This window comes from Erinaceus europaeus, chromosome 4, assembly GCF_950295315.1.
Source record: "Erinaceus europaeus chromosome 4, mEriEur2.1, whole genome shotgun sequence".
In the NCBI taxonomy this organism is placed as follows: domain Eukaryota; kingdom Metazoa; phylum Chordata; class Mammalia; order Eulipotyphla; family Erinaceidae; genus Erinaceus; species Erinaceus europaeus.
In genome coordinates this window covers 94,798,427-94,870,515 of record NC_080165.1, presented here as the reverse complement: position 1 = coordinate 94,870,515, position 72,089 = coordinate 94,798,427, and the positions used below count along the sequence as shown (strand labels likewise).

The 72,089-nt window shown below is 41.6% G+C and overlaps 2 protein-coding genes and 1 pseudogene across 3 annotated transcripts; all 3 read right to left on the bottom strand.

The window, feature by feature from the left end:
• Window positions 1–1,879: 1,879 nt before the first annotated feature.
• APOL3 (apolipoprotein L3) lies at window positions 1,880–11,059 on the bottom strand. Its single transcript, XM_060190060.1, is given in 6 exon segments — window positions 1,880–2,671; window positions 2,674–2,879; window positions 4,074–4,200; window positions 8,362–8,478; window positions 8,676–8,703; window positions 10,954–11,059. Coding segments are annotated over 4 exon segments (1,044 nt in total). The 5' UTR covers window positions 8,393–8,478; window positions 8,676–8,703; window positions 10,954–11,059; the 3' UTR covers window positions 1,880–1,991.
• Window positions 11,060–27,293: 16,234 nt separating this feature from the next.
• LOC103124922 (apolipoprotein L3-like) lies at window positions 27,294–41,777 on the bottom strand. Of its 2 annotated transcripts, XM_016193672.2 has the most exons (5): window positions 41,760–41,777; window positions 40,732–40,796; window positions 34,291–34,374; window positions 31,093–31,219; window positions 27,294–28,708 (listed from the first exon to the last, which is right to left on the bottom strand). In XM_016193672.2, exons 3-5 carry the CDS (start codon window positions 34,304–34,306, stop codon window positions 27,721–27,723), a joined length of 1,131 nt encoding a protein of 376 aa, XP_016049158.1. In that variant the 5' UTR covers window positions 34,307–34,374; window positions 40,732–40,796; window positions 41,760–41,777; the 3' UTR covers window positions 27,294–27,720. The 2 variants fall into 2 exon arrangements, with proteins under 2 accessions (XP_016049158.1, XP_016049159.1); XM_016193673.2 differs by lacking the exons at window positions 34,291–34,374; window positions 41,760–41,777.
• An 18,890-nt stretch (window positions 41,778–60,667) lies between these two features.
• On the bottom strand, window positions 60,668–61,841 carry LOC132538301 (apolipoprotein L3-like; annotated as a pseudogene).
• Between the last annotated feature and the right edge of the window lie 10,248 nt (window positions 61,842–72,089).

The window sequence follows — 72,089 nt, the reverse complement described above, 5'->3', positions numbered from 1 at the left end:
AGACTTAGTTTCTGTTGCTAATATCACAGAAATCTCAATTGATATGGAAATTAAAGAGGAATTCCATTAAGCAAAAATGGAATCCAACTAGAAAGATTCAGGGAGAAATAGGTTAGTGGATAACTGGATGATTCAATAATTCAGAACCAGAAACAATCAGTTTCTAAGTGAAATTTATCAGAGTAAGAATTACCTAAAAGCTGATGAAAAAATGAGCAAGAATTGAAATAAAATACATTATTTGGATGAGCAGGCAAGTGAATGTGACTATTGACTTACTCAAGATGAAAAAATTGGTTAAAGGTCTTGGGAAACATTCAGAGGGATAGAGAGACTGAAAAGTCTCAGGTAAAGAGGTACATACAAGAGAATTTATAAGACATGCTTTATGACTGAAAATTTCTAGAATAATTCTACATGACCCATAACACTTTCTTCCTTCCCTAAGCTCCAGTTCTGGTACGGTGTGTAGCATTTCCAAGACATACTCTAGGAAATATAGAGTAATGCCCATTGGAGAAAAACTTTGGAGTTGACCAGATGCTTATCTTTGGCTTCTCTGTAGAGGAAGAATCTGAGGGCATTCTATGAAATCTTCTCTGAAGGTCCTGGCTGAATAGTTACCTGCCAAGAACACATCCTTGCTTTTACATTCTTTCCTTCCCTGCTATATTTTCCCCAATCATCTTGAGTACCACTTCTCAAATACACCTTTTGACAGTGAGCATTGCCTCTACTTCTGCCTTCAGGGAACCTCAGGCTACCATTGGCCATTTCAGGTTACATAGAGACTTTGGGATTTTGTGCTAAGTGTAATAGGAAGCATAAAAATACACCCTTTCCATTTTAATCAGCCTCACGTCAATCCAAGTAAGCCCACCAGTCAGCACAGGGAAGAATCAGAGTAGTACATGCTTAATACATTGGTCTGCATAATACAATAAGGGGAAGAACCAGGCAGAGCTGAAATATTAATCTTGTTTAGGGGGTCTGGCGACCTTCTGCATCCCACAATGACCTTGGGTCCATTCTCACAGAGGGTTAAAGAATAGGAAAGCTATCAGGGGAGGGTATAGGATATGGAGTTCTGGTGATTGGAATTGTGTGGAGTTGTACCTCTCTTATCCTATGGTTTTGCCAATGTTTCCTTTTTATGAATAAAAAAATACCAGTCTATAGAACACAAACTGGGGAGAGGTAGGCAGATCTGAAGTGTTGTGTGGCACCCCTGCCTCCAAATGAGGAGGAAGCTGAGGGGCATATAAGATGAGTTTTGATGACAAAGTGGTTGGTTTTGACATGGGAAGTCCCTTGACCTCTGCTGACATCTTGCTTCATTTTTCTCTCTCTTTTGGATCAGCATTTGGGACTTCATTGTGATTCAGCAGTCTCTCAATGCTCCCTAACCACAAAGAGCACTAGAAATTTATCAAATACTACATCCAAACTATTGCCATCAAAACCATCAGCATCACTACCACTACCTTCATAAAGTCACTGCCGAAATAAGACAGTCTGCTGTGATACAAAGGTGTAGCTGATTATAGAAAGGTAGAGCAAGAGACACAGCAGGGACAGCATTCTTTCTGCTGGGATGTTAAACAATGGTGAGGACCAGTAAAGGACCTACTGATTCTCCAGTATTCCAACTATTTTTATCATTTATGTTTCAGACATTTTTATTATTTAATATTCTTGTCTGTTCATTTTGTCTCTTTACACATATCCTGATATTTTGGTCCAAAAATATTTTTTCTCCATATCCCTTCATTACCAAGATCCTGACCTATTCTGGACTCAACATTCTCTTTGATACATCTGTCATCTGTAGTGCATCTTGTCGCATTGTTCTTAATAACTGAAATGCCAAACAACTTAATTTATGATTCCTTAATCTTTATTTCAGCTTCTTCTGTCTCTCTTACAAGGTAACTCCTCTAGTTTTATAACAACACAGACCTCCTCTCTGGCCTACACCAGGGGTCATGAACTCAGTCCTGTTGTAGACTCTCATGGATTTCTTTGAGCTGCTCCAGCTTCATCTCCAGCTCACGGGCCTGCTGCCTCAGCTGTTCAGCTGACTCTGTCTTTGCCCCTTCATGCAGGTGCTTTGAATCTTGCACAAGGCTGGCCACATCCATCAGAATGAAGAGGCCTGTGGTGGCTGCACCTGCCAGCCGGGCTCCCTTGGTCATTGCCAGAGCAGTGCCTCCAAAAGCCTTCTGTACCTGCCTGCCACCTCGGGCTGAGATTCTTCCAGTGGTCATAACTCGTTTGGCACGGGCAACTAAGCGAGGGTAATTTTTAGCCAACTTGATGGCATGAATGTTCTTCTCAATGCCATTCACACCACTTATGACCTTATTGCTTAAAGTCATCATTTTAGGAACACTATCACACAGAACTTCTGCGATCACCTTCCCTCGGTCGATGTCATTTGCTGCCAGGCGCTTGGCTTCAGCTTCTATTGATGATCTGCTTGAGTGTTCTACAATGCTGGTGGATATGCTGGTCAAGGCAGAAGCAGTCCCAAGTCCCATTCCAGTTGCTGTGAGTGCTAGACTGAGCCCTGCTGTCACAGGTGCCAAAGTCAGACCAGCAATTGTCAGGATACCAGATACAATGCCAGTAGAGCTGGCCACCACATTAGAGATGGTGCAGTTCCTGTGTATTGGTCAGCTTTGTCTGCAAGAGCATGGAGCTGTGTTATGCACTCCTCCAGTTCTTTTTTCATCTAAGGAAATTCCTTCAAAAACCTCTTTGTATGTTCCTGTTCTGTTTGAAGTATGTCTTTTTCTTCCATCTTTCCTGTGTCTTCTAGATCTCCTGTGTCTGCTGCTAGACTGCTCAGGACTTCACGCAGTGCAGCAACCTCATCCCTGTAATGATCCAGTTTAGGTGATTAGCACAAGATGTTTGCTTTTCTGTAAAATGAGCTCAATGAATCTACCCTGCCTTAATTAAAAGATATAATATCATATAATTTCATTGAGGACAATGAAAGTGTCATTCTTAATTTTTTAACTTTACCATAAGGGGTATAACTAAGACTTTGTGCCTACATGACTCTGTCATTCCCTGTGGCCACTTTTTTTTTTTTGACAGATAGTGAGAGACAGAGAAGAAGATACAGAAAGATTAGTGAGACAACTGCAGCCCTACTCCACTGATGGTAAATCTTCCTTCCTGTAGGGGTTCTCCATGTGGTATTGGAAGCTTCTAACCTGGGTCCCCATGCATAGTAACGTGTGTACTCTACTGGGAATGTTACCTCCTAGCACCTACATTGGATTTCTGTTCTCATTGAACAGTTGTTAAATTTGAAACCACATGTCAAAAGACCTAGACTTGGACAGGGAGAGAGTCAGGATCCATACTGGCTCCATTCAATTCTACTTCAGTCTCTCTATCATTTGAACTAGACAGATACTGCAGTATTTGCATGATTCTGTAAGAAGGAGAAGAAAAAAAAAAGACAGTCCCCAGGACCTTGCACTAATTATTTCAGTTTTTTTCTTGTACTAAAATAATTATTTGCCTCTCAACTTGGAAATAAAACTTTTTGCCTGTATCTTTTCCTAGGAAGTATTTAAAAATTAGTGTTGAGTGGTCCAGGAGGTGGCACAGTGGATATAGTGTTGGTCTCTCAAGTATGATGTCCTGAGCTTAACCACTGGCAGTGCATAAACCAGAATGATGCCTGGTTCTCTTTTACTCTCTCCCCATGTCTCTCTCATTAGTACATAAATAAAAATTTAAAAAATATTAATACTACTTGAGCATCTACTAAATGTTAATTTTTTCAAAGCTCTTTTACATGTATTCTCTTGTATTTCTCACAACATAGAACAGATAAAGGAATTGAGGCAAGAGTGGGCAAATCCCTGGCTTAGGTCACAGAAGCTGACACTCATTCTCACACAGGAGCCATTCTCTCAGTAAATGATGTGGAGAGTAGACTTTCCTGGGCTGTTCAGAAGGGTCTTTCTCAACCCAGTTATAAGGAGTTGCCTGGAAATGAGCCTGTAGGTACAGAATTATCTGAGTGACACCCCTGGGCCCCTAAAGGATACCTGGATAAGTTAGTCTCAGCCACAAAATTCTCCCAGGCTATATCATCAGTCAGTAAGAGTTGCAAGTCCTCATTATTGAAGACATTCAGGATGAAGTCAATTGCAGCTTCTACAGGGCTGTTTTTCTCTAGATGGAAAGAACAAAGAATAAAGGACAAGGTTAGAAGATATTGAGGTGGAACATGTGTAGAATTGAGGCTTTTTCTGTTGTCATTGTGGCTTCACTGCTCTGGACCAGCTTTTTCAAATAGAGAAAGCTAGAGAGACAGAAGGAAAGACAGAAGGAGACACCACCACATGCAAGCTTCTCCTAGAACAATGAGAACTGGGCTTGAATTTGGGCCATGCACATGACAAAACAAGTATCCACCAGGTGAGCTATACTGCTAACTTGGAATTGAGTTAAAGGTGGTTAAACATTACTTTTTCTGGTGGATTCTCCTGCTATTAAAGACTGACAGGTGCCATCCACAGATCCATGTGTTTTAGTCCTGGCTTCCTATTTGACGAGGTTTGGAGATGAGAACTTGAAAGAAGTGGGATTAAATGTAGACATAACTGTGAGACCGTAGCCTAATAAGACTGAATTCTCGGGGGTCAGGCGGTAGTACAGCAGGTTAAGTGCACATGGCACAAAGTGCAAGCACTGGTGCAAGGATCCTGGTTTGAGCCCCTGGCCCCCCCACCTGAGGGGGGATAGCTTTACAAGTGGTAAAGCAGATCTGCAGGTGTCTATCTTCTATCTTTCTCTCCTCCTCTGTCTCCCCTCCTCTATCGACTTCTCTCTGTCCTATCCAACAACAATAATATCAATGGCAACAATGGCAATAATGGCAAAAACAAGGACAACGAAATGGGGAGAAAGAAAAGACTGAAATTCTAAGAAGAAGGAGACCTCAGATCTTCCTTTCTCTTTTATCTCTCTTTCTTTCTTTTTTTTAAATTAAAAAAATTTTATATTTATTTATTTTCCCTTTTGTTACCCTTGTTGTTGTAGTTATTATTGTTGTTATTGATGTTGTTGTTAGGACAGAGAGAAATGGAGAGAGGAGGGGAAGGCAGAGAGCAGGAGAGAAAGACACCTGCAGATCTGCTTTACCACCTATGAAGCTACTTACCTGCAGGTGGGGAGCCGGGGGCTCGATCCGGGATCCTTGAGCCAGTCCCTGCACTTTGTGCCACCTGTGCTTAACTCGCTGTGCTACCGCTCGACTCCTCTCTCTCTTTCTATCTCTCTCTTAACCACAGTACTGCTCAGCTCTGGCTTATATTTTAGGGGATTGAACTTGGGACTTCAGAGCCTCAGGCATGATTTTTTTTTTTTTTTGCATAAGCATTATGTTATCTCCCCAGCCCAGTAAGACCATTATAGGATAAAGTGATAGGGCAAGAAGTCATCTGCAAATTAGAAAGAAATAACTTGGGTCTACCTGCATATCAGATGTCAGGCTCAGGGAAAAACTAGTATAGTCATGGACTTTTTGGAATATACCTAAAATAGACCTACTAGCTATCTCCAAAATGGAGACCCCCAAATCTTCATCTGCAATACTCCAGCCTTTAAGTTCATGATTAGTCAACAATTTGGCTTTATATGTTAATTCTTTTCAGCCACCAGGTTTTTGGTGCAAAACACCAAAAGCGGTATACCCAGTCCATGTTTCACTTTATGTCATCCCTTACTGTCTTTTATTTGTAAGTTCTTCCTATAAATAAGATAATTCTATATTGGTCTTTCTTTTTCTGGCTCATCTCACTCAACATGATGCTTTTAAGTTTCGACTGTGATACTGCAAATCAATAAGATGATCACAAGCAATTGTACTTCTAAAACGCCTGTGGTCATTTCAAACAAGGCTACTTCCAAAACAAATAAAAGTTACAGTTGAATAAAGAAAGTAAGACTCAGACAGGATAAGAGATTGTGCATAGTCTGTGGGCAGAAAACTCAGGAATTAAATCCAAAGCCAACAGTGAGAAAACATTTTGGCATCATTCTGAATTTCTTTATGCTTAAAAACTTAATGTGATGTCTGCATCCCTCTTTATAGCATAGATTTGGGGAGATTTTTTTTTTTCCTCCAAGGTTGTTCTCGGGGATTGGTGCCAGCACTATGAAACTACTGTTCCTGGTGGCCATTTTTCTTTCATTTTATTGGACAGGATAGAGAGAAATTGAGAGGGACGGGGGAGATAGAGAGGGAGAGAGAAGGATAAACACTTGCAGATCTGCTTCACTGCTTGTGAAGCTTCCCCCGCTGCCCCCAGCACCACAGGTGGGCATCAGAGGCTCAAACCCGGATCCCTGCGCGGGTCCCTGCACTTAGTAATAGATGCGCTTGGGTTTATTTATCCTTAGTGTGACTCTGTATCTCCTCTTCCGTCCAGGTTGGTCTCCGGAACATGACCTTATTGGCACCTGTGAACCTGATGTGGCCCATTTATTAAAGAACAAATCATTTTGTTTCTAGGGAAGCACTTCTACAATGGACTTCAGCAGTCTTGGTCCTCTGACAAGGGCCCAGTGACCAGCCAGAGAATTTTAAGTTTCTAGTCAGTCCATCCCTCCCTGGCTGTTCCATGTGACTGAGTAAAGCACAGTTAGCTCTTCTGGGCAGCTCCTGGAAAGGTTTAGTTTGATCATCAGGGTTATCAGTGAGAGAGAAGAAAGTACTCTGAGAAAACTGGACTTAAGACATTGTGGTTTTGTCAACAATAATTATACACCTTTCCCATATTTAGGAGCTACTCTCTTCCCTGATCCAGCTTTCTAGCCCCTTTTGCAGCCAAGACATTATCTCCCCAGACAATAACTTGGGTCCACCTGCATATCAGATGTCAGGTTCAGGGAAGGAAAAAAAAAAAACTAGTATAGTCATGGGCCCTTTGGAATATAATTAAAATAGGCCTACTAGCTATCTACAAAATGGAGACCCCCCAAATTGTCATCTGCACTATTCCAGCCTTTAGGTTCATAATTAGTAAACAATTTGTTTGGCTTTATATGTTAACTTCTTTCAGCCACCAGGTTCCAGCTGCTAGCATGATGACAACCAGACTTCCCTGGGCAGACAACCCCACCAATGTGTCCTGGAGCCCTGCTTCCCCAGAACCCCACTCCACTAGGGAAAGAGAGAGATAGGCTGGGAATATGGACTGACCTGTCAATGCCCATGTTCAGCAGGGAAGCAATTACAGAAGCCAGACCTTCTACCTTTTGTACCCTCTAGTGACCCTGGGCCCATATTCCCAGAGGGACAAAGAATAAGAAAGCTATCAGGAGAGAGGATGAGATATAGAGTTCTGGTAGTGGGAATTGTACCCCTCTTATGTTTTTTGTCAGTGTTTCCTTTTTATAAATATAAATAAAAAATTGCAGTGTTTATTTATGAAGGTGATATTATTTTTTTCTTCTCCACCCCTGTGACTGAAGGTAGAAAGGCAGGGTTTAGGTAGAGAGAACTCAGGGCTCTACTTCTGTGCTTACTGATTAGCGTGGGGAAGACAGCAGATTAAGAGCAGGGTCTCTCCAGGTTATTTGAGATGAATACAATTCCCTGTCTGAAGCTATCTGGTAAGTTGATGTCCATAATGGGGATCTCAGGGCAGATTCTCCAACATAGCCTCTGGAGAGAAGAGTATGTGAGGTAGGTGGGCGCTTGCCACCTGGAGCTAAAAGGTTGAGATGCAAGAGGCTGGGTCAATATTTAGGTGACATGCTTGGTATGTTACAGGCATTGAACCAGGTCTCTTGTACACACTATATTTGACCCACAACAATGCAGAGTGCTACTATTCCCATTTTACAAGTGTTTTGTGATGAACTTCAGATCACACAGGTGAGAGGTGACAATGAGCAGACAAGAGTCCAGCTCCGAGGCCCATTCATCCTTGCAGTGAGGTCATAAAGGCCTCTTGGTGCTGCCCCAGGGCAGGGTGTTTATGGACTGGGCTGAGAGGGCAGGAGAAGCTTACAGGGTCACTGGTCTTCTTTTCCTTGTCCCACCATGCCACCTTACCCTCTGAGCTCCCTATTCCTCTCCCTCTCTGCCATTTCTCATTTCCCAATGGGGCATCCTGACCCCACTATTGAGTCTCCTGATGGGCAGCAGGGGAGGGAGAAAGCAAGCACTCCCCAGTGAGAGACTCCCCTGTCTCCTCTTAGAAAATCTGGTTACTCATAAAATCCTTCTCCATCCTTGCTAGTCTGGGGTTAAATCAGCCTGGAGGCAGTGGCAACAGGTCTAGGTCTCCAGAAAGAGAATCCAGAGAAGAGGAAGCTGACTACCTGGGTGGCCTTCATCGCCTTCTGAGCTCATGTTGTTGGTGGCAGCAGTGGGATCACAGGGCTTTCTGTTACAGCTCACCAAGATGTATCCAAGCTGGGAAGAGGCGTTGCTTCACCCTGGGTAGGGGGAAACAGATTATAGGCTAGAATGAAAGGCAGCTGTGATACAGGAACGGTGAGGAACAGGTGTTCAGAGTCCCTCCAAAATGGCCACAGGTTCTTGAATATACTTGACCGATATACTTCTCTGACTCATGGACTCTGCCATGTGCTATTTATAGAAAGTTACTCATCTTAGTAAGTATTCGGCTTACTTCCAAGTCTAGTCAGTGTTCTGTGGTCCTGTGAGGGCACAAGAAGAAAATAACTAGATATAGGTACAGCAATCTGAGAATTTATAGAACAATACAACCAAGCAGCTAGAAACTATGGAAACTAATGTCTAGAAATCATTAGACTTGGCAAAATTATATTGACTACCTAATAATTCTCTTTCTCTCTCTTTTACCTAATAGTTCTTTTATTTTTTTAAATATTGTATTTATTTATTCATAAAAATAGAAGGAGAGAGAGAAAGAACCAGACATCACTCTGGTACATGTGATGCTGGGGATTGAACTCAGGATTTCATGCTTGAGAATCCAATGCTTCATCCACTGTGCCACCTCCAAGATCACCCTAATAATTCTTAACATTATCCAGTGTTTATTATGTTTAGGGCTCCTTCCAAGCTCCTTCATTAGGTGCTTGTGCACACTGCATAAATTGTGTACTATGTACTTTTCATTATAAAAATAGAGAAAACTGGGTGGGGGAAAGAGCATAATGGTTACACAAACAGCCTTTAATTACAGGTTCCAGGTTCAATCACCAGTACCACCCTAAGTCAGAACTGAGCAGGGCTCTGGTAAAAAAGAGTGGGAGAGAGAAAGAGAGAGAGAGAGAGAAAGAGAGAGAGAGAGAGAGAAAGAGAGAGAGAGAAAGAGAGAGAGGTCATCATGTTTAGTTTCCCCTGAATTTGACAAGAGTTCCAGAACTAGAACAGGAAGCTAGTCTATATAATCCAAATTGCATGCTTGTGATTATTATGTGAATATTAATATACATGTGCTCATTTAAAAATATGTCTTCATTACTCTGGTGAGACCTTCCCTAGCTCATAGGACTCCTTAATTCCATTTATGGTGGTACACTTCCTAACAAAGCCTCAGAACCTAGATACAGACCAGAGCCCGTGAGATAGGGCTTATGTACACAGGTATCCTTAAGTTGGGGGCAAATATATACCTTAAAGCAGTAGTGCACAATAGTTTGTAGTGTGTCGGTAAATGTAGCAAGTAAGTAGAAAGACCTAAAAAAAAAAAACAACAAAAAACCGTAAAGTACCTAATCAAATAGTTTCTACTTAGACCTAGACACCCTCCTCACCTACTTCCTATTCCACTTCCCTCAATCGCTCTAAAGCTAACCTTGTCAGACAAAGTAAGGATTACAAAAGCTAGATAAAGTCAAGAGACTGTCACACTTTAAAGATGATTCTTTAGTCAGTACCAGGCCACCACATCAACTGGGGCCCTAGTAAGGGATTCCTGGGATTCCCACATAGACACAATGGGACTAGACCTCTAACAGATCTCTCTTGCCACTGTCACTTGTCATCTCCATCCAGAACAGCATCATGGATCCTCCTGTAGGTCTCAGTAAATACCAGTCCTCTTTGAAGCCTAAAGGGAGCTGGGTTTTACTCTCTAAAGCTATTTGACAACCTTCACTGAGCCTTCTCCATTCACATGGAGTGTTCCAGAGCTTTACTAAGAAGCAGATCATACATCACAAGTGCATCTTTGTCCCCAGGAAGTCTGACAGTGACTAGTTCAAGGAAATGATCTACCAGATCTCTGGAAACTCTCACATACATTCCAATTCCCACTTACCTCCTCTCCTCACAGTCGAATTCCAGAGACAGCAATTTCAGAGTGCTTCATAGCTAATTCTACTGGGGAAGTTCCCCAAGGAGAGTAAGTTTCTTTCACTATGGAAAGTACCTTGCTGTCAATATTGGCTTTCTCTGCTTTCCAGCTACCTCCAGATCTGGTTTTGATCAGTAATGTTGCCATCTACCTGTGTGGGTGCCATCTTTTCATTTGGTTTCTTCTCTCTTTCTCCTTGGATGGAAAGTGAATTTTACATTACAGGTGGAACACTCATGAGTTTGCAAAGAAGAAAGAACAAAGGCAGGCACCAGGTATCCACGGGCCAAAGCAGAGTGCAGAGGGTAACAACCAGGTCCCTTTCTCTTCCCAAGCCACTGTTGTGTTACTCTTGGGTTCATTTCCTATAGGATCTTTGCTCTCAGAGTTATCTCTACAACCTGCCAGTTTCCATGGACTTTGGTAATTTTCTGCCCAGTATTTACCATGCAATTACATCTACTCCAATGACATTAGCCTCTCCCCTAACCTAGCTGGTGTCTGTTTGCTAATTGTCTATGCAAAAATGGGCAACTGTAAGACACAGTTCTGGTCAATGAGACACAAAGGGATATCAGTGGGAAGGATATAAGAGCAGGTGGCAGAAGAATGTCTGACTGACCTTCAAATGCTGCACAGCCCTGGCCGCTGACTAGACAAGAGTATCCAGTTAGAATTAGAAGCACAAGTATGTTCAGCTGGAACAGCACAGAAGAAGATCTGAATCCTGAGTGATATCAAATATTAACAAATGACTAACAGTCCTATGTTGATATCTTATCATCCTTGTTCTCTGAATTCTTAGTCTGACCCTGATCCCTATTTGAACCTCACCCAGGTGTTAATATCAATTTTTTAAAGAATATGTATTAAGAGGCCAGATGGTGGTGCACCTGGTTAAGCACTCATATTACAGTGTGCAAGGACCTTCAGGAAGAAAGCTTCATGAGTGGTGAATCAGGGCTGCAAGTGTCTCTCTTCCTCTCTATCTCCTCCTCTCCCCTCAATTTCTCTCTGTCTCTATCAAATAATAAGTAAGTAAAATATTAAAAAAGATTATGTGTTAAAGTTATGTGTTTACTAATGAGAAGGGGAGAGCCGGAACATCACTGGCACACACAATTCTGGGGATCTAACTCATGGCCACAAAGCTGAAACACAGCCCTTTACTCACTGCACCACCTCCTGGGCTTAAATAGCACACAGGGTGTTTCTTCTTGTCTAACCTGCTGATTAGACAAGTCCCTGAAAGATGTCAGTGAGGAAGAAAGGAAAGATCCCGGAGGAAGTATGTCTTTGCCTTGCTGCATAGCCTAACAGAAAGCCCTCCCATCCACATCTGCTTTAAATTCGCCAGATGCAGAGCATAAAGCATCTCATCAGAACATCTCCCTCCAAGAGGCTGTAGGCTTCCAGCTTGAGCAAGATAAAGAAGAGGAGACAGTATCAAGTTCAGTTCTAGCCCCAACCTGAGTGCTTTAATTCCTGTCTTGCTACACTCCCAGCTCCACATTGTTATGCTGTACTCCTAGCTCCTTATCTGTGATTCCAGCCCAGGATGAAGACCTTTGCTCTGGGTGCTCCCTTCCCTTGGAGAGCCATCCCTACCTACCAGGCTGTGTGAATGGTAGTGTCTTCCCTAGCCCCGTGCTTCTTTCCATTGCTACTCTGCAGACTCCTCCTGAGTGGTGCTCATTTCTGGCTATAGTTTCATGTGTGTGGAGTCTCATCAGTTAGTTGTCTCCTCCCTTCAGTTCTGAGTACCTGGTCTGTTCTCTGTTGTACCTTGCAGAACCAAACTACCATGACATGTGACTACATGGAGTCACGTGTCAAGAACAAAATTCTGTCAGTCAATGAAGGTCCATAAAATACAACTTCACCTCACAGAAATGTAGTGTTCTCAAAAGTCAGCAGCAGAGAATGTCAGGCAATTCCCAAGCAGCAAGTCTACATCACCTTTTGACTTTCTTGTTTACCTGACTCACCTAACCTGTTCCAGGTAAGAAAAAAGCTCACTAGGTAACCAGTCAACTGAAAGTGCCAAATAACTTTCCCATCTATTCAGAAAATCTTCTTAGGTTACGTGCTATCAGAACTAACTAAAGTAGAAATTCCTATCCTGCAGGTCAACTTTTTTTTCTTTTTCCCCCCTTCTCTCTATGTCTCTATCTCTCTGTCTCTCTTTCTTTTTTTTTTTGCTTTGAAAAATTCTGAGGGGTGGGGTATGCAGCTTGATGTTTGCCATCTCTTGCTCTAGTGCCTTTCTGGGTCAAGCCCCAGCCTTGAACACTGAACAATCAGCCTCTCCATGACACCTCTCGACTAATTTCAGCTGCAGGTCTGTCATGTTTTGGTTTTGTCTGTCTTAATTAGAAGCTCTTTCAGGACAAGAACAAGACTCTGACTGAAATTATACATAAATTACTTCACTGGTTGGGTGTATATCTATATATTCTTGAAATGCTTGTTTCCACCTATTTCCCCCCGTCTTCTTATTCCAGTTATATTATTCTTATGTAAGGGGAGTGGGGAAGAGCACTGCAGAAGACCATGGTTCCAGATAAAACTGGAATTCCAAGACTCCCTCCCTGGCCCTCCTCTCAGGGTAGCAGGATCCTGGCTGACAGCTGGGAGATTCTCCTGCAGGTGCTTTTTGTTATAGTTTACTACTGCAGCCAGGAACTTTGGGGGCAGGGAGCAGTCATGGCCTTACTGCTAATGGGGTTTATTTCAAGGCAGTCAAAAAGTCTTTGTTTTATTATACCAGATATTCACTGGCTCTCCCTTGTACTGAAAAGTATTTGGGTTGTTGAAAAAAATCAGGAAGCATTTTTTCCCCTTCTTTATCGGGGGACAAGCTGTGCAAAGCAAGCACTTAAGTCATTGTGTCTCAAAAGACAGCCTGGTCCCTCTGCTTTTAAGGAAGCCTATGTGCTGTCAGCCTCAGCAGGAGAACCATGGGGTCCTTGGGTGGTCAAAGGGAAAGCCCTCCTTCTCTGCTGCTACTACAAATTCCCCCAAATTCTGAGTAGCCTGGCATCATAATTGTTCTGGAGACACCTGCGCAGGCATCAGGCAACATAGGACAAGTTTGGGAACTGAGTCCAGGGCAGGTCTTCATGAACCCTTCTGAAGGTTCCCCAACTCCTCCATTGGCTAGGGGTGAGCAAGGAGGGGAAGGAAGCAGTGGGGTAAATGTGGGTTCATATCTAGGCTCTGGTTCTGTGGTTAACTACCTAACCTCTCTGCTGTTTTGTTTTCTTGTTGATAAAAATAATGACAACAGGGGAGTCGGGCTGTAGCGCAGCGGGTTAAACGCAGGTGGCGCAAAGCACAGGGACCGGCATAAGGATCCTGGTTCGAACCCCGGCTCCCCACCTGCAGGGGAGTTGCTTCACAGGAGGTGAAGCAGGTCTGCAGGTGTCTATCTTTCTCTCCTCCTCTCTGTCTTCCCCTCCTCTCTCCATTTCTCTCTGTTCTATCTAACAACGACAACAACAATAATAACTACAACAATAAAACAACAAGGGCAACAAAAGGGAATAAATAAATAAAATAAATATTAAAAAAAATAATGACAACATTAGAATGAGGGGGTGTGGATCTGTCCATCTTATCAAGGATTCACCAGTGGCCAGGTGGGAAGGAGGTGCAGGTGTTCTCAGTACAGATCCAGTTTTCTGCTCCGCAACACACAAGTTCTGGTGCTGATATAGCAGGAAAGGAAAAGTGAAACTTACAACTGCTTATAAGGTGTGGCCAAACCAACACAGCACAGCCATATGTGTAGATTAATATTTGCATAGCAATCACAAACATAAAATTTGGAAAAAATAAACTAGTTTCCTGTTCTGGTTCTGACACTCTTGTGAAATTTGAGGGAAGCTAAACATTGTGATGTTTTCTCTATTTTTTAATGAGAACCATATAGATTCACCCTCCCTACTGACCTCAGTACAGAGCAGCCCCAACCCAACAGAAAATGCTCTTGGTTCAGCGCTTCTTGCTTCAGGCCTTGGAAGGAAGAACTGACTCTGACACACCTTGAGACTCTCAGCCACCCTGCGGGCTTATTCCCAGACAACTCCTTCTTCTTGTCACTCTCCACCCCCCCTCAACCCTCCCCCCACCCCAGTACAGCACCTCTTCACCTTGTGGTCACACCACTCACTTGATACAGTTGCTGGACACACCAACTTCTTACTGTATATCCCCTGTGGACCCTGAAACCATGTCATGTGGCTCCTAGACAGATGCTGCCCTAGGGTCTGCTTCTTCACCTGGGACATGTGCTCTTCCTTCAGAGCCCAGATCTGCCCTCACCTCTCTGAGAAGCCCTCAGCATGCTTCCTCAGAGTCCATTGTCCCCTGCTCTGCTTCATGGCACCTGGGGCTGCCTGAGCTCACTGTTCTCTACAGTGTCTATATCTTCTCTCTCCCTTTATCAGCTCTCTCTCTAGACTTGCTCCTGATGGAGGAGCAGCACCAGTGTCACCATGACCTGGAGACTCATAGGAAGAGGCGCTTCTTCCATGGTCAGTGCATCTGAGTGGACACAGCATACATGAGAGTGGGCAGAGTGAATATCACTGGCTTCTACCCCACCTGACTGTTGAATTGCTGCCAATGTCTCTCTGTTGAGAGATTCCTTCTAAGATGCCTGCTCAGAATTGCTGTATTTCAGTGGATGGTCCCGTGCACATTGGTGAACTGTTCAGTCATCTTGATGGATTAACACCTCAGTCATTATAAAACTACTCTCCCTGTCTCTCATTACATTTTCAGCTTGAAGTATATTTGATATAAGTCTAATTGCCTTTGATTTTCATAGGGTACCATATTCAACCTTTTTTTTTTGAGTCCATGTTTATCCCTGGATTTCCATGATTTCCTGGAGAGAGCAGAAGGTGGGGCTTTGTCTTTTCATCCAACCAGCCAGTCTGAATTCTTATTTTTAATCTAATTATTGACATTGAAAGAGATTATTGATATAATGTTACTTATTGCAATTTGCTATTTTCTTTTTTTTGATTTTTTAATATTTATTTTCCCTTTTGTTGCTCTTGCTTTTCATTGTTGTTGTAGTTATTATTGTTGTTGTTATTGATGTCATCATTGTTGGCTAGGGCAGAGAGAAATGGAGAGAGGAGGGGAAGACAGAGAGGCGGAAAGAAAGATAGACACCTGCAGACCTGCTTCACCGCCTATGGAGTCACTCCCCTGCTGGTGGGGAGCCAGGGGCTCGGAACTGGATCCTTATGCTGGTCCTAGTGCTTTGCGCTACTGTCTATTTTCTTTGAGGTTCCCCCCTTTGTGTGATGTTTAAGATCCTCTTCTTGTTTCTTCTGTGTTTTTTAAAATATTTATTTATTCCTTTTTGTTGCCCTTGTTTTATTGTTGTAGTTATTGACGTCGTCGTCGTTGGATAAGACAGGGAGAAATGGAGAGAAGAGGGGAAGAAAGGGAGTGGGAGAGAAAGACAGATACCTGCAGACCTGCTTCACCGCCTGTGAAGTGACTCCTCTGCAGGTTGGGAGCCAGGGGCTCGAACCGGGATCCTTATGGTCCTTGTGCTTTGTGCCACCTATGCTTAACCTGCTGCGCTACCGCCTGACTTCCTCTTCTGTGTTTTCTAAGGTTGCTTAGAATAAATGGAAGACAAAAGCTACAAAATACTGCTATGTTCCATGAATGCTAACTAGCTAGTCTTCATTGCTAATATTTAGTAATCAAGGAATATACTCTTGTGACTACTGGTACCCCTGCCAGCCTCACCTCAGGCAGTCATATCCTTTTGGATACAGTAACAAAGTCTTGATAGAAAAGTTATGCCTAGGAACCAGGTTGTGGCGCACCTGGTTGAGCGCACATGTTACAGTGCACAAGGACCTGGGTTCAAGCCCCAGTCCCCACCTGCAGAAGGAAAGCTTTGCAAGTGGTGAAGCAGGGCTGCAGGTCTCTCTCTCTCTCCCTATCTTCCCTACCCTCTCGATTTCTGACTGTCTCTATGCAATAAATAAAGATAATAAAAAAATAGAAAAAAGAAAAGTTATGTCTACCCACACCTCATCAATATAGACTAGAAATCAATAAACTCAGTTCCCAGAAGTGATGTCCTGAGACATCATTAAAGTCTCCTGCATAAGACTCAGCTCCATGGAAACTAAGAGAGGAAACCTTGAGAGGCCGAGTGCCATCTCATGGAATGTGTCACTTTGAATCCATAGCAGGTTTAGTGAAATTTCTTCCAGAAACAAAATTAATAGTTCTGGGGATTATAAGCTAAATGAAAAAAATAGGTGTCATTGATTATCTTCTGGTCCAGAGGTATTAATATCTAAGGTGGGAGTAACTCACTGAACTGATCTGATTCTTCACACTGTCAATATGTAGGTAACAATGAGGTCACTTGGTTGAATACAGTTATCAGTGCTGATTCTCAAGATAAATTTGTATTTTTGCTACATGGGAAGGTAGAAGGAATAGCTGTAGATGCCACATCCCCTTACACCCCAGCTGGTTGATAAAGTCACATCTGGGAGAAGCCCACTTCAGAGAAGGAATCTTCCTGGAATAGGATGTGGCATAATAAGGGGAATAATATTCTTGACAGAGATGACTGAGAGGATGAACTGCAAAATACAACAATTACAGAAACCACCCTGTGAAAATTGTACACAGTCCTTCTTGTCAGAAATTGCCAAACAATATTTCCCAAACAAACCCAATGGAGATTTTATGATAGTGTTACAAAAGGCTGAGCTGTTAGTTCCTTGGCCTACTCAAGCACCTAGACCCCAACCCTATGAGAATAAGAAAACTAGGTCAAAGGAACCCTCCTACACTGCTGGTGGGAATGTAAATTGGTCCAACCTCTGTGGAGAGCAGTCTGGAGAACTCGCAGAAGGTTAGAAATTGACCTACCCTATGATCCTGCAATTCCTCTCCTGGGGATATATCCTAAGGAACCCAACACATCCATCCCAAAAGATCTGTGTACACATATGTTCTTAGAATCACAATTTGTAATAGCCAAAACCTGGAAGCAACCCAGGTGTCCAACAACAGATGAGTGGCTGAGCAAGTTGTGGTATATATATACAATGGAATACTACTCAGCTGTAAAAAATGGTGACTTCACCATTTTCAGCCGATCTTGGATGGACCTTGAAAAATTCATGTTAAGTGAAATAAGTCAGAAACCTTAGAAGGATGAATATGGAATGATCTCACTCTCAGGCAGAAGTTGAAAAACAGGATCAGAAAAACAAAAAAAAAAAACGTACAAGTAGAACCTGAAATGGAATTGGCGTATCGCACCAAAGTAAAAGACTCTGGGGTGGGTGTGGGTAGGTGAGGAGAATACAGGTCCAAGAAGGATGACAGAGGACCTAGTGGGGGTTGTATTGTTATATGGGAAACTGGGGAATGTTATGCATGTACAAACTATTGTATTTACTATTGTATTTACTATTGTATCCATTGAATGTAAAACATTAATTCCCCAATAAAGAAATAAAAAAAAAGAAGACTAATAACAGAAAGATAGTTCCTACAGCACAGGGACCCCTCCATAGACAGCTTACAAGTTTAATGGGAAACTCTGGTATCCACCTAGGTCTAGGAGGTTACAGAGAGTTCCTGACACTCCATTGCCCTATACAGGAGCATCTGATGAGAAAGACATTCGTTGAGTAAATATTAATGAAGTAAGAACAATGTATTCTCAGCTAGGGTTCATGGAAAGATTGGATAGACAAGGTCTACCTTGGTGCATACACACTAAGGAACAAAAACAAGCTTACTTAAGCAGTTAAACCTGTATTACAAAGAATGTTGCCTGGAATGGGTACACAGTAAGGAGGATATAGAAAACATGCTCTCTTACAATACAATCTGTTTATCACCTTTCATTTTACTGTAACTCTTGCCGCAAACAATTGTACTACAAAGTATAAAAAAGGCTTGCTTGCTTGACTAAATCAGATGGACATCAGACCTTGGTGTCTTGTCTCATTCCTCTCTCTGCCGCTACTCTGATACACCTTCAGGGACTCCTGACCCGCAGTAGCGGGACTGCTGCACTCCTAGCCCTGTGCCAAGCCAACCTGTGGAAATTTCATGGAATGCCCTCAAGTCATTTTCTCAACAGACAGAAGAGTGGAGCTTCCAAACATTGTTCTGCCCCTTGGAGTTTCTATAACTCTGTATATAAATAAATAAACTCTGTATTTTCATGTGACAGCACATAAATACTAACTAGTTTCTAGTGTAGGAAGTGCAGCCCAGAACAGACAGCTAGAGATTTGGGGCTTATAAAACTATATCAGAATATCACCAAAGTCAGTCACAAAGTGCATAATGCCCATCTTCTGGGTGGCATTTCTCAGTCTATTTATCTCTCAATGTTTCCTTGAGGCTTCAGGAAATTCTTCCATTACTTTCTAAAAAGTCAAGAGTCATGGTCACTCACTTGCTTTATCATCTGAACAATATATTCTGTTTTACCTCTTGGTTGATTTTTTGTCAACATGGATAGTTGGTGTTTTTCCCAAGATTTTATTTGGGCATTGAGAGTTTCAGGAAATTAGTCATTGAATAATTCAGCTGTCCATAAACACATTTACCACTAGGCCATTATTTTTTGTAATGTATATATAGTTGAGATTCCTTTGGTATAAACAACAGAAACTGATGCTAGCTGACATAAATCAAAGAGAAGATCAATTACAAGAAAGCTCTGGAAGTTCTGTGACTAGGAAGATGCACAAAATCTGTACTGATTAGAAAGGGCAAGAATCAGGGTGGTTTTAGATTCAAGAACTTATGGTCTACCTCTAAGCTCTCTGCCATGAACACTTAGTTTAAAAGGGGAGGGGGAGCCCTGGAGAGGTAGCACAATGCTTATTCAGAAGACTCTTATGACTGATGCTCCTACTTCCCAGGTTCAGTCCTCAGCACCACAGTAAGTCAGACCTGAATAGTGCTTTGGTCTATCATTTTCTCCTACCTTTCTCTCATTAACATAAACAAAATATTAAATGAAGAAAAAACACCCTCAAATCCTAGTGTCTCCAGTTAGAATTTCCAGCAGATAGAATAGCTTAGAGTCAGCTGATAGTAATCTTGGACCAATTAGTCAGGCCAAGGATTAAGGAAGAAAGAGTCATGAGTAACCAGCAACCAGCCCAGGGAAGTCTCAAGTCAAAAAACAGTGTAGCCTTGCATTTTCTATATGCAAAATCAATTCATGCACCTAATTCATGCACATATGCACTCTCCTAAGTAAATAAATATAACCCTTGGCCTTTTAATTTCTTTCTTTTTTTTTTCCCCTCCTCCAGGGTTATTGCTGGGCTCGGTGCCTGCACCATGAATCCACCGCTCCTGGAGGCCATTTTTTCCCCCCTTTTGTTGCCTTTGTTGTAGCTTCGTTGTGGTTATTATTATTGCCCTTGTTGATGCAATTCGTTGTTGGATAGGATAGAGAGAAATGGAGAGAGGAGGGGAAGACAGAGAAGGGGAGAGAAAGATAGACACCTGCAGACCTGCTTCACCGCCTGTGAAGCGACTCCCCTGCAGGTGGGGAGCCGGGGGCTCGAACCAGGATCCTTACGCTGGTCCCTGCGCTTTGCGCCACATGCGCTTAACCCACTGCGCCACCGCCCGACCCTGGCCTTTTAATTTCATACACAGTAGCAAGTTATCTCACAATCTTCCCCACCAAGTGGCGATAAATACAAGTATCTCCACCTACTGCATCTTGTATTTATGTAAATAATAAAGTATTATAAATAATAAAGTAATATTAATAATTTTTTATGTAAGTATCAATACATTCATGTGGTGTCTTGATGTCCTTGTGACGCTGCCTCAGAAAGACCATGGACTATTCCATTAACCTTACTACCGGCTAAACTCACACAAACCGTATACTGCTGGATCTACATGCCGCAGTCCAGCTGCGGCGGGTCAGGAGTCCCTGAAGGTGTATCAGAGTAGCGGCAGAGAGAGGAATGAGACAAGACACCGAGGTCTGATGTCCATCTGATTTATTCAAGCAAGCAAGCTTTTTTGGTACTTTGTAGTACAATTGTTTGCGGCAAGAGTTACAGTAAAATAAAAGTAACATTTTAAAAGTTTCCTATAATTTCTTTTAAAAAGGTAATCAACAGATTATATTGTGACAAAGCATGTTTTCTATATCCTCCTTACTGCGTACCCATTCTGGGCAACAGTTTTTGTAATACAGGTTTAACTGCTTAATTATAGCTTGTTTTTGTTCCTTAGTGTGTATGTCTTTGTTGATCTCACAGCAGCCTATGACATGGTCTGGCACCATGGTCTCCTAGTCAAGATCTCAAGATGCCTGCCTCCATGGGTGGCCAACACTATATCGTTTCTTCTCCAAAACAGAAGATTCCGGGTGCATCTGGGTGACAAGTCTAGCAGATGGAGACTTGTCTCAAGTGGCCTCCCCCAGGGCTCTGTTCTGGCTCCTACGCTATTTAATATTTACATCAATGACCTCCCAGAAACTTCTTCAAGGAAGTTCATCTACGCCGATGACATCTGCTGTGCAACTCAGGCATCCAAGTTCGACATCCTCGAGGAAACACTCACGAAAGACATGTCTCTGATATCTGATTACTGTAAAAAATGGCGACTAATCCCTAGCACTGCAAAAACGGTATCATCTATTTTCCATCTACACCATGCCTCGGCCTTGCGTGAGCTTAATGCGCAGCTTGGCGATACGAGAATTCGGCATGAAGCCCAGCCAGTCTATCTTGGTGTTACTCTCGATCGCACTCTGTCATTTCACGAACATCTCATAAAAACTGCAGCAAAGGTGGGCGCGAGGAATAACATCATTGCAAGATTGGCCAGCTCCTCATGGGGTGTGAGCGCTTCCACACTACGATCATCATCTCTGGCATTATGCTATTCCACTGCAGAATACTGTGCCCCAGTATGGTTCCGTAGCCCCCATGTCCACTTGGTCGATTCCAAATTATATTCCTCCATGAGGATAATTTCTGGAACCATCCGTTCCACCCCGGTTCCATGGCTGCCAGTTCTTAGCGACATCGCCCCGCCAGATATTCGTCGGGATGCGGCATCATCTAAGTTCATTTCCCACGTCTACACTCGACCGCACCTGCCAATATATGCGGATATCTTCGCCCACCCTGTCCAACGCTTGACGTCTCGTCACCCAATCTGGTCCCCTATGCCTACACTGAACTTCTATGTTCCAGTCTCTTGGAAACAGAGTTGGCAGTCAGCTGAGGTAAAGAACAAACACCTCATCACAGACCCCTGCAAGCGTCAACCCGGCTTTGACCTAGCACGTTATGATTGGGCCCTCCTCAATCGCTATCGAACAGGCGATGGCCGGTGCGCTGCTATGTTCCATTGTTGGGGAGCCAGAGATGACCCGAACTGCCCCTGCAGCTACAGACAGACTATGACCCACATAGTCAACAACTGCCACCTCTCCAGATTCAAAGGAGGTCTCGAAACTTTACATCAGGCTCAACCTGATGCTGTTGACTGGCTACGGAAGAAGGGTAAACGCTAGAAGAAGAAGTGCGTATGCACCAAGGTGGACCTTGTCGAGCCAAGCTTTCCATGAACCCTAGCCGAGTATACATTGTTCTTACTTTGTTAATATTTACCCTATGAATGCCTTTCTCATCAGATGTTCCTGTATAGGGCAATGGAGTGTCAGGAACTCTCTGTAACCCCCTAGACCTAGGTGGATACCAGAGTTTCCCATTAAACTTATAAGCTGTCTATGGAGGGGTCCCTGTGCTGTGGGAACTATTTTTCTGTTATTAGTTTTCTTATTCTTGTAGGATTGGGGTCTAGGTGCTTGAGTAGGCCAAGGAACTAACAGCTCAGCCCTTTGTAATGCTATCATAAAATTTTCATTGGGTTTGTTTGGGAAATATTGTTTGGCAATTTCTGACAAGAAGGACTGTGTACAATTTTCACAGGGTGGTTTCTGTAATTGTTGTATTTTGCAGTTCATCCTCTCAGTCATCTCTGTCAAGAATATTATTCCCCTTATTTGCCACATCCTATTCCAGGAAGATTCCTTCTCTGAAGTGGGCTTCTCCCAGATGTGACTTTGTCAACCAGCTGGGGTGTAAGGGGATGTGGCATAGGAGATAGCTGAAGGTTATGGGCCTTACCATTACCTGAAGGTCATGGGCCTTACCATACATGAAGACTTTGGTTAGAGTCTAGACACCACATGGGCACACCATGGTGGTAAAGAAGTATTATAGAGTTTATTTCTTTCCTTCTGGCTCACTCTCTTACTGTCTCTCCTCTTACCCCATAAAAAGAATGAAATAATTGTTGAAATTGGGATTCCACTTGGGAGCAATGGAATCACACATAAGTGAGCAGTGGAATCACAAAAATAGAAGGTTCTAGCAGATTCCGTCACCAGATAAGTGAGAAAATCAGCCACATGGGGTCCAGGTGGTGTTGTACCTGGTTCAGCACACATGTTACTGTGTACAAGGACCTGGGGTTGAGATCCAGGTCCCCACCCGTAGGGCTAAAGCTTCACGAGTGGTGAAGCAGGGCTGCTTTTTCTCCTGCTTCCTCTCAATTTCTGGATGTCTCTATCTAGTTAATAAATACAAATATACTTAAAAAGAAAATCAATTACATGTCATTATATTAACTTTCTTTATTCCTTGATGTACTATTACCATATGTGTCCTAATAACCACTTCCCAAATAAGTCCTCTGTGAGTGAGCCTTTCTCCACCTGTCCCTTCAGAAAATTGGACTCCCTTGAAGCTTTGGACATTAAACTGAGTAACTGAGTAATTTCCAGGAATTGGAAGCAAGTGCTTGATAAGGTCTGTATTCTTAAGGATCATTCTGGCCCAATATAGAGTATGAGTATGGAACAGTGTAGTGCTACAAGAATAAACATAGGAAGGTCATCCTAGAAGCTCTTATAGGATTGTAAGTAAAAAAAAAAATAGTACAGCTTGGGCAGTATTGTTTTCTTTCTTTTTTTTTTTTTATTTAAGAAAGTATTAATTATCAAAACCATAGGGTAGGAGGGGTACAATTCCACACAATTCCCACCACCCAATCTCCATATCCCAACCCCTCACCTGATAGCTTTCCCATTCTCTATCCCTCTGGGAGCATGGACCCAGGGTCATTGTGGGTTGCAGAAGGTAGAAGGTCTGGCTTCTGTAATTGCTTCCCCGCTGAACATGGACGTTGACTGGTCGGTCCATACTCCCAGTCTGCCTCTCTCTTTCCCTAGTAGGGTGGGTCTCTGGGGAAGCGGAGCTCCAGGACACATTGGTGGGGTCTTCAGTCTAGGGAAGCCTAGCCAGCATCCTGATGACATCTGGAACCTGGTGGCTGAAAAGAGAGTTAACATACGAAGCCAAACAAATTGTTGAACAATCATGGACCCAAAGCTTGGAATTGTGGAGAGGAAGTGTTAGGGGGGTACTCACTGCAAACTCTAGTGTACTTCTGCTTTCAGGTATATATTTTGCAGTAGTTTACGGATATGTGTGAACATATGCTCTCTCTCACAGAAACTGGTGTATATCTAGGTTATGGGACTTTGTTAGAAAGTGAACCACCTGAGATGGAATTAGAGTATACTATGAAAAGAAAGGTCTCACCTGAGTAATGAAGCTGAAGGGTTGTCATTCCACACATGAAGTCTCTGGACACAGTCTGAAGTGAAGCATGTTGAGGTGGCAATCGTGTTGGTTAGGTTGTGATCGGAAGATGCAATATTATTTGATATGGATTGGGAGAGGCATACGGGATAGTGGGCCCTATTCAAGGGTTCCAGGACTGGGGGAAGTAGAGGCTCTATAGTGGAGATGTGAGGTTCCTGCTGTCTTAGGGTTCCAAAAGACAATCGATAGTTAATGCTATCATCACATTATTTGGTAATTGGGTTAACTTTGAAAAGTCCTTTTGTTATGATTTGCTGTACAGTACCCAGTATCTTGTATATAGCTGTGCTATTGATTGCTTCTGATCTACTTGGTCTAGGCTTTTGAGAGAGTCTGCATATCAATTACACAGCCTATATATTGAAAAGATTCAGTTTGTGTTTTGAAAAACTTCGAGACATACAATTAATTTCCCCCCTCTCGTATTAATTAATTAGTGATTTATATGACTACATTTTACTAGGAGTGTACATAAACACCATTCCCACCACCAAAAGACTGTGACCCATCCCTCCCACCCACTCCTACCCCCCACTGTCACAGGAAGCTGCATGTCTACCCCTCACCACAGGGTTTTTACTTTGGTGCCCTACTTACAATTTGGTCAGGTCCTGCTTTTAGTTTCCCTTTCAGATCTTCTTCCTCAACTTCTGTTCATGAGTGGGATCATACCATACTCATCTTTGTCTTTCTGATTTAGCTCACTTAACATAATTCCTTCTAGCTCTGTCCAAGATGGGTCAGAGAAGGTAGGTTCATTGTTCATGAGGGCAGTATTGTTTTCTATCCCTCTCCCTCTATTCTTTTATTTATCATTGATCCTCTGTCACTCCTGCAAGCAAGTTCTTCTGATATGAATAGCACTACATTCTACATGTCAATCTGGAGTTCAGGTGATATGATCAACCTGTATAGGAAAGACTCAGAGTATGATCATGTCTATTGACTCAATCTGAGGAACACATGATGAAGAGAAGTCGACAGCACTAGAACATCATCTGCCCAGCACTCTCCCACAGAAGGCAAAGCTGAGGTTAAGAGATGTTATATCTTTTGACCATAAGATATTTGGGCTTGCTGTGTGGCAGGTTTCTTAATTAGTGTTGGTATCTGTTCCATTTTTTAAAAATCAGCTGTCAGTCCCAGATTTGGATTTTCACTATTTCAGTGATCCATCATTGGTCTCCTAGGGCACCCAGAAACTAAGGAGCACTATTCAGTTGTCAAACGTCCTGTCCACTTTACTGTCATAATAGCCACCACCATTATAACCTCACAACAATTCAAATACTGTCACTATCATCACCAATATTATTATTGCCTTGACAATAATCATTATCATCAAAATGTCACTGATCTATTAGCCAACAGGACTGTAAATATGAGTGGATACTGGAAAGGCAGGATAATAGATAACCATCAGGGAATGATTCTTTCTTGCTGGGATGTCAGCCTTGAGGAGGGTCAACAGAAGAACCAGTGTTACTTTTTCTATGCTTAAACATTCTAACTATCCATATTGCCCCTCCCTTTTTAAAATTTTTATTTATAAAATGGAAATATTGACAGACCATAAGAAAAGAAGGGTATAATTCCACATAATTCCCTCCACCAAAACTCAGTATTCCATCCCTTTCCTTGAAAGCTTTCCTATTATTTATCCCTCTGGGAGTATGGACCCAGGATCATTACGGGGTACAGAAGGTGGAGGGTCTGGCTTCTGTAATTGCTTCACTGCTGAACATAGGCATTGACAGGTTGATCCATACTCTCAGCTTGTCTTTCTCTTTACAGAGTAGGGCAGAGATTGCCCCCTATTTATAGCTCATTAGTATCATGGACTTCTCCATTGCTTATTCCACTACATCTATTTATTTATGACCTTCGTGCCATCTTTAGTCTAAAAGAAATCATATTTCTCCATGCCTCTCACTCTCCAGTCCTCTCCCCTCCCTTAGCAGAGTCTACATCTTCTTGCCTTTGATTGGAACCACTAGTTTTCCATGTTACCCTCTCCTGATGTACTTTGAAATAGAAATACCAATGAAGCTCCATGACATCAAGTTACATAAACTTCAATGACCCCCCTATCCCTTTAATAAGGAACCTTAACTTCTTCTTCTTCTTTTTTTTTCTTTTTCTCCTCCAGGGTTATTGCTGGGCTCGGTGCCTACAGCATGAATCCACCGCTCCTGGAGGCCATTTTCCCCCTTTTTGTTGCCCTAGTTGTTGCAGCCTTGTTGTGATTATTATTGCCATTGTTGATGTTGCTTTTGTTGTTGGATAGGACAGAGAGAAATGGAGAGAGGAGGGGAAGACAGAGAGAGAGGGGAGAGAAAGATAGACACCTGCAGACCTGCTTCACCGCCTGTGAAGCGACTCCCCTGCAGGTGGGGAGCCGGGGGCTCGAACCGGGATCCTTACTCCGGTCCCTGCGCTTTACGCCACATGCGCTTAACCCACTGCGCCACCACCCAACTCCCCTTCTTCTTCTTTTTTTTGTTTAGATACTACAAGGTTTATTAGGGTAAAACAGGTAAAAGGCAAAATAAGCAATTATCATCAAGGGTTAAGAGTACACTAGGTCCATAAAATCTGAGTATAGTTATCAAAAGTTTAGTCCCATAAGATAAACAATTATCAGCTCTGGTAAAGATTGTTCATGGCTGTAGAGGGGTCTAAAAGTTTATCAGCTACAATAATAAAAAAAAGGGCAAAAAAAGGGAAAATAAATAAAAATATTAAAAAAAATTTGAAAAGATGTTAAGGTTCTCTTTGGCTGCTGCTGCTTCTCCTGGTCAGATGCATCTCAACGAAGATGCACCAGGTATCTGCCATGGCTACTTCTTCTGGGAACTGAACATGTGTGACTCTGCTAGCTGATAAACTTTTAGACTCCTCTATAGCCATGAACAGTCTTTACCAGAGCTGATAATTGTTTATCTTGTCATTGTTGGATAAGACAGAGAGAAATGGAGAGAGGAGGGGAAGACAGAGAAGGGGAGAGAAAGATAGACACCTGCAAACCTCTTTCACTGCCTGTGAAGCATCTCCCCTGCAGGTGGGGAACCAGGGGGTCGTGCTGGGCTAGTGTGGGGGTGTCTCTTCCCAGGCGTGTACTCTCTGGGTTGGAGAGAATGTGACTGGAGCCAGCCTGGGCTGCTACTCACTCAGAGACGCAAGGGAGATGTCTCAGGAATCAAACTCATGGTGCAAGGCAATGCAATATCTTTATTGATCAGGGAGCCAAGGCTTTTAAAGGGCCAACCCGGAAGTGGCAAGTCAGAAACAGAAATGGCTAGGAAAGGGGCAGAGAAAGGCTGGAATGGTAGGAACTTCCTTAGCAATTGTTGTGAGGGTTTTAACTAGTGGGATTAATAATACCCTGGAGGCAGGGAGGGTCTTGAGGGTAGAAAAAATATAGATCAAAGGAATGGAATGGGTGGGTATTTTTCAGGCAAAACAATGATTATGTAGATAGGCCACAATATCAGGAATGAAGGGTGGAGCAGGGGGGGCTGGCTTAACGCTTTGTGAGGCTCCTCACAATTTCCCAACAGGGTTGAACCAGGATCCTTAGACAGTCCTTGTGCTTAGCACCACCTGCGCTTAACCTGCTGCACTACTGCCCAACTCCTGAGAACTTAACTTCTTTCCTCTGCACATGCCCCTGTTTCTTGCATCTTCTGCAAACTTGAATTGAACTCTTTGAGCTCCTCTAGCATTTTCTCCAGTTCCTGAGCCTGCTGTCTCAGATTTTTAGCAGATGGCGTCTTTGTCTTCACATGCAGGTCAATTGACTCTTGCACAAGGTTGACCACATCCAACAAAATAAAGGCAGCTGCAGCTCCCATGCCCAGGACCCGGACTCCTTTGCTCAGAGCCAGAGTAGTTCCTTCAATAGCTCCCTTTATCACCCTGTTACTTTGGATAGAGACATTGGTTCCAGTGGCAATGAGGTTTGTGGCACGGGCTGCTAATTTGGAGTGAATTTGGGCTAACTCTCTGGCTTTGGCCTTCTTGTTGTTGCTAGCTACACTTTTGATAATATTGTCTCTTAATGATAGACTTTTTGATGCACTATCACATATAACTTCCATGACCATTTCCACTGAATTGATTCCATCAGATTGCAGGCACTTGCCTTTAGTTTCTACAGATGACTTAGTTATGTATTTCACAATGCTGGTAGACACTCTGGTCACAGTGGATGCTGCTCCCAGTCCTAGGCCAGTTGCTGTCAGTGCCAGACTGGTCCCTACTGTCACAGGTGCCAATGCTATACCAACAATGGTCAGGATGCCAGACACAATGCCAGTGGAGCTGGCCACCACATTGGTGATGGTGCAGTCCCTATGCACCTTGTCTGCTTTGTCTGCAAGAGCTCGGAACTGTGCTATGAGCTCCTCAAGTTTTACTTTCAAGGGAGGAAACTCTTTCAGGAACATTTCCCTATATTCTTGCTCTTTTTGGAGTAAGTTCTCGTACTCCATGTCATCCAAGTTTTCTTTGTGTTTATTGTTTTCCTTATCTTCTATGAGCTCACTGTCTTGCATGTTCTTCCTGTGTCCCATGTCTTCTGTATCTGCTCTCAGATTGCTTAGGCCTTCATACAGAGAATCCGTCTCTTCCCTGTAATAATAAGGCAGGTGATCAACGCAGGCAGTTTGCTTCTCTGAAAAATAGGCTCAATGGGGTCTATTCTGTATAAGTTATAGAACTCTTATTATAAATCCAATGGAAAAGAATCTTGCAAGTGTAAAGAAAATTTCCATTAACATTAAATATATTTTGTACATTGAAAATACCCCATAATACATATTTAATTGGGTATTAATAATCCAAAGACATCTTCAAATGCTTTAAGTAGCAGGTTTTAGATATAACATGAGCTCACTCAAGGGCAAAGCAACACCATGTCAACAACAGATTTGTATATAGTGGGAACTCTATAGATAAACAAGGAAAAGTACAAGTGGGGGCAGGAACACCTTCATTCAGAAAACCATAGAGTTTAGTGAAGAATTAGCTTATGCACAGACAGATCCAGGCACTGTATTGGGCTTAGATCCCTAATGTCCTCCCTGATTAGTGGTTTTCTTTGTCTATGACTTTGGTCAATAAATAACCTAACAGTGTGATAGGTCATGGAGCTGTGTAGTATCAGTTATGACTTGATAGAGGGGGCACAGGCTATGTAGGCAGTATTTGATCAACTCCAGTAAAATTCTGCATATCGAGGGTAGGTTGAGGTCTCCGACCTTCAGAAAGCTTACTCAGGGGAGTCGGGCTGTAGCACAGCGGGTTAAGCGCAGGTGGCGCTAAGCACAAGGACCCGCATAAGGATCCTAGTTCAAGCCCTGGCTCCCCACCTGCAGGGGTGTCGCTTCACAAGCGGTGAAACAGGTCTTCAGGTGTCTATCTTTCTCTGCCTCTCTCTGTCTTCCCCCTTCCCTCTCCATTTCTCTCTGTCCTATCCAACAACAATAATAACTACAACAATAAAACAACAAGGGCAACAAAAGGGAATAAATAAATAAAAATAAATATAAAAAATATATTTAAAAATAAAAAAAGAACATGAGCACCTGCTTGTGCTCTAAAAAAAAAAAAGAAAGCTTACTCAGGCTCTTTGAAGGCCTTTATCTTGGCATTTTGTGTTCTATCATTGCTAGCTTGTATTGCCCAGTCATAAAAGCAGCCAGATAAGTCAATTTAGTAAAATATTTCTCATATGATGTCCCATCAACCTTGATATCTGACTAAACTCCTTATCTCCAACTTTTAATATGTAAGTCCTTGGCTTGTCTTTACAGAACTCATCTTCAGTCAGATTAGAAAGAGTACCATTATTTTTTAAAAGATTATATATATAATCACATATATACAATCATATATATATATATATATATATATATATATATATATATATATGAGAGAGATGAATTGATAAGAAAGAGAACCAGAGCATCTTTCTTATATATGATGTGCTAGGGATTAAAGCTGAGGCCCTTGTACTGCTGAGCTATGTCCCTGCAGCAAAAATCATATTCTCAGTGTCTCTGTACTTCTTTTTACATCAGTCCACTCACTGTCCTTTTTGACTATTAATGTTCATCTACTTTGTTCTATTGGGTTCAATTTCAGGCCTCTATTAAGTTGATCTTCACAAGAATTACATTAATTCTCAATACAGTTCATAACAGAGTTTGAGGTGGTGGTGGACTTAGAGGAGACTCCTGAGTAAGAGAGGGAATAAGTCTGGAGGTGTGGCTGTGGAGTAGGAACCTTTTGACATCACTCTCCTGATCAACTAGGGCAAACAGTGAAAAATTACCTGAAAACTCAGCAAAATACAATCAGGATTTCTTCAGAAACTCACTAAGCTACAGGTGAGTACAGACTGTGGCAAGTGGGTAGAAAGGGAGTGATTAAGAGATTCTTGGAGCTCAAGAAGCCATACTTGGTGAGACTGACTCTTAACTGGAAGTGGAACAGCCCAACACTTTACCAGGGGTGAGAGAAGACCAAGGATAGAATTCCAGTTCCTCATTGAAGCACATCTCTCCCACAGTAGTATTTATCAGTCCAATACTTCACTGAATAGGGGAGATTTTTGGGGTCCAATCCAAATTTGTGTAACCAAAGTATTTCCCTTTCTGAGTCTCTGATTTCTTTCTTATCTCTTTTATTTCTATCTTATTTCTCTTATCTCCCCCCTCTCTTTTTCTCTCTCTTTGCCAGATTAGGTCTGGGACTTTGGAGCCTTAGGCATGAGAGTTTCTTTGCATAAGTATTGTGCTATTTATCATCCACCCTGTTTTATCTCTTAATCACGAGTGATTAAGCTTTAAAAAAATCTAATTATAATTAAAAAGCCCTCTGATGGGCTCAGGTTACCATAACTTGCAGGGACGATAAATCACAGACAATAGACCAGCCACTGTGCTTATATAGGGAACATTTATCCCTTCCCTGATTGGACCCTGGTCACTCTCTCCCATTGTGAAGGTCACCTGGACAAGTGGGCCTCAGCCACGAGCTTCTTCCAGGCAGCAGCATCAGTCAACAGGGTCTGCAATTCCTCTCTGCTCAGGGTGTTCTGGATGGACTTGATGGCATCAGTTATATAACTGTTCATCTCTTGGTTGGGGGGAGAAAAAACACAAGACTAAGGTTAGAGAAAATCATGATCATGATGGAGAGTAAGTATGTTGAGTCTATGGTAATTAAATGATAAATCTTCAGAAGCAATGATCACTTGAAGTACTTTCAACAGTGCAAGCTAGTGTTGAAATGTCCCCCACCTCTGTCCTTTTCCAAATTCATTTGGTGAGGACTTATCTGCCAGTGGGACTATATTTGAAGACAGGTTTTTCAGAGAAGTTTAAAGTGGTAACATGATTAAATGAAGAGATAAGCACCCAGTGTCCCACAATTAACACCTTCAAGTATTAGGGGTCCCCAGACAACCCTACGAGAGGAGGGAACACCAGACATCTCCCTCCATACACACAGAATGGGGATACACACAGAGAAGATGGCCTTCAGCAGTACAGAAAGAGATGTCTCAGCAGTCAACCCTGATCTTTGATTCCTAGCAACCATAATTAATTGTACACTGCTGACATCTAGGTGTGTTTACGAATTCAGAATCTTTAATCCTCTAAAGAGAGACTCCACAGCAACAATGGAACAGCACTGACCCCATCAACAGGTGTGGGCAACATCCCATAATACATGCATTCATGTGTTAACAAAGACATGGATGAGCATTCACATTAAATGGCATGCATGATGTAATAAGTATATAGTTTCGGTTCAAGTCTTGCTCAAGGAAAGATTGCAGCCAAATCAGTTCCAAACATACACACACACACACCACCACCACCACCACCACCACCACCACCACCACCACCAACAACAACAACAACAACAACAACAACAACAACAAAAATTGGCTTTCAGGGGAAAATTGTATATTATAGAATTGTAGACAGGATAGAGAACAGTTTATACCACTTTTGTACTTGGACAAGATATAAAGTGATTGTCGTGCTCTGGGCCCATGTACTAATGTTTTCCTTGTTTCACAGAAGAAACTGTGATTGTCCATAGTTAGCAATCAGAAAACTCAGAAGCTGAATCTAAAGTCACCATCCAGATAAGTCTGGCATTTCATGGAAGCTTCCTTATGCTTTGAAAATTACTACATTTTCTACATTCCTCTAAGCTCTGCTTCTTGAGGTCAGATCAGTGTCTTTTCTCCTTCCATCTGATTTCAGGGTCTCCCCATGGACACCGCTGAACCCAAGCTGGTCCATTTATTAAACAGATCACCTTATTTCTGAGAGAACATTTGCCCATAGGAACCCTCCAGTGCTGACCCTCAACAAGGTTTCAGGCCCTGCTGGGCAATTCTGGTTTCCAGTGGGTCCTCCCTTCCTTTTAACAGGGACTAAGTAGCTTGATGAGGTAACTCACTTGAGAAGGCACCTGATTTGCCATCTGTACAACCCAAGTTCAAGCCTTCACATCCACAGCACTGAGGGATGCTTTGGTGCTATGATATTTCTCCATCTTTCTCTGTCTTTCTATTTCTGTCTCTCCTTTTCTGTCAGAAATATTGGTGTCGAGTGCTGAAATCCTAATGCTGATTAGAGGAAAGTGAATAAAGCACAGCTTGTTTGCTCTCCTGAACAGCTCCCCCAGAAGCTTTGGTTGGGTTGCCAAGGCAACCAGTGAGAAGAAACAAAGGTTCTGGTAAAACAGGATTGCAGAAGTGAAATGTTGATTTGGGTGGAGGTTTGTATAATATAGTTTTTCTTTCGTGTTTCATTAAAGAGGAAAGGAAGTTAGGATTTAGGTTCAGGGATCCTAGAGAAACACATATGTAAATTTATTTACTTGTTTGTTTGCTTATTATCTATATCCAGGGTTATCACTAGGGCTTAAACCCTACATGACTCCATTGTTCCTGGATCTCATTCTTCACCTTCTCCTCCTCCCCTTCCCCCTTCCTTCCTCCTTCTCTCTCTCTCTCCTAATATTTTAGGAGTTTTTGTGTTTTGGGATAGAGATGGAGAGATATTGAAAGTGGGGGAGTGGTTAGGAAAAGAGAGTGAGAGAGAGAGACTGCAACACTGTTTCACTGCTTATGAAGCTCCCTTTTTGTAGGTAGGTAGGGACTGGGGTCTTGAACCCAGATCCTTGTGCATTAAAACATGTGTGTTATACTATATGCACTACCACCTGACCTCTCCACTTTTTCTTTCTTTTTTTTCTGATAGAGGGAAAGAGATTGAGAAAAATAGAGACTTAGAGAGATGGAGAGAGAGGAGAGATACCTGCAACACTGCTCCACTGCCCATGAAGCCTCCTGCCTAGAGGTGAGGACTAGGGATTTCAACCTGGGTCCTCGCCTGTGTGTGGTACCAGGTGAACCACCACCCAGCTCCACATATTTGCATTTACTGATTAGGGTGGAGTGGATGGAGCCAAGAGCTGACAGGTGGACTCTTCAGGAGTCTTTGAAATAATAGTGAATCCCTGCCTCAAGTTGTCACATAGAGTAAGCAGGTGTCTATAATAGGAGCTCTGGACTGGTGTTCTGATATAACTGGTGAGAAGGAGATTCCTGGGGAGGTGAAGTCCTAGATGATGCTCAGGCAACATGATGTATGTCAGCCAATGACTTAGACCACATACACATATTATATTTGATCCCATAACATCACAAAGAAAGCTTTTTCTCTCTGCATAGGTGAGGTGAGGTGGTGCACTCCAGGTCACTCAGCTCAGAGACAGCTAGTTCTAGTGGGTTATTCTGGAGCCCCCTTTGGTAATGACCCAGGACACAATCCCTGAAGTGGGTAGCAGGCAAGAGAAGCTGCCAAGGGTGCTGGTTTATCTCCTCAACCTTATCTACACCACAGTCTCATCTCTCACTTCCCGTGTCCTGTCCCTACCAACCAGTGGGCTCTTCTGGCCTCACTTCTGGGTTCCCACAAGAAAAAACCAGGAAGGAAATTACCTGATAGATATACCAGTAGGTAACTCCATTTGGCCCCTCTGGGGGTCTCCAGGTCACTCATCAATTCCTACTCCACTTGTGATTTCTTGGAGGGTAACTCAACCCACAGATACTACTGACAACTACAGGTCCCAGTTAGGAAGCATCCAGAGAAGTGGCAGTGACTGACTGAATGACTCACCTTCCTCCGGGTTCATGATTCCAGTAGAGGGAGAGCAGAATTTTCTCTTGCGTTCACTAGTCTGGAATTAGGTGTCGCTTCACCCTGGGGCAAAGGTTCAAATGATAGGATCAATGTGAGCCAGTTCTGGTATTTGGGGGCAGCAAGGGACAGAGCTCTGGAGAGTTCCTTCCCCCTGGCTACAAGTGCTAAGTGTACTTGACTTGATGTGTTTCTCTATGTATCTAGCTCTGCTAGCTGGTATTTAAAGAAAGGCACTCAATTCACAGAAGCTTACTGCTAAACTAGTCTTTGGCTTTTCTTCTTGTGGGGGGCACAAGACAAAATACTCATTTAAGGAGACAGTCATCTCACAAGCTATAAAAACAATGCAACAGCCTAGACTTCTGTGGAGGAAATGACTTGAGCTTGGGAACAGATGGTGATTGATAATAACTATGACCAAAGGGCAGCCATTCTCACCACTATCACAGCAATGCTAGCTATTCAGGGCTGCCCACATTTGTGCATTAGATGTGAGCACAACACTAAGTTGGATGCTATGTGGCTCCCCTGTTAACTTGGAGGAAACCATCACAAAGATCCATCTTAATTAGCTCAGCTTTTCACAATAGTGCCAGAACAAGTTCTATGGTCGTGATGACTATGTACAGCTACCTTTAATATGCATAAATTGTTATTCATGTCTATATGTTTATTTGGAAATGACTCTTCTCACTCCTAAATAATGTCTTATATCCATGCTCCAGTCTCTGTCTTCCTGTTACTGCAGTTTTACAAAGCTTGTGCCTCCTGGTTCTGTAAGATCCTTTATCTCATAAGGGCCCTACAAGCCTGTCTGGACAGTTGACCCCTCCTGATGGTTCCCAGGCCTCTGCTGCCCTCCCTTAACATCCCAACACAGTTTCTTATACTTTAATTAAATAACAGAACAAAGGACATTCTCCTTGCACAATGCTTTGCTTGAATTTGAGGCTTTTGGCTTAAGATGTTTCTAAAAATACTAAGTGGCTTAGAAAGCAAAGAGCTCTAAAACTTTTTTTTTTAAAACTAGAGACACATTATACAAATAAATTGTATCAGAGATTCAGAGATTATATTCATATTTACAGTATATGAGGGAATCCATCCTTTTAGTCCTACCGATCTTTAGAAGTCTTGGAAAAAAACAAACCTAGATCTTTCTCTATGGAAATTATCTTTCAATTTGTGCTTGTGAAGATCTTGCCTTGGGAAATGGAGAGAGAAAGCAAATGTTGATTACTTTTGGGCATTGTTTTAAGAGGACTATAGGGTGTTTTTTTTTTTTTTCTTTTTTGCCTCCAGTCACTAGGGCTTAGTGCTGGCACTACAAATCCACTACGAATTCACCATTTTTTGTGGCCCCCTCCTTTTTTTTTCCTTTTTCATTCAATAGAACAAAGAAAAATTGAGAAAGGAGGGGGAGATAGAGAAAGGGAGAGAAAGATAGGCACCTGTAGACCTGCTTCACCTCTTATGAAGTGTCCCTGCTGCAGGTGAGGAGCAGGGGCTTGAACCCTGGTCTTTATGTGTATCCTTACACAGAGTACTGTGTGCGCTTAACTGGTTGAACCACTGCCCAGCCATCAAGGGAATTTTTCTATTACCCCTTCTGTGACTTGACTGAAATATTAGTAAAAAGGATAATAGGTAAAATAATAATTCACAACAGTGATTTCTATTTGTGGTTTGCTCTGTACTGGTAATTGCTGTATGACATTATAAATAGTAGCTCACTGTTTTTCCAATAGACTTTTGAGGGATGTGCTACTTGTTTTACAGATAAGGAAATCAAGTCAGGGGATGAGTGATGGCACACCTGGTTGAGTGCACATGTTACAATGCACAAGGACCCGGGTTTGAGCTCTCGGTCTTTACCTGCAGGGGGAATGCTTTGCGAGTTGTGAAGCAGTGTTTCTCTCTCCCTATCTCCCCATACCCCCTTAATTTCTGGCTGTCTCTCTTCAATAAATAAAGTTTTTTTTTTTTAAAAAAGGAAACCAAGTCACAGATGTTACATGACCGCGTCTAAAGTCAGGAGTCTAGTAAGTGGTTGGCTGTATCAGACCCACAGCTCTGGGCTTGAGAACATATGCAGCTTCCTCTCATACTCTGCTGTCAATGGCAAATGGGGATGAAGCCAGGGAGAGGAGGACCAGACTCGTCAACCAATGTTTGCAGATTGGCCAGATAGAGAAACAAGAACTGAATAATAATGGAGGGGACATCTATCAGAGAAACTTAGTGGACCACAGAGGCAAGAAGACTGGTCTTCAGAGAAAAGAGGCCCCATTAAATATACCTAAAATAGACTTTCTAACTTTTCCCAAAATGTGGAACCCAAACCTCATCTTCTATATTCTTATGTTTAGGTTCCTGATTATTAAACATTTTTTATTTTTTTTGCTTTATACCTTACCACCTTTCAGCCACCAAGTTGCAGATGCTACCATGACCCCAACCTGACTTCCCTGGCAGACAACCTCACCAATGTGTCCTGGAACCCCACCTCTCCAGACACGTGCCCTACTAGGGAAAGAGAGAGACAAGCTGGGAGTATGGATTGACCCACCAGTGCCCATGTCCAGTGAAAAAGCAGTTAAAGAAGCCAGACCTCCCACCTTTTGTACCCCATAAAGATCTTTGGTCCATACTCCCAGAAGGATAAAGAATTAAAAAGCTTCCAGTAGAGAGGATGGGTTGTGGAACACCGGTGGTGGGAATTATGTGGGATTGTACCCCTTTTATCCAATGGACTTGTCATTCATAAATCAATTTAAAAAGAAAAGAAAGTAAGAGAGGGGTGGGGAGAATAATATTGCTGACCTAACAACCCACCTTGTAGTCACAAAAACTTTAATTGGCACCACAGAGGAAAAAACAGAGCATGAATAAATGAACTGAAAAGCTACAGAAATCAGTCCTTTAGGAGGCCCTCATCTAATCATTCTGCAAAGAATGCCACTGAACAAACTCCTTTTGTCTTGAGTCTGAACAGGCTGTCTAGAATCTGATAGTTTTGAGAACTATGCAAGAAAGGTTGACCAAGATAAACATATGGGAATGATACCAAAGAAGCAGATGAAATTGAATATAAGATAATGTTTTAAAACTCATGGTTTTCACTCATGAAATGAGAACAAGAAGTACTATAGGAGGAAAAAAAAAAACACAATGGAACCAAAAAGAGAAATATTGTGGATCAAAGATGAGTGACAATATATACAGCTTTAAAGAAAGTTTGGAAGAAAAAGTCAAGGGAAGGTTTTGAAAATAAAACAAAAAGAAGACAGATGGAATGGAGTTAAATGGAAACTGAATAGTGACTGCCCACCACCAAGTTCTGGAAAGTTAACTGAAGCATAAATAAGCAAGTAAGTAAATAAATAAAGTGTATGTTGTGTTCATGCAGTAAGGTAGAGGATAAGAAAGAGGGAGAAAGGAAGGAGGAAAGAAGAAAACCTACTCACAGATAAAAAAGACTAGTGCAAGAAAAGTCCAAGTCAGCAACCTGCTCAGAATTGACTAAGAAGTGTAGAATTCCCTGAGGAAGGGGGCATATCTGTCATCCTCCAGAGTCAAAAGTTCAGTGTGGCTTTTCGTGCTCAGCTCTCACCAGGAGAACATTGTGAGGCCAGCCTTTAACCAGACCTTGAACAATTGTATCATTGATCATTGCAGCAATTTCTCAACAATCAGTAAAAGATGAACAGATTGAAAGGGTTATTATATCAATTATATAGTTTTATACAATAGGTGTACATTATGAAAGAAACTGAGACAATGTTGTAATCAAATATTGTTGTCTAAATGTCTTGACAGCAAGACAATTGGGAATGTCAGTAAAGGATGCAGGAGAAAGCATGAATTTTATTTATTTATTTATTTATTTATTTATTTTTGTTGTTGTCACCAGAGTTACTGAGCTGGGGTTTCGTGTCTACACTATGACTTCTCTGCTCCCATGGACCACTCCCCCCTTTTTATTTTCTTTTCTATTTTTGTTTTGATAGGACAGAGATAAATTGAGAAGGAAGGGGGAAATGGAGAGGGAGAGAATGATAGACACCTGCTTCACCATTTGTGAAACATTCCCCCTGAAGGTGGGGAGCAGAGCCTTGAACTTGGGTTCTAGTGCATCCTGATATGTGCCGTTCAACCATGTGCAACACCACCTGCCCCCCCCCAAAGCATTGCATATTATAGACATTAGCACCACAGCATATAATTTGAAATCATCTTCAAAACGGATGTGTTTCTTGCTTGATTTTTAACTTTTACAACAAAATGGGGTGTTTTAAACACCAGAACAAAGTATACCTGTTGTCAATCATAGTTACAGTCCAGTGGTAGAAGTTGAAGATAAAGCACTACAGGAAAGGGAGGAAGATTGGTATTCTTATTTTACAAAGTGATTTGTCAAGATGTACTGGATATAGTTGAAACGGTGAGAATTAAAGAATTAAAGAGGATTAAAGAATTAAAATAACTTACAATGACAAAGATATTTAACAGGACATAAAGTTTGTGGCATTATGATATCAGGAGAAGATGGAAATGGTGAAAGAAAAAAGATATAAAAGTAAGTGAAATCATTAACTTCCCTGACAGTAATAAAATTGTTATTTTAATAATAGCAACGTGTATATGTAAAATACAACTGAAGTAGATAAATGAACTTTTAAAACATTAACTTGTGAAAAGGATGCAAGCCTAGCATTTACTAACTTGTTGTGGTTGGTGGCTACCTGCTTTGTGCCAGGAACTGCTCTAAGAGACTTAAAGGTGTTATCTCAAAGTAAGTTCTCACAAGACTCTGTGAAAGTAACTAAAGCTCAGAAAAGTTAAGAAATTTGCAAAACACACTCTACTAGGACCAGAGCCAGAATTCAAGTCCAGCCTTCCTGTCTCCAGAGCAGACATACATTCACAATGGGTCATCTCCCCATGTAAAAATAATATTTAAGGAAGGGAGTTACCTAAAGAAGAAGCTAAAAAGATGAAATCAATTGCAATTTTCATTATGAAAGGTTCAAGTTGTACCACTGCACTTAACCATATGCACTCAATCCTTTTAATATTAAGAGAAATATCTCTATAGTAGTTATTAAGTCCTCAGTCATGGGTGGGTTTCTCTCAGGCACTACCAACTTAAAGATAATGAGAGCATTTGGATCCAGTGCAGGTTAGAAACAAGCCTGCCTCTTGATTGATGACTGTCAGTGGAGGAGAAAGAAGTTGATGCCTCAGTATCTTGGAGAAGCTGGGTTAGCAACATATGCTAAACCAGAACAATCAGAGTGAACCCTAAGCTTAAACAGATGCATGTTCTAGCAGCTCTGTGTCCACTCTCATATACACTCATGGGCTGATGCTCCACTCAAAGGAAGCAAGACTCCCCCATGGGGATCTGACCCAAGGACTGGGACACCTGCCACTCTAGAAGGAAAGGATACTTTCACAGATGTTTGGAGCAGTGCCTTGGCCTCTTCCACACTATGTGATAGCCCCACTGTTTTTAGAAGTTCAGAGCAAAGCTGCCTCTCCTGGCTTGATTCTGTATGTTATTCTCGAGGTTCTCCTCTTACGGTGCATGTTTCTATGTGTACCAAGTCTTACCAGTCACCTTCTATTCAATTCTGAGCACCTCTGTCTATTCTCTGTTGTATCTCACAGAACCAGAGTATCATGTCATTCCATTAAGGACAAAATTAAGCTGGTCAACACAGGTGCCTAAAGGAAACCGCACTTAACCTGACAAGAATTTCTGGGTTTTCTGAAAAATTAGCAGAAGACTTTAGATGCCCAATGCCAAGTCTCTTCACAATATCTGGAGTTTCTTGATTGCCTGACTCAGCTTGCTTGCCCTAAATAGCACAGAAGAGCTCTAGAAAGCCAGTCAGCTGGCAGACCACCTAAACTTTCCTGCATTTTCAAGAAGAACTCTTAGGACTGTTTAGTAACTTAAAATTCAGCACTGCTGTGGCTTTTAGCTTCCCATCTTGGCAGTCTACATACTTGTGATAAGCTAGCTATATGACACATCACTAATTGGCAGCTTCTGCTCCAGTGCTGACTCCCTTGCTCTCCTCCTCTTTCTGCTTCCCTAAATTGGCCAGGACAAAAGGACCAAAACACCCATTTTACCCCTGAGTTACCTGTTCAGCAATCAGGCCAGAGCTGAAACAGGTGGGCATGTCTTTGTGAACCCCTCTGGACAGTTCTGCCCTCTAATGTTTAGGGGGTATGGGAGGAGGGAGGAAGCAGTGATAAACACCGGGGTTCAAATCTGTACTCTGTTACTGTCCATTCATTGCCTAGTATTCTTGTCTATAAAATAAGAGCAACAGTCCTTTTCTTCAAGCATGTGAGGGTAAGGGGGAGAAGAAGGTTGGGTGGGGTGTTCCCTCCCCTACTTACTAAGGATGCTTCCTCTGGAGGAGTTAGAACAGGGTCCTGTTGTTTCCTGCTGTGTCACATAGCCTCTGAAAGGACAGAAGCATAGAAAATGAAAGTGAAAATGCCATGTCTCAGTAACTTGATAGTAAGTAAACAAATCAGAATTACTTTTCCTGTCAAAGGGCCCTGATCCTGCCAGCTTCCTGTTGCCCTCTCACTAATCCCATTAGACCAGCAGCCCCAGACCCACACCCACACCCCATGATACCCCTGTTTGGGCTGCCTTTGTCATCTGGCACCCAACAGTAAGACTAATGAAAACAAAGACATACTTCAGGCTTATACTAAATTAAAAAACAACAACTATGTACTGCTGAAGAAAATGTTAACAGATTGAAAAGATAGCCTACTCATGGGAAAAATTGCTAGGCATCATACATCTAGCAAGGATTTTATTTTCATGGTATATAAAGAAATTATGAAACACAGCAACAAAAGTCAAACAACCCAATTAAAGAGATTTGAGTAGAGACTTCTTCAAAAAGGACATAAAGCTGGCTAAAAATGATGTTCATTATCACCCACTCTCAGGGAAATGCATATCAAAACCACAGTGAACTACCACCTCACAACTATGAGAACGGCTTACTTCAAAATGAGCAACAAGAAGAAAAACTGCATCTTTGGTGAAAATGTAAATTGAGTTGGGGCTGGGTGGTGGTGCACTTGGTTAAAAGCAGACATTATAGGAGAAAAGCTGCAGGAGAAAAGCCTCAGGAGTGTTGAAGCATTCCTGCAGGTGTCATCAAATTGAAAAGCTTTGGCACAGTCACTCTCTCCCCTCTCAATTATTCTGTTTCTAACCTAAATACATAAATAATCTTTAAAAAAGAAAATAGGAATAATTATGAAATGTAAATTGGAGCACAATTTTGGGAAACAGTTTGGAATTTACTCAAAAAGCTAATAGAATTGCCATGAGACCCATAAACTACACTTCTGGGTATGGACCCAATAATGAGAGTCTTAAAAAGAAGAGTTATACCCACTGCCATATTTATTGCATCATTCTTTGAAGTGCCCATCTGTAGATGATCAGAAAAACACGGTGTGGTATGTAGACACAGTGGAATATATTTAGTCAACAAAGACATTTTGCCATTTATAGTAAACTGGAATTATATGAAGCAAGCTAAGTCAGGAAGAAACAAGTCAGGTGTTGTAGTACTTCACTCATATGTGTAGTAAAAAGGCTAAAAAGTGATAAACTAAAAGAAAAAACAAAATAAAAAGGAAAAAATGAATGTTAACAACAGAACTAAGGTTGGCAGGAGTAGGTTTGATTGGAGATTGGATGGAGGGGGTGTAAGGAAGGGTGGTGGTGAACAAGGACAAGGTGTGTGAGTCAGGAGAGGCAGAGCAGTGGCGCCTGGAGCAGCAGGAGTGAGTATAGGCACTGGGTGACATCGGTGGCTGAGGAGACCTGGTGACCAGTGTCAGCATGACAGGAACTGACTTTTGACTAGTTTGCTTGATGCTTGATTAAAACCTAGTGATTCTTGGCTCAGAAATACAAAGTTGGCTGACTGTAGAATTTATTTATATTTTCGTTGAAAATATAGTCCTGTGATAGAATATTCTTGCAGAAAGCAAATTGACTATGTGTTTGGAAACGTGTATTAAGCCATGTTTGATGGTTTTGTGGAGCTCACTAGTCAAACCATATGGTATGGGAAACATTTTATTATTTCAATTTTCTTACATTGAACTTATGTGTTCAGATCTTCCTCCTCCTCCCGATTCTTAGAATGTTCCACGATTCTAATAATTGGTCCACATCTCCTAGATGACCCAATTTACTGGCATAAAGATATTTGTAGTAGTTGTCTGTTATTATCATTTGTACTTTTGTGGCAACTTCTTACCTCTTGTTCCTGATTCTGTTACGGCTTCCATTCTTAGTAAGTCAGTTTATATGTCAATTTGTGTATCTCCTTAAAGAAATAGCTCTTAGCTTCATTGTCTTTGTGATTTTGAGTTCATTTATTTTCACTTCAGCTTTTTTTTTTCCCCTTAGGCACAGTAGTATTTACTAGGCTGTGTTTCCTCAAATGTGCAACTCTTTAGGAACACAGTTATCTATCCTATTAACTTAAACATCTATAAACTGATCATGCAATATTCAGAGATTAAAACAAACAAAAAACCAAGCAAACAGTAAGAAGGGCTTTTTACTTTAGCTTTTATTTTTCTTCTTCCTATTGTTTTATTTTTTTCTAGTTCACTTTGATGTAAGTTTCGACTGCTTATTTGAGATTTCCTGTTTCCCTAACTAGGCCTCTCTTGCTATAAACTTCTCTCTTAGTACTGGTTTTTTCCACATCACTTGCATTCAAAAGCTCATGTCTTCATTTTCATTTTGTTGAAGCATTTCTTTATTTCTTCTTTAGTTTTTTGTAGCTCCAGAGCTGTAGAATGTTGTTTAGTTTTCATAACTTTGATGTTCATATGTCTTTCATGATTAATTTCTCATTTTACACATTTGTGATCAGAAAAGATAACTTGATGTGACTTCAACATTTATTGGCATTTTTCTGTGTCCTACATGTAGTCTAATTAAAAATATTTCATATGCACAGCAGAAGGATGTGTTCTTGACTTTGATGAGGTGAAGTACCCTATTAATGTTTATTTAGTCTACTTGATCTAATTCCTCATATCAATCTGGTGTTTTATTGTTTCTGTCTGGTTGGTCTGTTCATTCTGTCGACAGTGCTGTGTTGAAGTTCCCTTGTATTATTTTGCTCACTGTTAAGAGATGTTTATCCATCCTTGTATTGACTTTCATTCCTTTCCTTCATAAACAAATAAACCATTCACAAATAAACCCTCTATTGACTTTGCCTCCACTGCTTCCTTCAAGGGACAACTAACTAACTTTTGTGCTTTGATACTTAATGTAATGGGAAATTAATGAAGAACTGGAAGCAAGTTTTTGTTTTTTAAGTACTAGTTTTATGTTTAGGTATCATTCTAGTGGCTGGGCAGGTAGCTCAGCAGGTAGAGCACATGCTTTGCTTTTGTGATGCCCAGGTTTCTTCCCTAGTACCTCATATAGCCAAGTAAGTGGTGTTATTTTCTCCTTCAATTCTAAATAAATGACTTTTTTCTTTATTGAGGGAATTAATAGTTTACAGTCAACAGTAAAATACAGTACTTTGGACATGTGTAACATATCTCAGTTTTCCACATTTCCATTCAACTCCCACTAGATTCTCCTCTGCCATCATGTTCTAGAACCTGAACCCTCCCACCCACCCCAGAATCTTTTACTTTGGTGCAATATACCAACTCCAGTCCAAATTCTGCCTTTTGTTTTCCATTCTGACCTAGTTTTTCTTTTAAAAAGATTTATTTATTTATTTTTTGTTGGATAGGACAGAGAGAAATTAAGAAGAGGGGAAGACAGAGAGAGAGAGAGAGATAGGCACTCGCAACCCTGCTTCACTGCTCATGAAGCAGCCCCCCTGCAGGTGGGAAGTGAGGTCTCAAACTGGGGTCCTTGCACTTTGTACTATGTACACTCAACACAGTGCATTACAGTGGGGCCCTATAATCCTGTTTTTCAACTTCTTTGTATGAGTGAGATCATCTCATATTTATCTTTCTCTTTCTGACATATATATATATATATATATATATATATATATATATATATAATAATAACTTTCTCAGCCACTAATCTGTTGTTGGACACCTGAGTTGCTTCCAGGTTTTGGCCATTACAAATTGTGCTGCTAGAAACATAGGTATGCACAAATCTTTTTGGATGAGTATGTTTTGTTCCTTAGGATATATCCCCAGGAGAGGAATTGCAGGGTCATAGGGTAGGTCCATTTCTAGTCTTCTGAGAATTTTCCAGACTGCTTTCCACATGGATTGGACCAACTGGCATTCCCACCAGCAGTGCAAGAGAGTTCCTTTGTCCCAGCAACCTCTCCAGCATTTGTTGCTGCTATCTTTTCTGATGTATAACATTCTCACAGGAGTGATGTGGTATCTTATTGTTGTCTTTGTTTGCATTTATATGACAATAAATGACTTGGAGCATTTTCTCAGATGCTTGTTGGATCCACCAATATATCACCATTAGAAACCAATAAATCCGGGAAAGTGGCAAGGAGCAAAATAAATAAACATAAATATTGCATTTCTATACATAAAAAGTGAGTAGGAGGAAAATGAAATTGTGGAAACAATTCCATTTATAATTGTACAAAAAAGGGAGAAAATAACTTAGTAAATATAGTAAAAGAGATGATATTTTTACAATAAGTACTTTAAGACATTTTAAAAATAAGTGGAAAAAATATACAGACATGGAAGTTTATTTCATGTCCATGATAAGAACAATAATCATGATCAATTTTTTCCATTTTACTTGAACTATTCAGTGCAATTCATATCAATGTTCTAAGAGCATTCTTCAAGGGACTTGAACACACAATTATAAAATTTCTATGGATCCTCAAAAGATCTTGAATAGACAAAGCAATCCTGAGAAAACAAAAGAAAACTAGAGGCATTACAAAACTGGCTTCAAAACTTGTACTAGAAAGCAATAGTATTTTAAACAGAATGTAATGGAACAAAAATAGGCACTTAGATAAAATGGATAGAATACAAGTATGGAAATAAACCTACACACACACACACACACACACACACACACACACACACACCCTTATTTTATGATAGGAGAGCAAAAGCTTTATAGAAAAAAAATAAAATCCTTCAATTAGTGGTATTGCGAACACTGAGAGCCACATGTAAAGAAATGAAACTACAACATCATTTGACACCATACAGGAAAAAATAACTCAAAAATTATTTAAAATCTTATTTATTAGACTTGAACCCCAAAATGCCTAATGAGACACATCAGTGATACACTTCATGATCTTGACATCAGAGTTAAATTTGGAGATTCAACCATACTGGCAAAAGAAAATAAAGCAAGACTAAACAAGTTAGATTCTTCTTCTTCTTCTAGCCTTTGTCCTTCTTCCGTAGCCAGTCAACAGGTCAGGTTGAAAACTGTCAGGAGCTGCTTGTTGCTGGCTTTGAAAGTGACTGGGATGCATGTGGATTCAGTCGGCTAGGAAGGATCGTCAGTTTCCCCAATGAATGGGTACTCACGGGATGCACCACGAGAAGGTCGATCCAATGCATCCCAACAAGTTAGATTATATTGAATAAAAAAGCCTTTACACATCAACAGAAGCTAACACAAATTAAAATGTCAACCTAGCAGTTTTTATATATACATTATTAATCCAACAAGGTGTTGATATCAAAATACATAAGAAACTATACAAATCAACATCAAAATACAAAGAACAGTGTTTTTTTTTTAAGCGGGTAAAATTTTTTTTTAAATATTAATTTTATTTATTTATTCCCTTTTGTTGCCCTTGTTGTTTTATTGTTGTAGTCATTGTTGGATAGGACAGAGAGAAATGGAGAGAGGAGGGGAAGACAGAGAGGAGGAGAGAAAGACACCTGCAGACCTGCTTCACCACCTGTGAAGCGACTCCCCTGCAGGTGGGGAGCCGGGGTTCGAACCGGGATCCTTATGTCGCTCCTTGTGCTTTGCACCACCTGCACTTAACCCGCTGCGCTACAGCCCGACTCCCGCGGGTAAAATTTTTGAGTAGCTACTACTCCAAAAAAAATACACATGGATCATAGACACATGAAAAGTACTCCTCAGGAGCCAGTTCCTATTAAAGAAGCCATATGCCAGGCTAGCTTTGCAGGTGGGAGAGAGAGACGACTAGGGACTCATGGCTGAGTGGTACGCAGTTCAGTCTTGATTTATGTAGAACGCAGCAAAATCTAAGCTATCTCTAATCACAATCCTGTCCTTATATATCCTGAGGCGGAAGTGTCAGGTCCTAAGAGGATGTACATAGGATAGGGGGTGGGGAGAAGGAAAAAGTGTGCAAAACAGTGAGGATTAAACCAATGCCCTGGAGGCAAGGTGGTGCTTAGTTAACAGTGGTTATGTAAATAGAATACAATGTTAAGCAGGGGGGATTAAACCATGAAACAGAAGGGGTCTTAGAAGCAGAATTTAGAAGCAGACCAACATTCCCCCCTTTCTTTTTAACTAATGGCCATAGTATGAGGTGTGTGGGGTCAATAGAAACCTATATTGTACAGGCATTTTCAAAAGAACTGGCATAAGACATGGAGGAACAAATAGGAGAGCAGCAAGAACCAGTGTGATGCCAAGGGGAGGCCTGAAGGGATGTTTCCTGCCTCAAAGGGAAGGGCCTATCAGGCGAAAAGGGCGTTTCCTACCTCTGGGGGCATCTCTTGCCTCTGGAGGCACCTCTTGCTTCTGGGGGTGTTTCATGCCTCAAAGGGCGTTTCCTGCCTCTGGGGCCAGGACCTAGTAAGGAGGGTTTTTTTTCCTCCTTTGGGGGGGCAGGGCCTGCAGGCAAGGGGGCGTGGACTATAGAATCACAAGGCAGCTGGCAAAGTTCATGGACTGCTGCAGTCAGTCTTTGAGAAACCCAGCAGCATAAAGGGAAGCTGCTGTAAAGTTGTGTAAAGTGTCCAAGAGGTGTACCAGTAAGTCCGATAGAAGTGTCAGTCCAAAGCAGATGACCATGGAAGAAATGCCAGGGGATAAAAAGCTGCATGTCCGTCTCGGTGGGGAAGGTCAGCCACCAGGATTCTGTTTTTCTGTAGAGAGTTAGCTTTGGAGTCTGTGAATCTGTTTCTTCAGGTAGTGCCAGGTCACATCATTGGTTTTGGGGGGGCTGCTGTAGTCATGCCATCTTGTGGGCGATGTCAGAGAACAGGGATCCAAATGGATTTTATATGAGCAGATGTTTTTTCATGTGAAGGCTTGATAGCTGTAATTTACTTACTTGTGAAACAAAACTTGTATCAGATTAGAAGTTTACTATAATTGATAGCTAGCTCCATTATAATTGGAAATCCTTTCTAGTATGATTTTAAGGTTGTTTAAACAGTTTAAAATCAATAAAATGTGGAAAGGTAAACAGAAGAACCTTGGTTAGATGCCTCAGGCATGAGAATCATTAGCAAAACCATTGTGCTTCTTACTCCACCCATACTCAGACAATTTTCAGGATTAAACGTTTCACATTTATAACAAGATGTAAAAAATATCAAAAGAGAAAAGAAACAATTTTTTGGACTGTTTCTGGATGTCTCTAGAAATCATGGCTGCGTCCAGCATTTTTTTTAAGTCAATTAAATTTCAGAATACTCACAGCAAAATGGGTCATACAAAAATTCAATCATTCAAATCATTTTCTTATGAAATGCAACTTGAACAAGATTATTTAGACCTATGTCACATCATGAGTCCCCGGAGGGTGTCTTAGTCCAAAAGGCTCGTCAATATTCCATTTAGGGTGATTCTGATGGTTCCTGCAGGATTGCAGGCATCCATCCCCAAAAACGTCTTCCCATAGAAGAAAGAATTGAATCAGGAGGGTAGAAATAACCACGTGTCTCTATTCTTGGGGACTGCCAGGGTACTGGAGAATGCTCTTAAAGTTAGAGTAGTCCTTCTTTGCGGGAAACATGCAAGAGGAAGTCCAGAAAGTCCCAGGGGATATCTCTGTGGATCTTCCAAGCTCTACAATCACGGTCATAAGGAACCAAAGTTCCCAGATAGGGAACCCAAGTGTGACCCAGAGCAAAATGTTCCAGAGACAGAGAAACTGTCTCATGACAAAAGAGTAGAGGCTTTGGGAAACCTCTTCATAAGTAGAAAGGCAGCCCATAGTGGATAGGTAGCCAAATTTACTTATCTGGGGGATGGGCAGGTTAGGCCCCACGTTGGGCGCCATATGCCAGTCCCTGTTCAAGGTGCCATATGCCGGGCTAGCTTCGTGGGTGGGAGAGAGAGACGACTAGGGACTCATGCTGAGTGGCACGCAGTTCAGTCTTTATTCATGTAGAACGCAGCAAAATCTAAGCTATCTCTAATCACAATCCTGTCCTTATATATCCTGAGGCGGAAGTGTCAGATCCTAAGAGGATGTACATAGAATAGGGGGTGGGGAGAAGGAAAAAGTGTGCAAAACAGTGAGGATTAAACCAATGCCCTGGAGGCAGGGCGGTGCTTAGTTAACAGTGGTTATGTAAATAGAATACAGTGTTAAGCAGGAGGGATTAAACCAATGAAACAGAAGGGGTCTTAGAAGCAGAATTTAGAAGCAGACCAACACTCAGGCCTTATTATTATGGAAAGGAAAATTAAAATCACAGTGAGATACTACCTCATGCCACTGAGAATGACCTACATGTAAAAGACTGGAAACAAGTATCAGTTGGGGAATGGAGAACAATAAACTCTGGTACAATATTGGTGGGAATACAAACTGGGGCTGTCCTTCTGAAGAGCAGTAGTGAGATCCCTTAAATAAATAAAATAAAACCACCATCAGATCCTGTAATGCCACTCCTAGCATTTATCCAAAGGCTATGGGAACACTAATTTGGAAGGATGTTGGCATCCTTTTGTTCATAGTAGCATTATTCACAATAGCCAAAATGTGGGATCAAGCTATCTCCCAATATAAGAATATTATTTAAAGAAAGTAACTATCAGGAGTTGGGCAGTAGCGCAGTGGGTTAAGCGCATGTGGCACAAAGCACAAGGACGGGCCTAAGGATCTGGGCTCAAGTCCCCTGATCTCCACCTGTGGGGGAGTTGCTTCATAAGCGGTGAAGCAGATCTGCAGGTGTCTTTTTTCCTCCTACACTCTCAATTTCTCTTTGTCAAATAAAAAAAACGTATCTTAAGAAAAAAGCTAATAATTAATAGCATTTGCTTTCCATTGCAAAAGGTTGATCAGAAGCTGTGTGTTAATTGATTTGTATAAGTTGTATGTACTCATTAAACAGTTCAAATGAAGAAAGCAATCACTTTATTATTTATTTAATTTTTATGTGATTTAATATTGATTTCCAGAATTATGAGCTGATAGGTGTACAGTTCCATACCATTCATACCACTAGAGTTCTACAGTAGTTCTCCCAAGGTCACAGATATGGGCTGGCTATATATTGCCTTTTTTTTTTCAGTGGTCCTGTATTGGAGGAAGATGGACCAGTGCTTGTTTCCCCAGCATTTAAAAAGTCCATCACACATTATCTCAACAAAGAATTGAGAAGAAAGCACGATTTTCAGGAATTTTAAACTTTATTCAGGAAAATTGAGAGCATTCACATGTTAGGCTGAGAAAGAGAATGAGAGAAGCCTCCTACTCACATCTTGATGGGAAGCCCATATAAGTAGAGACAGAAAGACAGAGAGAAGAGCAGAGCTCTCACCCATATGGTGACCTAGGCAGAGAGTGACCACACTCACAGGCCTAGCTTATAACATCCAAGCCTCCTCACCTTCAGCTTTCCAAGCCACACCTGTCACCACTCCCATTTCCTGGATGGTACCCTTCAGGTACCTCCTGTCCTTCAACAGTTGGTCCTTCACTTCCATTCTAAGTCACCTATTACTGATTCCAAGTGTCCTTCTATTTTCCTCCTCTCTCAGAAAAAAGGAACAGTGCCTGGCTGCCTCTGTTGTTTTCCAGATTTGCTTCATTTTCATTGATAATATTTTATCTCAAGAGTCTGGAGACACAACACCTAGACACCTGGAGATGGAAGAATGTCAGGTGTGCCCCTGATCAGAACTCAAGGCAGAGTATTTATTGAATATTTATTCAGTATTTATTGATAAAGGTATCAAAAGGAACAGAAAGGTCAAAGATGCTTTCAGATAAACACAATAAATAAACAATTTATTTTAGGTAAACAATTGTCAAAGTACAAATTAATTTCAAGGTATAAGAGACCTCAAGAATGTGCTAAACCTTGATTACAGTAGTTTCTGTCTGAATGTCATTAGTCAGGTGCACTTCTTTGATGACTCAAGAAATCTTTACGTCACTCAATTGTGCCCAAACCCCATGTCCTTCAGTGAAGGAGCCAGAGTTACAGATACGTATTTTGTATAATCTCAAGGTCTGTGGGGTACCATTATAACTCTCTGACAACTCTTCATACTTCTGTATTAAAGAAGAAAGAGTTGTAACAAAAAGGAATGCCTGGGGCCTTACTTATTGGGTACCTGTTAACCAGACATGTTTTGTAAACACAAAGGCTTTAAGTAAAATCAATAGGATTTCTATTAACGACAAATATCATGAAATCTGGAATCAGAAAACTTCAATACTACCCCAACATCAGTTGTCTCTGCCTCAACCTATCTGCCTCTTACCTTAAAGTCTGGATATCTATTTGCTGAGCACTTCTGTAGAACTGTATTATTCATTTTCTGTCAATCAGACACAGGGAGATATCAGTGGGTGGGTTATTAGGGGCCTAGAGATTATAAGGGAGGGTGGGAGAAGGATGTCTGATTGACTTTCTTTTTTAGTGGTTCACAGTACAGGTTAGTTTACTACCTAGACAATCAATGGAGTAGCTGGTTGAAATCAGAAGCACAAATTAATGCAGTTGTAACAGCACATGAACAAAAAAAATCTAAATCCTATGTGACATCAAATATTATCAAGTGACACTAATAATAGTCCTAGCTTGACATCTAATCTTTCTTGTCCTTCTGTTCTCTGACATTCTAGGTCTGACCCTAAACCTTGTCTGAACCTCACTCAGGTGTTGCCAATTTTTTTCAGCTCAGACTATGTCCAGAGACTTCACATGTGGAATGACAACCCTTCAGCTTCATTACTCGGGTGAGACCTTTCCTTTCATAGCATTCTCTAATTCCATCCCAGGTGGATCACTTTCTAACAAAGTCCCAAAACCTAGATATACACCAGGCTCTGTGAGAGAGAGCATATGTTCACACGTATCCATAAGCAAGTGCAAAATATATACCTGAAAGCAGAAGTACACTAGAGTTTGCAGTGAGCACACCCCCGCCCCCAACACTTCCTCTCCACTATTGCAGCCTTTGGGTTCATGATTGCTCAACAATTTGTTTGGCTTTGTATGTTAACGTTCTTTTCAGCCACCAGGTTCCAAATGCGATCAGGCTTCCCTGGACTGAGGACTCCACGAATGCATCCTGGAACTCTGCTTCCCCAGAGACCCACCCTATTAGGGAAAGAGAGAGGCAGACTGGGAGTATGGACTGACCAGTCAACGTTCATGTTCAGCGGGGAAGCAATTACAGAAGCCAGACCTTCCACCTTCTGCAACCCACAATGACCCTGGGTCCATGCTCCCAGAGGGATAGAGAATAGGAAAGCTATCAGGGGAGGGGATGGGATATGGAGATTGGGTGGTGGGAATTGTGTGGAGTTGTACCCCTTCTACCTTATGGTTTTGTTAATTTATCCTTTCTTATATAAAAAATAAATTAAAAATAAAAAAGAATTTATATTACAAAATTTTAATTACAAATTTTTAATCATTTTATTGTGCAGTTAATAGTTTGCAATGAGGTTGTTGACCTATGGGTACAACTTCTCATAACCCCATGAAATATTTCTGTAGAACACTTTCAGAACACCACAACTTAGGTCCATTTACATCATCATGCAACAAGACCCCAAGATTTTCTTCACCCTGCTCCTCACTTTATATTAATTGTTTTTACTTATTTATTAATGAGAGGGAGAGTATCAGTCTGGCCTATGCAATGCTGGGGATCAAACGCAGGGCCAATGCCTAAGAGACCAACCCTTTATCGTTGCACCATATATAGTACACTATCTAGAGAGCACTGAGTGTACCCTTTGTCTAACTTGCTCATTGGACAAGTTCCTGAAGACCATCAGCAGGACCCTGTTTTTCTCTGCTAGACCTTGTAAGATAAAGCTATGATAAAGCCACTGGCATCAAGAACAAAATGCTGTCAGTCCATGCAGATACATAAAGGCAACCTCATCTCACCTTACAGAAACTCAACATTGTTCTCAGAGGTCAGCAGAGGATGCCAGACTACCCCCAACTGCCAAGTCTTTGTATCACCTATTTACTTGTCTGCCTCACCTATCTTGATTGAGGTAAGAAATATCACTAGGTAACTAGTCATCTGAAATTGCCTCATAACTTCCTTGTCTTTTCAGAAAAAAACCTCTTAGACTATTTAATATTGTAACTTATTGTTCTTTGAAAAATCTTTATTGTTATTATTAACTTATTGGATAGAGACAGCTAGAAATTGAGAGAGAAGGGGGTGGTGGAGAGGGATAGAGACAGAGAGACATCTGCAGGGGGGGACCAGGGACTCAAACCCGGGTCTTTGCTCATTGTAACATGTTTGCTCAACCAGGTGTGCCACCACCTTGCCCTGAATTTATTGTTCTGAAGGTAGAAGTTCCTACTTTGAAGATCAAAACCTTTGTGATAAACTAAATTGTCGTCAAAGTTTGGGGCTCCAGTATGCCGGGCTAGCTTTGCGGCGGTAGACAGAGCCCCGGGGACACATGGCTGAGCAGAGAATACAGTTTAATCTTTATTCACGAGCGAACAGTTCAAAAACTGATCTAAACTAATCACCACACCAATCTGTTCTGCATCTTTCTCTGGCAGCTGCAGGAATTCAAGAAGTACGTAGAGTAAGGGTAGAGTAAGGGGCGGGGAGAAGGAAGAAGTGGGGAAACTAGCAAGGGCTAAACCAAATCTCCCGGAGATGGGGGGAGTGAGACCAAACCAATGTACCATGTAAATAGACCACAATGTCAAGCAATGTAACAGAAGCAGAACTAGATCCCAGAGGCAGAACTAGAAGCATACCAACAGTAAATTTTCAGCTTTTTAGAATTCTGGAGGGTCGGGGCAGTTTGGTGTTCATGCATCTCTTGTTCTACTGTCTCTCTGGATCATGTCTACACATCCCACACTGGGTATGGGAACCTTTTCTTCACTTCTAAACAGCCAACATTTCATGACACAGGTGAACTATGTTTAGCTGCAGTTCAGTTATATTTTGGCTTTTTCTGTCTTCATTAGAAGATCTTTCTGGACAACAATAAGACTGAGTCAGATATGTAAAGTATCTCACACTGCTTTAATATACCTTTGATGCTTCTTGAAATACTTGAGAATTTGCATATATTTCTCCATGTCTCCTTTTCTCAGCCATACTATGTTTATATGAGGGGAAAGAAGGGAAGAACCACAGAAAACCACACTCCCAGCTAAAACTTGAATGCCCAACCCTTGAGCAGGACATTCCAAGTCTCCCTCCTTCCCCAGAGTTACTAGGCCCAGGTCTGATGTTGACAGGTTGTCCTCCAGCAAATTTCCCATTAAATTTATCACTGTTGCTAGGAGCCTTGGAAGCAGAGAGAGGTCCTCTCCTGACTGTACTGGAGGATTATTTGAAACAATGCACAGAAATGTCTTGCTCCTTTTGGCTATGGTATATGACCATTGAGTATTTACACCTGAACCAAAAAAGATAAAATACCCAGAAGTGAATCTAACAAAAGAAGTGAAGGAAGGACCTTTACAGTGAAAGAAATAGATGGTGACACCAATATATGGAAGAATATTCCTTGTTCATGGATTGAAAAAATAAATATTATTAAAATAGCTGAAGGAAATATGCTGAGGCCTGAGTCCCCCACTCACACAGAAAGCACTTATCTTTCTCAAACAGAGAAAGAGAGAGAGAAAGAGAGAGAGAGAAGATAGAGAGAGAACATGCTTAAGACCAGGCAGATTCTTCACCCATACAGGAAGAACATATCTTGCCCCTGCGTGCATTGGACACATATCTGAGAGACAAACATCTGAGAGGCTTCCTCAGGATCGCCAGTCTTCCCACACTGCTAAAAATATCCCTGAACCAAGACTATAAAAATCTTTCAGCTTCCTCAAGGTGGGCTCTCAAGCTTTCCTGGCTACTATAGCCAGATAGAGTGGCTTCTCATAATCTGTTTGATTAAATCTTCCTTTTGTCTACCTACCCAACTTGTCTATATCATATAGCTTCTTGCATTTTTAACATTGGCCTTCCAAACAACAGTCTAGAGATTCAGTGTAATCCTTATCAAAACCCCCATGACATTTTTCAAGGAAATTGAACAAATTGTCCTAAAAGTCATGTGGAAATACAAAACTAAAATAGCCAAAATGCTCCTGAGAATAAAGAGAAAAAAGTGGAGGTATCATTTTTTTTGGAAGAGATAGAGAGACAAAGAGAGAAGGGAGACAGAAAGTTGAGCAATATCACAGAACTGATCCACCATCCATGGAATTTCTGCCTGGTACTATGGTATTCCATATTGTGCCAGTGCTCAGAACTGGGACTCCCTGACTTCAGTTTATACTACAAAACAATAGTAATTAAAACAGTGTGGTATTGAAACAACAAATGGGCACACAGACCAATGGAAGAGAGAGGCTAGAAATAAACCCACACATATATATACACCATATATGTGATCAAGGGACCAAAACCATTCAATTGACAAAAGAAGTCCTCTTTAACAAATGGGAAAACTAGTCAGCCACATGTGGAAAGATGAAACTAGATCATCGCATGACACCATAAGTAGCTCAAAAAGAACCAAAGACATGGACATTAGACTTGAAGCTATAAAATATATAGAAGAGAAGAAAACATTTGTGAAACACTATAAAATCATAGCAGCAACAACACTCAACCCCTCAGGAAATTGAAACTAAAACAAGATTAAATAAATGCATGTTATTACCATTATTCTTTTCTTTTTTAATTTTTTGAATAATTTTTATTTATAAAAAGGAAACACTGACAAAAACCATAGTATAAGAGGAGTACAACTCCACACAATTCCCATCACAAGAACGCCATATCTCATCCTCTCTCTGATAGCTTTTCTATTCTTTATCCCTCTGGGAGTATGGACCCAGGGTCATTAGGGGGTGCAAAAGGTGGAAGGTCTGACTTCTGTCATTGCTTCCCTGTTGAACATGGGCATTGACAGGTTGGTCCATATTCCCAGCCTGTCTTTCTCTTTCCCTAGTGGGGCAGAGCTCGGGGGAAGCAGAGCACCAGGACATATTGTTGGGGTTGTCTGCCCAGGGAAGTCTGGTTGGCATCACGGTATCATCTGGAACCTGGTAGTTGAAAGAAGAGTTAACATATAAAGCCAAACAAATTGTTGACTAATCATGAACCTAAAGGCAGGAATAGTGCAGATGAAGATTTGGGAGTCTGTTTTGTAGAGTATTTTATTTTCTTTGTTGTCACTGGAACTTGACCACTCTGGGATGACTTTTTAAGACAGAGGAGAGAGAGAGAGTGAGTGAGAGAGAGAGAGAGAGTGTGTGTGTGTGTGTGTGTGTGTGTGTGTGAGAGAGAGAGAGAGAGAGAGAGAGAGAGAGAGGGAGGAGAGGGAGGAGAGGGAGAGAGAGACTTTAGCATCAAAGCTAGCTTTAAAGCAATGAACTTTTAACTGTGGTCTTTCCAGTGAGAAAGCAGATGGGTACTTGAGTATTCTAAAACTCTCTATATTTTCTCTGGAAATTCAACCATAATGACTCAGAGAAAAGTGTGTTGATGTGTGCCTGAATGATTCACTGACTCATTGTCTGAAACATTCAGTACTCAAGTAAAATCTAGGCAAGAATAGGAACTATACATGACTTATGAGAAATTGGCCAAGAAGTGAAACAGAATACATTGTGAAACAAAGCCTCTTGCTTCCTAGTCTACTTCCTACCCCAAGAAACATTGATATTCATATGCTACAACATAAAAATATAAAATTAAAGGACACTGAAGTAAGTCTATACAGTATGAAAGTATTTGTTGGAAGCTTCCCTCCTCTTTTTGTAGATACAATGTTTTGTGGACATTCAAAGAAGGTCCTGGCACAGGGATAGGTGAGAGCTCACCTGCAAAAGCATAGACCTTACCACACATAAAGTCCAAGTTCTGAGCACTGGCACTACATGGAATACCTAAGTACAAGGCAGAAATTCCATGGATGGTGGATCAGTGCTGTGATATTGCTCAACTTTCTGTCTCCCTTCTCTCTTTGTCTCTATCTCTTCCAAAAAAAAAATAACAATAGTTTGGGAGCAGTGAAATAACATATATGTGAAGCTTAGCACCAATAAGTAAAAAGGTCTTGGAAGATTCATGGGTAAACAAATCAAAAACATGTTATTTTATTTTTTTAATTTTTATTTGGAGGAATTAATGGGATACAGAAATACAGTTGTTGATACATGTGTAAAATTTCTCTATTTTTTGCAAAACACTCTCACCCCTAGCCTAGGTTCTCCTCCACCATCATGTACCTAGAACTGAAAGCAACCCCATTTCCTAGAGTCCATTGCTTTGTGGCAATACACCAAAACAAGTCCAAGCAAGAACATGTTATTATATCAATTTTATTTCTCCCCTTCTGAAGGTTCAGAAATGCTATGTCTTTTGACTACAACATGTTTGGGCTTGCTATGTGGCAAGTTCCATGACCCCTCTTGGCATGTTTCATGTTTTCATTTATCTTTTATTTTATTTTATTTATAAAAAGGAAACACTGACAAAACTATAAGACAAGAAGGGCACAACTCCACACAATTACTACCACCAGAACTCCATATCCCACCCCCCCCCCCACCCCTTTAGCTTTCCTGTTCTTTAACCCTCTGGGTGTATGGAACCAAGGTCATTGTAGGATGCATAAGGTGAAAGGTCTGACTTCTGTAATTGATTCTCCAGTGAACATGGGAGTTGATAGATCGATTCATACTCCCAGCCTGTCTCTTTCTTTCCCTAGTGGGGTGGGGCTCTGGGGAGCTCCAGGACACATTGGTGGGGGTGTCTGTCCAGGGAAGTCTGGTTGGCATGATGCTAGCTAGTCTGGTGGCTGAAAAGAGAGTTAACATATAAAGCCAAAAAATATGTTGACTAATCATGAACCTAAAGGCTGGTGAAGAGTTAGGGTGGGGGGGGGTCCTCTATTTTGTAGATAGCTAGTAGACATATTTTAGTTATATTCCAAAAGGCCTGTGGCTATACTAGTTTTTTTTTTTTCTTTCCCCTGAGCCTGAAATCTGATATGCAGGTGGATCCAAGTTATTGTCTGGGGAAATGATGTTATGGCTGGAAAAAGGACCAGAAAGCTGGATCAGGGAAAAGAGTAGCTCCCTAATATGGGAAAGGGGTATAAATATTTTTGACTGTAAAACCTATTGATCTGATCTAATCTGATCTGGGGCCCACATTCAGCTTAGGAGCCTATCTGGCCTCTGTATTCCTGTAGATTCGATCTCACATTCTGTGGTCATGAGTAGGAAATGTGCCAAGCTGCCCCAATTTCAAGACCCATCTTCCTAGAGTATGTTGTCCAGCCTCCCTTTGGAGGATGGAACATTCTCTACTGTTGTTGATGCAAGTTGAAGGCAAGGTCCTATGTGGGGCCCACAAAGGGGTCTGTTTTGTTGTTACTGATAGAGATGACCAGTAACAATGGAGAGAGGGATTTATTTGAGGTCTAGGCCCATCATGTCTGTTTGGAAATCTCAGGACTCCCTGAATAGGGCCCCAGCTGATGGGGTGGCCTGATAGTGTCATCGTTAAAGTATGCCAGTCTCTTGCCCTTATTCAGCTTTTGCAGTCCTTGCTTTGCTAAGGTTAGCTTTGGAGTGAGTGAGGGAAGTGTAATAGGAAGTAGGTGAAGAGGATATCTAAGTCTAATTAGATACTATTTTATTATGAACTTTATACTGACTCACTGCAGACTATTGTGTATTTTTACTTTCAGGTATATATTTTGCCCTAATTAATGGATATAAGTGAACATATGCCCTATCTCATGAGGCCTGGTGTATATATAGGTTTTGGGACTTTGTTAGGAAGTGAACAACCTGAAATGGAATTAGAGAATCCTTATGAAAGGAAAGGTCTCACCTGAGTAATGAGGCTGAAGGGTTGACATTCCATGCTTGATGTCTCTGGACACAATCTGAAGTGAAGCATGCTGAGGTGGTACTCTTTGCATTTATGTTTCTTTTTATCTAACTATCTACTACTCCAAGATAGTATTTGGAATTTTATTGATCTATCACTGCTCTCCCAGGGCACCCTGAACCTAAGGAGCACTAACGATCTGTCAAATGTCCCATCCACTCTAATGTCAGAACAACCACCCTTACCATCATTACAAACAGTGGCATGATCATCATTGTCATTGCCAATATCATCATTTCCACCATCACAATTATCATTACCAAGAAGTCTGCTTTTTGGTAAATGCATAGGCAGGATGAGGGGCCACCACCAGGGAAAGATTCCTTCTCGCTGGGATGCCAATGTTGGGGGGTGGTGGTCAACAGAAGAGGTAGCGTTATCTTTCCCATACCAATTATTGAGTATATAATTGTTCTGAATCGCTCTGAAAGTTTAACACACCAAAATTAAGAATACTGCCAACTATAGCACAAGACATTACTCTGATGGGGGGTGCCTCCTATTTCCAAATCAGTTTTGACTGATTTGATGATCTCTTTTTTAAAAAAGAAGTTTGGGTAACACAAACCAGGAGCATTCAATGTTCACTGGGTTAGGGTGCAGGAAGGATGAACAACAGCAACCTGGGCATTGCTTCTCTTTTGTCTAGAATCAAAATGAATCCACCACCCCCAAAAGGTGAAGGAAGATAGAAAGTACACCACTTCCCTCAACTAAAGAGAGAAAGTAGTCCACCGTCCCCTCCCACCCCCCCAAAAAAAGAGCTCAAATGCCACATGCCCTTCCACCCTAGCTGGTTGACAGAGTCACATCTGGGAGAAGCCCACTTCAGAGAAGGAATCTTCCTGGAATAAGATGTACCATAATAAGGGGAATAATATTCTTGATAGAAATGACTGAGAGGATGAACTGTGAAAAACAACTCCAGAACCACCCTATGAAAATTGTAAACAATCCTTTTTGTCAGAAATTGCCAAACAATATTTCCCAAACAAACCCAATGGAGATTTTATGATAGAATTGCAAAGGGCTGAGCTGTTAGCTCCTTGGCCTACCAAGCACCCAGACCCCAACCCTACAAGAATAAGAAAACTATTAACAGAAAGATAGTTCCCACAGCACAGGGATTCCCCCCCCCCCATAGACAACTTACAAGTTTAATGGGAAACTCTGGTATCCACCTAGGTCTAGAGGGTTACAGAGAGTTACTGACACTCTATTGCCCTACACAGGAACATCTGATGAGAAAGGCATTCACTGGGTAAATATTAACGAAGTAAGAACAATGTATTCTCAGCTAGGGTTCATGGAAAGATTGGCTCAACAAGGTCCATCTTGGTGCATACGCACTAAGGAACAAAAACAAGCTATAACTAAGCAGTTAAACCATTATTACAGAAAATGTTGCCCGGAATGAGTACGCACTAAGGAGGATATAGAAACATGCTTTGTCACAATATAATATGTTTATTACCTTTTTTAAAAGAAATTATAGGAAACTTTTAAAATGTTACTTTCATTTTACTGTAACTCTTGCTACAAACACCTGTATTGCAAAGTATAAAAAAGGCTTGCTTGCTTGAATAAATCAGAGGACATCAGACCTCGGTGTCTTGTCTCATTCCTCTCTCTGCCGCTCCTCTGTTACACCTTCAGGGACTCCTGATCGCCACAGCTGGACTGCGGCACTCAAAAGCACAGAAAACCAAGCTTGCAATACTTGCCATCAATCAGCGTGGCTTCCCAAAGGCGTTTGACAACCAATGGGCGGCAGAGAAAGAGAGAGAGAGAAGGAGAGAGAACTTTTGCAGGGCAGGGTCAGCTGGGTGTGTGTGCGCCCACTCGCCAGCCTGAGTCGAAACCCGAGCAGATTCCAGCTAATAAGGAGCCATGCCGCCGCCCCCCCCCCCCCCCCCGCCCCAATAAAGTGGCAGTAAAGTATCTATGCATGCTCCCAACTTGGCTACCATAACAAGTCCGGAGCCACAGCTCAGTCCCCCTCCTGTAGGCCAAAAAACTAGAAGCCAACTCTCTGGGTCGTGCTTGCGGCCAAGCCTCGTTACTGAAGCGAGGCGACTGGTACAAGCCCCAAGTATATTTCTATTAGTATCCAGTTCCATAAACTTTATCTCACCGTCAAGGAACTTCAGCACCACCCCCCTTACAGAAGTTTCTGATCCCTGTATTCTTGGAGGGGGGTAGGGTGGGGGACACAGAGTCAGGCCATCTGCAGATACTCATTGATCTCCTTGAGAACTTTCTCCAGTTTCTTTGCCTGCTGCCTCTTATTTTTAGCTGACTCGATCTTGGCCCCTTTATGCAAGTCAACTGAGTCTTTCACAAGACTGGCTATATCCAAGAGAATAAAGAAGCCTGCAGTTCCTATGCCAAATATCTGGACTCCTTTGCTCATAGCCAGGGCAGTGCCTCTAAAGGTTCCCTGCACCAGCAAGCCATTTTGGGTGGGAACTCTTCCAGTACGGACAAGGTGTGCGGCTAACTTAGGGTTGACTTTGGCCAAATTTATGATATTGACATTTTTCATAATTCCATCTATTCTTTTAAAAATATTATTTCCTAATGATAGAATTTTGGGTGCACACTTATGTAGAAAGCTTTTGACCTCCTCCCCTGTGTTGATTCTATCAGATTCCAGGCGCTTGGCTCGAGTCTCTACTAAAGACATGATTAATTGCTCTGCAATGCTGGTAGATAGTTTGGTCACAGCAGATGCTGTTCCAAGTCCCAGGCCAGTTACTGATAGCACCAGACTGACCCCTGCTGTCACAGGTGCTAGGGCTATACCAACAATAGTCAGGATGCCAGACACAATGCCAGTGGAGCAGGCCACCACATTGGAGATGGTGCATTTCTTGTGTACCTTGTCTGGCTTGTCTGCAAGGGCATGCAACTATGCTATGAGATATTCAAGATTCATTTCCATGTGAGGAAACTCTTTCAGAAATATCTCCCTATATTTCTGCTCTTTTTGGAGCAAGTCTTTGTCCTCCATGTCATCCATGTCTCCTTTGTGTTCATTTGTTTTCCATGTCTTTTACAAGCTCACTGTCTTCCATGTTCTTTTTGTGTTCCATGTCTTCTGTATCTTCTCCCAGATTTCTCAGACCTTCTTTCTCCCTATATCAAGAAGGCAGGTGATCAACACAGGCAATTTGCTTCTTTTTAAAATAGGCTCAGTGGGGTCTATTTTGCATAAGTCATAGAACTTTTACCATGAATCAAATAGAAAAGGAAATGTATTTAGCAAAATGTTCTACTAATATGTATATTTTATACATTGCAAATGTGCCATAGTAGTTATTAAATCATATACAAATAAGCAAAAGTCATCTTCGAATGTCCTTAAGTAATAAGTATTAGATAAAGATACTATCTTACTCAGTGTTATCACAACAGCATGTGTTTGTAGAATGGAAATACTGTAGAGAAACAACAAAGAGGTAAATCAAGAACTGTCTCACTTAGAGAATCTTAGGATTTTGTGAAGAATTAGCTTACCCAAAACCAGATCGGTTATTGCCCTGGGCTGCAGAAGTGTGATTGCTAGTCACTTAGAATGTTCTCATTGATTAGAATGTTTTTATTTGTCTGAGCCTTTGACCACTGGATAATCAAACAATGTGATATATGATAGGGGATGGGGGTGGTGTGTTCTGACCTCTAGGAGGGGCTGAAGGCTTTGTGGGCAGCATGTAACTGAATCCCAGTGAAATTCTACACATAGAGGATAGGTTGAGAAGTCTTTGCCCTTAAGCAAAACTTACACTTGGTCTTTGAAACCTTGTTTTAGGTTCATCTTTTATCTTGACTGTTCCTTTTCTGTCTTTGCTGCAATATATTTCCCAGTCTTAAAGAAGCTTACTATGTTGGGCAGTAATACATAAACATTACTCTAGTGCCCCATCAATGTCAACAACTGATCAAACTCCTATTCCCAAATTTTGATACACGAATCCTTGATCTGTCTTTAAAAAACTCTTCTTTAGTTTCTTTAGCAAGAATATTACTATTCTTAAAAGGAGACATGTGTTTACTTAATGAGAGAAAGCAGGAGTGACAAAGCATCCCTCCGTCATGCAAGGTGCTGGGGCTCAAACATGGGGATGGAACCTGAGGTCTCATGCAAGTAATTTCTGTTCCCTGCTGCTGAGTCATCTCCAGCAAAACCCTCCTTTTCCTGATGTGTCTATTACTTTTCCATCAGTCCATACCTCTATTCTATTGTTAGCTATATATTTCTCATATCTTTGCTCTGTTTGGCTCTCTCTCTCTCTCTCTCTCTGGTCTTGACAGTAATCAAAATGACTCTGAATAAGGACTTTTTCTTCCTCCTCCTCCTCCTCCTCCTCCTCCTCCTCCTCCTCCTCCTCCTCCTCCTCCTCCTCTTCTTCTTCTTCTTCTTCTTCTTCTCCTTCTCCTTCTCCTTCTCCTTCTCCTCCTTCTTCTTGTTCTCCTTCTTCTTTCTTCTTCTCCTCCTCCTCCTCTTCCTCCTCCTCCTCCTTCTTATTCTTCTGCTTCTTTTTCTTTTACCAGAGCACTGCTCAGCTCTGCCTATGGTGGTGTGGGGGATTGAACCGGGGACTTTGGAGCCTCAGGCATGATAGTCTCTTTGCATTATGATATCTACCCCCACTTCTGTGTGGTTTTAACAAGAGTTGGAATCATTTTTTTCTCCTTTAACTTGGCTACCTCCCTTGGTTGGCAACTATATTCACTTTATCCTACACAGAATATAAGACAGTAATGCCACCTGGAAGTGTCATATTTGAAATCCTTCTGGACTCTGCATCTCCCACTTCAATGATCAGACCCTGAATTTGATATCTGTAATAAACTCTGAGTATAATAGCTTCCAGTGAGTTCTGTGAATCTTTATAGGAAAAGTCTCAAGCTAAGAGAGTTTGACTTATTTTGCTAAGCACTTTGCAGGCTTTATCTCATTTTCTTCACAATAACATTGAGCAGATGAAGAAACTGAGGCAGAGTTACTCATCCAAGGTAACATGGCTTGCAACTTACAAGCATCATTCCTTTGCAACAGGAGACCATGTATTTTCTACAAATGACATGGACATAATTCTTGAAAAGCAACATTTTTAACTTCCCCAAGATGGTCTTGTATAGATGAGATGTACAACAGGAGGAATTTATCTCATAAGGTCCTGTTGGTCTGCCTGGACAACTGACTCTTCCTGAGAAAAAGGTGCTCAAGTCTCTCTGCTATCTTCCCTTAACTTCCTGATGCTGCTTTTCATTCTTTAATAAGAGCACAATGGGCAATATTCTTGCAGAATGCAAAGGCCAAGAGTCTAGTAAGTTGTTTGGTTGTGTTCAGACATAGCCCTTGGAGCTCAAGAACATACATATACTCTGTTATTAATGGAAATTGGGGATGGGGGTCAGAGAAGAACTAGGGGCTTCAACCAATATTTGCAGACAGGCAGATGGAGAAACAATACTTGCTAGTCATAGAGGGAACTGCTATCAGAAAAACAGAAGCTGAGGCAAAAAGACTGGTAGAGAGAAAAAAGAGCATGGAATAAGATTAATAGCCCAGTAAACCCATCCAGTCTGCCTGATCCAAACACACAATCACAACAAATCATGTCCCAAGGAAAGAATATCGGTTAAATGACAAATAAAAAATTAAAAGCAATAGCTATTTTGTGTGGGGAGGGTTATAAGAAATGTCACTGTACTATTTTATTCTAACATAAAAGCTTTAAGTCTACAACACAGGAAAAAAGATCAGAATATTAATAAGTGACTTGAAAGCCTTCAGAATTCTGGTATTTATAGTTAGAATCAATCACTCTAAAAGGAAGCCTGTTGCAGCTTACTTTTGTTGGAAATATGAAGGGGTCATCTAGTATAGGACATTTGAGAAAAATGACTTTGTGAGAAGGGTAACTAAGATAAACACATTAGAAATGATAGCAGAGAGGGCTGGGAGTTAGCACAATGTCTATACAGACAACTTTCATGTGTGGGACTCTGAGGTCTTAGGTACAATCTCCAACACTTTCAGACGTCATAACTCTAGTAAACAAAAAATCAAAATTGTGGTCCAGGAGGTGGCACAGTGATAAAGCTTTGGACTCTCAAGTATAAGAACCCGAGTTTGATCCCCAGCAGCACATGTGCTGCTGGCACTCACGTGAAGTGGATCCAACCAGGGGGTAAGCCTCCGACCCTCCCTCACCAGCTCTAGTGGCTGTGTGAATTCAGAAAGAGATGTCAGGGAATATTCTGGTAAGAACATTAGTTTATTGGGAGGAGAGTAGAGGCTTTTATAGAGAGTTAAACAAAGAACATTTTTTCACATATGACAGAGATTACAGGTTTCTTAAAGGTCAGCTTGCCCCTATGGTAGAGGGCTGGTATGATAAGAATTGATGAGATACATAAAGGTCAAAACGATTAGTCTCCATGATGCAGGTGAGTTAATTATCCAAAGGTATTTGAGAGAAGCATAGAAGTCAGAGGACCTAGTGGGGGTTGTATTGTTATATGGGAAACTGGGGAATATTATGCATGTACAAACTATTGTACTTACTGTTGAATGTAAAACATTAATTCTCCAATAAAAAAAAAAGTGAAAAAAAAAGAAGTTAAACCAGTAAGGTGAGGTAGAGAAGAAGAAAAACAAAGCTTGATGTAAATCACAGATATCAAAAGACACAAGGAAATAGTATATGGGGTCTCACTGCCAGGGTGTATGATAGAGTGTGTTCTCCTATATGATCAAAAGGTGAAGTGGATGTGTGAACTTTGAGTGATCCCTAAAGCAGGCAGCCATTTGGCCTGCTACCAGGGTGAACTAAGTGTGAGAGGCTTGTAGGCTTTCTGTGAGTTTGAGAGACTAACAAGGAGAAACTGAGTCTGGGAGACTTTTCCCTCTTGGCTCATCTCTATAACAAGAGAGGCTAATAAGTGGGGTGTCTTTCTAGACCTCCATCCAAGGATGGGAGAGCACCCCTAAGCTCTACCAAGCTTTCACAAGGTCCCACAACATGCCAGAGTGAGGTCTGGTTCTTTCTCTCTCCTCACATCTTTCTTATAAATAAATAAATAAAATATAAAAAACCCCAAACCAAGGAAATAGAAAATTAAAAACTAAAACAAAAACAAACAAACAAACAAAAAACACATGAGGGCTGACAGTCGTGTATCTGGTTGAGCTCACACTTTAACCATGTGGAAGGATTTAGGGCTCAAGCCCTCCTATCCCCCCACCTGTAGGGGGAAAGCTTCAGGTGTGGTGAAGTAGAGTTGCAGGTGTCTCTCTTTCTCTTTCCCTCTAGCTCCTCTCTCAATTTCTCTCTTTCCTATCAAAATAAAATGAAAAATGGTCACTGGGAGTGGTGGATTCTTCATGCAAGCCCTAAGCCCCAGGTAATCCTGGTGGAAATAATAAAATAAATCAGTAAACCCACATTCTCAGGGTGAATAGAATGTGTTTCCCATAAAAATCAGAAGAACCAGGGGGGCGGGTGTAGACAGTGAACCAAAGACCAGCAGATTTTGTGGTTCAAAGCTGACAACACATACAGCTCTAAAGAAAGTTTGGAAGACAAATTCACTGACCAGTGCGGAGGGTTCAGTCTAGCTTTCCTTACTTTTCTTTTACCAGGAACACTGAGAGACCCGCTTTTAACCAATTTCTAAACAGTCGTAATCATAACTGACCCAGCAATTTCTCAAATATCGGATTAAAGGATGAACAGAGTTAAAAGGTAGAGATGATGATATTATATCAAGTATATGGTATTATATGTAGATGCACAGTGAAAGAAATTGAGGAAAATAGTGTAGCCTGTGCAAGGGGCAAAAATCAGTAAAAGAGACCCAAGAAGGCATATACATTGTGATCCCAAAAGGAATTTGGTACAATTAGCATATGAATGACGTCAGCCTAAGAGGGAGCACATTCACAAGGGAATGTGTGTGCAGGGACTATATAAGCAAGGACTTGCAGCACCTTGCTCTCTTGATTGGATTACCTTCATCATGACACTATGCTGTTGTTATAGCTCGGATTGATTCTGATCTCTTCACGTGGTGGTCTTGGGTAGGTGAGTTGCAGACTTTGGACTTTTGCCTATTTTTTTTAGCTAGACTTATCCCCTCACTTTCACAGTGATTTTTTATAAAAACAAATAAACAACAACAACAACAAAAAACCCTCACTTGTTTAACCTTAAACAGAGCCATGTGTTGTTTGCTATACATATATATAGCTGCATTATAAGAGCTTCACAGCAAAGATTTTTAGAACATTCCCAAATAATCTCACAACATACTAACCTCAGGCTGTGTACTTGACAAAGTAAGACAGGACAACTCCATTTCAGCACATGTAAAAATGTTTCTATACTACCCACAAACCACTTCCTCCTTTAGGTAAAGTGTGATAAAAAGGAGAGGAAGTGGGAGAAGAAGACGGTGAGGGAGAGGGAGAAAAGAAGAGAAACAAAAAGAAACTAGAGAAAAAAAGGGGAAGGAAGGAAAGAAAAGGAGAGAAGAAGAGCTGTCTGTGTTTCAGTCCTTAGTTTTCACCTGCAGGAGCACAATCTTCCTGAGACATGAAGTACTTCTATCATCTCTATCTCTATCTCTCTACTACTCCTTCTTCTACCCTCTTAGTTTCTGTCTGTCTCTATCAAATAGAAGGAGGAGGAGAAGAAGAGAGTGCTGGGAGCAGTAGATTCACCATGTTGGTACCCTAGCAATTACCTTGGTGGGAAAAAAAAAGGAAGAGAAGAGAAAGGAAAAGATAAGAAAATACAATAAAGGAGAAAGGAAGGAAGGAAGGAAGGAAGGAAAAAAGGAAAAAGAGAAATAAAAGGAGAGTCTAAGAGATAAAATATTTGCAAGCACTTTACCATGCGTTATAAGGCCCTGGGGTTTGACTCCCAGCACCACACAGGAGCACCATGGCTCTGGGGGAAACTCCATGGATGGTGGAGCAGTGCCATGGTGTCTATAGCTCACTTGTTTTCAATTTAAAACAAGTCCTCCTGGAAGCAATGCAAAGAAAGAAGAAGGAACATTTACCCACTCTGAGACTGGGTGAGAACTAACCAGAGCCAGGAGGCTGATGAGACCAGGCACGCCCATGTCCCCAACTTTCTAGATGAAAATGAAAAGAGGCTGCAAGTCACAGACCTCCAGAATGGAAATTTAACTAACTGATGGTGAACTGACTGTTCATCCATTAGAGTTACACTGCCTGAGAACCTTGTCTGCAAAACACAGACCTGAATGGGGGCTAGCCTCACCTTTGCATGAATATAAGCATAGCTCTGGGCTCTGTAGGAGGAATCAGCACCCAGATTTCCCCTTCACCCCAGAGTGTGCTCATAACCCTCACATAAATGTTTGTTGTATTGATATATGTATAACAAGGGAATGAACCAGAACTGAAGGAGCAAGTCCTTGGAAGGACAGTACTTGTTGAATAGAGTGGGGCCACCCCGGAACTTCTGATACTGATATGGTGTTTTTGTTTCTCTCTCATCTTATCTCTCTAAAAAAGACATAAATGATGGTATCATGGAGGCATGGAGCTTCAGAGATAGTAAATAAATAAATAAAAATATGATTCTATTTTTTCTTTATTGCCACCAGGATTATTGCATGGGCTTGATGCCTGCATAATGAATTCATTGTTCCTGGTGTCCTTCCCTCTTTTATTCTATAGGACAGAGAGGAATTGAGAGGGGAAGGAGGAGAGAAAGAAGGAGAGAAAGAGAAACGCCTACAATCCTGCTTCAGTACTTGTAAAGCTTCTGCCTGGAGGTAGGGACCAGGGGCTTGAACCTGGGCCCTTGTGCATGGTAACTTATAAAATCAACTATGTGTGCCACCACCCGACCCCCATAAACATGATTCTAATTGTGCAGAAGTCTCTTTCACTCTTTCTTTCTTTCCTTCTTTCTTTGGCTCCCTTCCTTCCTTCCTTCATTCATTTCTTTCTTGCAATTTTTAAAAATTATTTTTGTCTTTTTACCAGAGCACTGATCAGTTCTGGCTTATGATGTTGCATGTGGTTTACCTGGGACTTTGGGGTCTCAGGCATGGAGTCTTTCGGTGTAACCATTATGCTATCTATCCCAGCCTGTGCAGAAGTTTCTAGGTTTATCTCTCTATTAATGTGTGCACATCAGTCCACATTACTATAGTTTGACCCACATAATACCATTGAGCCTGACAATTTGACAAGCAAGTTCCAAAGTTGGGACTCTAGGGGAGTGAAAATCTGCCTTACCAAAAGTATGTTAGTCAAAAGGTTAATTTCTCAGGAGAAGGCCTGAAGGCTGGATAATGTTGGCTTTGGGGACAGACATTATACATGTGGAGAGATGCTTTTTCAAACTTCCTTGACCACTAGGAGCCCTAGGCTTCCAGGATGCAGCCTGCACAGAGAGCAACTACAACTCTGCTAACTCTGCTGCCCTGGCCCTTCCACCGGGAGCCTTCATCCACCGCCCTGCTCCACTCTCTTTCCTCTTAGCTGAAACTTTTTTTATTTTATATTGCCACCAGAGTTATCGCTGGGGTTCAGTGTCTGCATGATGAATCCACCACACCAAAATTCAATTTTTCTTTTTTTTTTCTTTAGTTGATAGGACAGAAATTGAAAGGGGAGGATATATATCAAGAGAGAGAGAAAGAGAGAGAGAGAGATAGAGAGAGAGAGAGAGAGAGAGAAATTCTAGCAGACCTGCTTCACCACTCTTGAAGCATTACCCTTGAAAGTGGGGAGTGAGGGCTTGAACCCTGGTCACTGAACATGGTAACATGTGCATTTAACCAGGTGTGCCACAAACCACCCTGCCCCCTTTCCCCCATTTAAAATATAATTCCTTTTCCCCTCTTCCTTTTTTTTTTGGCCACCTGGGATGTCTCAGGAACTCCATGCCTACATATTTCCATTACTTCTGGAGGCTTTTTTTTTTAAGACAGTGGGTCAGAGACAGAGAGGGGAAGAGAGACAGAGAGATAAGCAGAGACACCATAGCACTGCCCCAGGGCTTGTGCAGCTTTCCCACACAGGTGCTGCCATGTGGTGGCTGAGTGCTCTAGTTGGGTCCTTGCACCAGATGAATGAGTTTTCCTGGATGACCTGCCCCCAAGCTGAGGTCTTTGAAGGTGGTGTCTGAAGCCACACAGGCAAGCTATCCTACATTTCTAGGCTACATGTACATTTCACACAGGGGCTACTTGCATGATTAGTAAACTCCTTTTTGGATTTTCATCAGATCAAAACAAAAAGAAAATGGGGAAGGCACAGAGCTCTGATGGTGGGTCCAGTCATACACACACACACACACACACACACACACACACTGAAAACCTGTACCCCTGTGATCTTATCACTTTATAAACCATTATGAAATCATTAATTACAAAAATTTTTTAAAGGAAAAATGAGGCTGTAGACAAAAAAAAGTTTTTTTAAAAAAAGCAATTCCTCCTTTCTGAACAAAGATCCTCCCTCCCCATCAACCTCAGCAACAGCACACTGAGTTCTTTCTCCCTCTCTCTGTCCCTCATTCTCGATGAAAGTCTGCTGTGTGGACTCAGACATGGGATTTCACTCTGAAGAGCCCTGGCTAAGCTACTAAGGTGACCTCCCACTGCCTGCAGTTCCACCTGCCTGTTAAGGTAACAGACTGCCCTCTTTTCCTTTTTCTACATAAAGCATGGCATTTTTTTTTCTGTCCCTCCCATATTCCAAAAAAATTCCTCTGTCATGGGCAACTTCCCTTCTCATCAAAAGGACCCCCAAGTCCGCTGTTTAAAACCTGCCACTTCCACAGCTCCTTCTGCGGCTACCCTTACCCCTGCTGCTGCGCCACTAATGGACAAAAAATATTTCTGTCAGCACAGGGCTTTTCCTCCGGGGCTGGTCCACACATTTCCTCTTATGTTGCCACTCAAAAGACAGAGATCACAAGTACTTTTTCTAAATTTATGTGTGCCACAGCTCAAACAGGAGAAAGCTAAAAAAAACTCATTAACCACATGCTCTCATACTTTGCAGTCATGGGTGTACCTCATAATTTAAAAGGATGCCAGTCTGCTGTCAGTATTTCGGTTAAATCTACAGCTACCAGCCCCTGTGTCAAGGCTGGATGTCCTTATGTCTGCTTTCCTTTTGATAATTCAGGCAGTTGTCTTACAGCTGTCAATTACTATGGTGGATGCTGTTACTGGTCTTGTAAAATCCATGGAATCCCCTCTAGCCTTATCAAACATGATTATGACACTATCTCCGCACCAGTATACTACCATAGCCAACAATATTTTTCTGGTAAAGGCTTTCTTAAATTCATTATACCTGAGCCTTGGCATAACAGATGGGCCATCAGGGTCACTGGAAAATTTTACTATAGTACTGCCTCTACTTCTCTCTCTGCTGACATTTTCATCTCTCTACAGTTATTCCCTGCCTCTAGAGCAGTTCAGACTCAAAGTATAATAAATAACCAGACAAGAACAACCTCTCTCTCAAGCCCTTGCCTCCTCCTCCTCCTCTAGCCTGGATCTCTCATCCTGGCATGATTATCTTCAATATGCTGTCTCTCTCCTTGATCAATCCCCTGCTCTTCCTAATTCTTCCAATTGCTTTCTGTGTGCTTCCCTTGACAGGGCCCTTCTCACTGCCACACCAGTAAACAATACCCCAACCAGCCTTGATAGCCTACCTAACTCCTCCCTCTCTGCTGACTTATATCCCCTTACCTCAATTCCTCTTTACACAAAAGCTATTAGCCCTGACCTCATCCTTACATGTCTATTAACCTCCTCCTTTTCTCCCAACATTCCCCACTGTTCAAAAAAACCTCACGTTGTCTTCTAACATTTATGCTCCTCCTCTGTTTGCATTCTGGTATAATTCCACCCTATATTTTTTGTGTCAACTATTCTCTACCCAGTTATTATCTCCTAGTCTTTCTTATTCCACTGAGAACCCTCTGGAAAAGAAGAGTTATACTGGCTGTCATCCCACCCAAGGACCAAGCATGCAGTGTCCCTTCTCCTGTTTGTTGGCATTGGACTAACTGCTTCCATTGGGCTTGCTGGTGGAGCTTTGGGAATATCACCTTTATATGGCTGGACTCCTCAAGGACTAACTTCAACAATCCATAGATTTCACCACTGACAGCCTGGAATCTCTCCAGAGACAGATAAACTCTCTTGCCAAGGTGACACTCCAGAATGAGCGTACCCTTGATATTCTTCTTGTGGAGCAGGGTAGCACATGTTTGGAACTCCAAGAAGAATGCTGTTTTTTATGAATGAATCTGGACTGGTAGAACAAGATGCTGATCCTTTGCACAAACTCAGCATT

Coding starts and splice junctions, on each gene's coding strand:
- LOC103124922 (XM_016193672.2), bottom strand. Junction 28,709..31,092: donor GCTGAGGCCCACTTGTCCAG/GTGACCTTCACA, acceptor TTATTATTACAG/GGAAGAGACGGATTCTCTGT.